Genomic DNA, 72,089 nt, shown 5'->3' with positions numbered 1-72,089 from the left:
AGCAGGAAACCTATTTGAATATGCACAAAACATTTTTTTTTAAATCTTTAAAATTGCTAAAAAATAAATACAATAAATCAGTGTTTCATCCGGGCAGTTTTGGCATCAACCAATTAGTTTTTTTTTTTCCTTCCAGAAATAGATTGTTAATTAAAGTTAATTTTTTTTTGTCAAATTCAAATATTTCCAAAATATTATTCATACTGTACAACCTACATTAATTTTTTATATAGCTTTTTTAACTTCAGCATGACCCTTGGAAGACACTGTTTAAGAATCTGATATTGTCCATCTCTTAATTTTAAGTAATGACCTGTAGATGGCAGTCTGACATTTACACTAAAAGGATGTTACCTCCTCCACCACCTCCTGCATCTTCGGTTGAGATTCCTAATGTAAATGCATTTACTTGTTTTGAAACCATTTTGGATGGTTTCAGGTTTACACAAAATAACAAATGATGACAGACATTTAATACGGAGTACTTTTATTTATATTTTTTTCAAGTAGAGCTACCTGTTCACAGTACTGTGTGGTACATAATAGAACAGTGCAGGCCTGACATAAAGAGCTTATAAATGAAGACTTGTAGTATACCTAAGGCTTTGAGGGGTAAGAATAAAATTGCTAACAAAAAAATAGCTGCTTCTTTTGAAACAGGGCGGTCCCCAGAGATCAAATTAAACTGGTTCAGCTCCGAGGAACGCTGCTTCTCACCCATGTAAAATAAAAAAAAGTAGAGCCCCTTTAATAGAGCAAAGTCATTAGGTTCAGGGACACCCTGCATGCTGCAAATATCAATCTGAGCCTCTCCAAATGTTGTAAGCTACAGTAGATCACTACAGGAAAGAAATTGTAGATCTCTGGTCTCAGGCAGAATTAGGAAAGCAAGAAGAAGCCCAAACCCAGACATTTTGTACGACACACCAGTACATACTGCACCGACACACTTTATTCGAGCAAATACCCAGTATGTACCTGGCAGATACCTGGAATGCGCCGCTCCTCACCTCTGACAAGCCCCGTTGCGTTTGCCTTCCCAGCCTGGGTTCATGCCTGGCTGACGGGCGGCTGATTTGTTAAATGATAATGATTAGGATTTAATAGGCTGCAATGCTTCGCGTGTCTACCAGATGGCATAAATTCATGAATTGTAATGCAGTATATATATACATACTGTGCAGTATTGCAGCCAGCGGGAATAAAATGCTTCAATCCCTGCCTGGAAAATAACCCAATGCACTCGGGCAGAAAACAGTCACAAACCTCAATACACCCGGGTATACCCGAATTCGTGGGACTAGCCGAGCTCGAATAAAGTGTGTCGCCAGTGTATAGTACACTGATTGATTTGATCAGTCGTTAATAAGCTAATTACAATGCATCACCAACAGGTACATTATTGCAATAAACCGTAGCTAACATTAACAACTCACGTAGGTAATGCTATACACTAAAGAGAAAATAAATAATTTCAAATCAATTCCTACTACTTGTTTTTTTTTCACTATTGATTTTTTTTTAGATACTTTTGAACCACAGGGTCCTCCGAAGCTGAACCCCGCAATTTTTTTTTTAAGCTCTGGGGACTCCTGAGATACATACCATTTTAATTGATCTGGGAAATAAAAATGGCTGCCAAATTCTGATGGTCCCATGGGCCAATAGAAATCCTAGGGGATGCCCCAGTTTTGAATATCCTGTAATGAATACTGCAACTAAACTGATAAGTGTTAAGGGAAATCTGGCAATAGACAAATGGGTGAGATTGCTGCTTTCATGCAACTTAAGGGTAAAAAAAAAAAATATATCTATATATATCTATATATATATTTTTGAAAGCAGTGTATGTCCCTGTGTCTAGGGGCAATCACATTGGACCTTTGGCCCATCACTCAGCCTCTGGACAATCAGATTGGATCTCATTGGCTGGCTGGCTTGCTTGCTTAGCTGGGGGGGGGGCGGTGGGACACACACACAACCAACCGGCCACTCTCCTCTTCTCCTCCTCACCCCGGGGCCTGGCTCTCTGGATCCCCCCGCCATCACCCAAAGCTCACCTTCCGGCGGATCCACCCCCCTTCATCACCTCCCCGCTACCTTCCCTCTGCTTGGCCGGGAGGGGGGTTGAGCTGCTGCTGCTCCCATCACCTCACAACCCTCAGGGGTGACGCCGCAGCCGCACCACCCTCTACCGCCTCCTTACCGCCCTCAGGCCCGCATGAAACATTAGCACACTGCACCCTCCTACCGCCTCCCTCATGGTCGAAGCCGAGCACCATTACCTCGGCGCGCATTTCACCCTCGCCTCGCCCTTAACATGCCGACGGGGGGAGCAGAGCAGTGGCGGCCGCAGCGGGGCTGACTGTCCCCTGGGGCGGCCAGTGGCCCCCCCCCACGTGCCTCCTACACACCCTGCCGCCTCCCCGAAGGTTCCTCTCTGCGTGGGGGGGATGCCCGCCCGCTATCTTCATGCCGCCTGAGGTGTGGGGGATGCCGGGACGCTAGTTATTTGCATGCCGCGGCCACGTGAGGTATGGGGGATGCGGGGGGATGTCGGCTTGCCCTCTAGCTTCATGCCGTCGCCTGCGGTATGGGGGGGGGAAATGTCACCCAGTCACTAATTCACCCACCCAGTCACTAACTCACCCACCTAGTCACTAACTAACCCGCCCAGTCACTAACTCACCCACCCAGTCACTAACTCACCCACCCAGTCACTAACTCACCCACCCAGTCCTAACACACTGACCCAGTCACTCACCCACTCACCCACCCAGTCACTAACTCACCCACCCAGTCACTAACTCCCTCACCCACCCAGTCACTAACTCCCTCACCCACCCAGTCACTAACTCCCTCACCCACCCAGTCACTAACTCACCCACCCAGTCCTAACTCACTCACCCAGTCACTCACTCACTCACCCACTCACTCACCCACCCAGTCACTAACTCACTCACCCACCCAGTCACTAACTCACCCACCCAGTCACTAACTCAGCCACCCAGTAACTAACTCACTCACCCACCCAGTCACTAACTTACTCACCCACCCAGTCACTAACTCACTCACTCATCCACCCAGTCACTAACTCACTCACCCACCCAGTCACTAACTCACTCACTCACCCACCTAGTCACTAACTCACTCACCCACCCAGTCACTAACTCACTCACCCACCCAGTCACTAACTCACTCACCCAGTCACTAACTCACTCACCCACCCAGTCACTAACTCACTCACCCACCCAGTCACTAACTCACTCACCCACCCAGTCACTAACTCACTCACTCACTCACTCACCCACCCAGTCACTAACTCACTCACCCACCCAGTCACTAACTCACTCACCCAGTCACTAACTCACTCACCCACCCAGTCACTAACTCACTCACCCACCCAGTCACTAACTCACTCACCCACCCACCCTGTCACTAACTCACTCACCCACCCACTCACTAACTCACTTGCCCACCCACTCACTCACTAACTCACTCGCCCGCCCAGTCACTAACTCACTCGCCCACCCAGTCACTCACTAACTCACTCGCCCGCCCAGTCACTCACTAACTCACCCACCCAGTCACTCACTAACTCACTCGCCCGCCCAGTCGCTCACTAACTCACTCGCCCGCCCAGTCACTCACTAACTCATTCGCCCGCCCAGTCACTCGCCCGCCTAGTCGCTAGCCCGCCCAGTCGCCCGCCCGCTCGCCCCGTCACTTGCTCGCCCAGTCGCTCGCTCGCCCGCCCAGTCACTCGCCCGCCCAGTCACTCACTCGCCCGCCCGCCCAGTCACTCACTCGCCCGCCAGCCCAGTCACTCACCCGCCTGCCCAGTCACTCACCCGCCTGCCCAGTCACTCACTCACCCACCCACCCACAGAGAGAGGGCAGATAGGGGGTGAGTGGAGAGAGAGGGGGAGCGGGACCATTCAATCCCGGGCAACGCCGGGTATATCAGCTAGTATATATATATATATATATATATATATATATATATACACACATGTAGCCAGGTCCCCCTCTTACCTCCGGGCTGCCCGGAGGGGGACGGCTACCGGGACGCTCCGTTGGGAGTAGCGGTGAGCAGGGATATTGCCGTAGCATGCGGAAGCAGGTGGAGAGGTGATCGGATTGCCGTAGGCTCCCGGCGTCTCTCATTACAGGACGCCGCCATGATGGGTAGGCGTGCGCATGCGCGAAAGGGAGTTGCGCATGCGCAGTGACCTGTTAGGTCCGGCGGCCATCTTAGTACACCCTGCGCATGCGCAGGATTTTGAATAAAGCCGGCGGCCATTAGGGAAGTTGCTCCATGGGAACTACAGCCTCCAGAAGGCTATGGGGCAAGAGCAAGAGAGACTGATAAATTTGGTGCACTCAGTGGGACCACGCCAGTCTAAGAAGGGAGCTATACAGACAGGTAGAGCCTCAGTGCCAGTGGCTCTGAGGCTAGGCCTGGGTTACCCCCTTAGGCCCCAGGTAGGCCCTGATTCATGTATAGTTTGTGGCTGCTTCAGGGAAGGCCACTTAGATAGGGACGCCTCCCCATTGTGAGGATTGGACCTCGGCTCCGCCCCTTGACCCGTCCCACGACGGGATGAATGACGCACCTCACTCTGAGGTTCTGCAAAGGAGTCATGCTGTCAGTTGGGGGGGGGGCCTGATGGATCGTTCTTAGGCCCCATCCCCGTGAAGTCGCAGGTGATGCTTCTTGCGCGAGCGCTGCGCACATGCGCCGCATTCCCACTACCAGGACCAGATCTAGGCTCCACCCCCACATCGCGTCCTGTGATGCAACGGTGGGCGCTTCTGTTCACACTCCACGCTGGCGCCGCATCCCCAGGGACATGAGAGGGGTTAACAACATCAATTACTCCGCCCCTGCCTATCACTTAACAACCTATCTGTTATTATTCATGACATTGCCTGCAAGCCTTCCCATTGGCTCCCTGCTCCTTATATGCTCAGGCATCCCAGAGGCAAATTGGCTGAGCATAAACTTCTGTTTATGTTTCAAAGTGCTTGCCTCAAGCATCCTGCTGCCCTGCTGTTGCTCTTGCATTCTGCCTTGATTTCTGTTACCTTTGACCTCAGCTTTTACCCGGACCGCTGTCTTCTCTGACCCCTCACCTCGGCTTGTATTTGGACTTTTGCTTTCTCTACTACTGGACCCCGGCTACGCACAACGACCATCCGACTTCTCCTATCCCAGACCATGGTGAGTATCACGACTATTCTGACCTCTCCTACCCTGACCCGGCTACACAACCTTCACTGTGCACTCCGGACGCGGTTATGCGGTTGTAGGTCGGTGTTTATCACTATCCCCACCTCAGCGTCGTGGTCCCGTCCTGTTTGTGGTGAGCACTCGTTACACCCATTTACTGTATAGTGTCAGGGACACAGAGGAAGATGCAGAGCGGTGATTGCAGCTTGTGGTCTGGGACCAGACCACCTTCACCGTGAGAGACACTGTATACTATCCATGCAGGAGTTCACCCCATGCAGAGGCGGACGCCGGCGCTGACACTGACATCATTGGATCAGACAGATCCTCCTTGCTAAGATGCTGGATTTCTGGCAGGTACCTCAGCAAAGTGCACCAACAGTTCACAGGGTAGTGCTACTCCAAACACTTTGGTTGGGCCTTGACATTGGGAAAGAGGACATCAGGGTATTGATGCCTGGAACCCTATGTACTTTGGGGACACTCATTGGTGGTATTAGGTTGGGGGCCTATTATACTGTGTGGTACGGCATACTGGTTATGGTGTGTACAGTAAAGGTTGTTATTCTATACCTGCGTGTGTGTATTACTGGTGTTGTTCCTGGAAGTGGCTTATCCTGCTGCATCAGGATCCCTTTTAGGTGGAGGCGCTGCACGGAGGTGGACATCCGCTCTCCCCAGGCTCCCAGTGGCAGAGGCTCTGGCCTTCTGTGAGCCAGCAGGTAACGGCAGCACAGTAGCCCCTTTCAGTTACGGGGTAACAAGGGCTACATTTGGAGGCACTTCTGAGATTCTCAGACCTGGGGTGCCTTAATCAGTAGGTAAATTCCAAAACTCAAACACAACCACCATAGTTGTACTTTCCCTGCAAGAGGTCCACGACCAGGCTGTAGAACGCCACGTACCCCCGCACCACGTGGTCGCAGTGGGAGGAGTCCCCACCAGTATGTCTATAGTTACCCTTCTTAATCACACGAGAACCTCTACGGGTCTGGCCAACACCAGGATCCTGGATCGCAAATATGACCCCGCTAGTCGTTGGAGTGCAGTACACCTGTCTATCGAACAAGAGATATGTAGGGAAGATGCCCCTCAGGCTTTACATCAGTCAGAGGCCCTTCCCGAAGGGTGCCCACTCATCTACCCCGAGTTATCAGCTCCCGTAGCCGCGTCCACCCTGGGCCTCTTTGCAGCAGTCTCCTACCAAGGTGACTCTCCAACCCCCTCCTACATCCCCAGGGAATGGAGAACGCTAGCTCCAACCTGGAGCTCATCCAGAAAGACTGACGTGACCCTGCCCAGGGTCACGTTCATTACCAGTGCCACACGAGAGGCCCACAGCTTGGCCGGGATGCCACCCGTGTCACCTACCCCTAGCTGGCATATGAGAAGTCTTACACAGGCCCCTAGTCTCAGGTCTGAAAATGATAGTCGCTTATCAAGTGGCGGCTCCGCATTGGGGGCGACTCTACCTCAACTAGTCGAGGCTCTGACAATGTCTTCACAGGCGCAGAATTATCAAAAGCTCAAGGCTTTCTCCGGGATAGTGCCCACACCTTTGGGATTGACGAGTGGTCCTGCTCCGAGGCCGTCAAGAGGCAGCGGTTGGTCGAGTGCCTCCGACCACCGGCCTCTCAGCTCGTGTCAATGCACCGTAAAATAGAGGGAGAAGTTACCGCTCGTGAGTTGGTGGAGCTCCTAACCCAATCCTACACGGGCGAAGACGATGAAGATGAACTCATGGCTCAGTTCCGGGCTATTCGGCCAAAGGATGGAGAAGAACTGTCCACTTCACCCGAAGAGTACAGCTATCGCTGTGGTCTCTTCTCTCCAAGGGAGTCATTCCAGCTGCAGTGGTGGATCAGTATCGGTTGAAGCAACTTCTGAAGGGATCCCTACCTTCACACCCAGTGGCCCTTTTGATGTGAGGTGCTCCTCAGACCGCCACCCGCCAAGCTTTATGGCATTGATTAGCAACATACGGAAACAAGAAGTACAACTTCACTTTTACCCCCCAAAATGTTCAAGGAGCCCCACAAGGAAGAGTCAAAAGGGGCGTCGGCTCTAAAAGCCAAGGAGGCCGAAAGCGTTGAGGACATTTCCCCCTCCGTGACACCGTTTCCTGTTCCATTGGCGCCTAAGAGATCGGATCCCTATCCAAACCGCGATGCCCACAGTGAAAATCGTTGCTTCAGTTGTGGCCAAGGAGGTCACTATGCTAAAGACTGTTCCAAGTTCAGGACATCCCATCCCAAGGCAATGACCTGCGAAGCAAAGATGACAGAAACCCCCTCCCCATCGTCAGAGAGCACCCCCGCTCCCAGCCCTGATGAAGTCCCTCAGCCGGACGGCTACAGCCGGGTGGGGCCGGCCGCAATCATAAGAGTGCTTGTGGAAGGGTTCTATTATAATAATAATAGCATGTTCTTGTATAGCGCTACTAGTTGTATGCAGCGCTTTACAGAGACATTTTGCAGGCTGAGGTCCCTGCCCCGTGGAGCTTACAATCTATTTTTTGGCACCTGAGGCACAGGGAGATAAAGTGACTTGCCCAAGGTCACAAGGAGCCGACACCGGAAATTCCTCTGCCTTACTGGATACTGGGTCCCAGGTAACTATTATCTATCGGCCCTTCTATGACCAACACTTAAGCCCTCTGCCCTTACAATCAGCGGAGAAGATGAAGCTGTGGGGTCTCAGCAATGATAACTACCCCATCGATGGGGTGGTGAAAGTGCGGCTAGATATACTGCAAGTTCCATGTCATGAAAGTAGAGGCTCTGATATGCCCCGAACCTCAAGAACACCCGAGGTCCCCAATCATCTTGGGGACCAACGCTAACGTGGTGTGGGCAATGATCCGGGCCTACCTTCAGGAAGCTGGAGAACTGCCCCTGTCCTCTTTACTGGTCCATGCGGTGCTCAAAGAGGACTGCAACGGAGTCGCGAAGCTAGAGGAGATTTTCAATCTAGAAGAAGGGTTGATCGAGATTTCACCAGGGGGAGTAAGACACATGGCCGCAATGGCCTGTTATCATGAACCCGACAAAGCCGATCTGTGGTTCTCTCTAGAGACCACACCTGAATGAGACCTCCATAGAGGATACAAGATGGTCCTGGAAATACGAGAATGGAGATCCTCCACCCCAAAAAGATTACAGTGACCATCCAGAATATCTCCCCTCACACAGTGTCATTCGACAAAAGTCAGAGACTGGGTCGGGTATACCCGGTCATGACTGTAGAGACTATGGCGCATGTACACGCCGCTACTGTACAAGAAAAGCCCGACAGATTACAGTTTGGTTTCGGGGAATCGACCCGTTCAGAAGACTGGAAGAGATGGCTGAGTGCTAAGCTAGAGGAACGCAGGGAGGTGTTCTCCATTAGCGAAATGGACGTGGGCTGATGCAGGAACGCCCAGCACACGATCCATCTGAATGATACTACGCCATTTCTGGAGCGGTCCCGATGTATTGCCCCCCGAGATGTGGAGGATGTGAGAGATGTCTTGAAGGAGATGGAGTCAGCGGGCATAGTGACCGAGTCATGTATCCCCTACGCCTCACTGATTGTTGTGGTGCGCAAGAAAAATGGGTCCATCTGCCTGTGTGTAGACTACTGGACACTGAACCGGCATACCGTCCCTGACCAGTACACTCTGCCATGGATCGGAGAGATTCTTAATGTGCTGACAGGAAGCCAGTGGTTCAGTGTCCTGGACCTGAGATCTGGGTACTACCAGATACCCATGGGCTCTGAAGACCAGGAGAAGGTGGCATTTGTCTGCCCCATCGCTTCTATCAGTTTACCCGGATGCCCCAAGGCATTTGCGGTGCCCCAGCAAACTTTCAGAGGCTGATGGAGAAGACCATTGTGAGTGCCTAGTCTATCTCGTTGACATAACCGTGTTCGGCTGAACACTCAAAGAGCATGAGGAACACCTCTTAAAGGTATTAGATAGGCTGGGCAAAGAAGGCCTGAAGTTGTCCTTGGACAACGTCACCTACGTGGATCACATAGTGTCCAGCGACGGAGTGACTACTGACCCCGCTAAGGTCGAAGCTGTGGTGAACTGTCCGAGACCAGAAAATTTGATTTTCTAGGGTTCTGCAGGTATTATCGCCGGTTTGTAGAAGGATACTCTAGCCAGGCCAAGGCACTCAACAACGAACTAAAAATCTGTCCTGAGGAATCTCTGCGAGCACCCTTCGGCGACAAGTGGATGTCTGCATGCGAAAAGGCCTTCATAGGACCCAAGAAAGGCACTGTCAAATTATCAGTCCACCTTGAAATACAAGCCTGGACCTTTAAATATAGGAGCCGATGCTCTATCCAGGAGACCTGGACTGAGTACGTCGCAAGACGACAGCCCTTGGGAAGAAATCCCTGGACCCGGGATGCAGGCAATATGCTCCACGGCTGCCATAGTAGAAGATAAAGTGGCGTTCTCCGAGCTGAGAGTAGCAGATTCTTTGGGATGCAGAACTCAGGCACTCCCCACAGCCTATTGTCACCCAGACGGCCTGGAAATCCTTCCAAAAACACTCCTGAAGTAGAAGGAGATAGTACTGGTCCTACATCAGAATAATCCCTCCTTGTATTATATATTAAATCTCTAAAAAACATGATGATACATCACTTGATGGCGTCACTTTGAAGCTGAAACCGGTCAAGTTGATGACAGAGATTTTTCTTATAATGTATCATCATGTTTTTTAGAGGGTATAATACATAGAGGGTTTTATCTGTTTGGGTCTTAGTAGATTAGTATATTGTTTCAACTCTCCACCATGACAGTTTGATCCACTTGTCAACCTGTCTGTTACACGGCACTAACAATTAATTCCTCTGTATATTTCTTACAGCTGTTAGATGTTTGGTAATGTTAGTCTGACTGTGACCCCTCTCCATAAATGTTGCAACCATCTAATACAATTTAGTATCTAAGATGGTGGGGTTTGACACTATCCTTTGCACCCTTGGTAATTTCCCCAACTGTAAATTTGCAATTATGTTTTTTGGATGGAAACTACACCCAAGAAGGAGATTGTTTCTGTCAGTGGGTTTCATGTAGATGTCAATGGTAAGGAGTTCATCCTGCGTTCTGATAGTGATATCAAGAAAATCAATCGAGGAATAGTCCACAGACATAGTTACATAGTAACATAGTAATTATATTAGGGCATAATTTTTAATACGGTTGTCAAAATTCACCATGGAGTTCAGAAAGAATGCCATCATCGATTTATCTTGTCCACGGGATGCAGTGTAGCATTAAGTCAGGATCTCTATGTATCTATGTATGCATTTGTAATTAGTGACTTTTTCTTGTGTTTCTAGTGGCCTTGGTGCATGATTAGTTAACTTTTGTCTCTTACAGATGTAACCAGGTCCCCTCTGGTCCCCCGTTCCCTCTGGGTTCCCCCTCCTTTGACCTCCGGGGCAGGGAGGTTGCTGCCGGGTGAGCTGGTCACCGGAGATTCGCGGTGAATGCCGCAGCAGGGCGCCACCATGTTAGGGATACTTGTGCATGCGCAGTGATCCCAGTAGTTGCGGGGGCCATCACAGCACTCGGCGCATGCGCATAGACTAGAGTTGCAGTGGCCATTACAAAAAAGGCTCTGCAAGGGACTCCAAGTCCCAGCAGCCCCCGTGGCTGCTTGTCATCTGTTGCAGCACAGCCAATTGGGCTGCAGGGTTAATGGAGCAGGAGAAAGGATACTTTTGGCATGCTGAGGAGCACGCCAGTTGGGAGCAGGTTACAAGGGGATAGGTAAGGTCCAGGGAGGAGTGCTCCGCTGGACTAGATCAGATTATCCCCCTTCAGGTCCCAGCTAGGCCCCGATCACAACCATCATGTGGTGCTATAGGGAAGGCCCCAGATAGGGACTTTACCCTTTAGCTCTGATAGAGCCAAGCGTGATGCAAGTGCCCAGAAAGTGTTGCTTTGGCCTGTGGTCTGGGACCAGCCCAGGCTAACAAGACAAAGAGACTATCTTAAGGTGGGACGCTCCGGCTGGAGGCCACCCCACACAGAAGTGGATCTTCGGTGGACAGACTGACCGTTTGCTTGTTATTACTCAGCGACACCCGGGGCTGGAGCGCCCGAGCAGGTATCTCTACAAGTGCACCAACCATTCACGTGGGCAGCGCAGTTCCACACTTGGGGGTGGGATAGACCATTGTTGCCTGGACACTGGGACACTGGTGTCCCTGCACCCAAGTACTGTGTGGATATTCCCTGGGTTGGTGTTCATACATACTGTATGGTGTTGTTGCAATGTTCCTGGTATAAGTTACTGTCCAGTAAATACTGTTACATATATTCTTGTGTGTCATTACTGGCTGTATGGTCTTGGGAGGGGCTATCCTACTGTGTGAGGATCCTTCTCAGGTGGAGGCACTGTTAGTATACTCATTACACACCCCAGACTCCCAGTGGTGGAGGATCAGGCCTTCTGTTTCCCACTCAGGTAATAGCAGCACACTTGGTCACCCTAGACACGGGGGAAAGGGGGCTACACAGATATGCTTAAATATTTTTTCTGTGAACAGGAAAGTTACTTTTATTATGAGAAAGCTCTCCAGAGATGTGTGGGAGTCCCCTGGGAGCAGGCCTCCCCTCTTGCCTCCCTAACTGGAATGTTGGCTGAATGCCTGGATGTATTATCTGATACATTTGTACAGCGCAGAAATGTGCCAGACTCTCAACTGTCGCAAAGCTGATAGTATACTCCTGGACTGCGCGCTGTACAAATTGATCACAAATTGATCACAGAATAGCAACTATTGACCAGGCAGTTCATCTTAACCGATGATGGGAGTCCCCTGGTTGTTGATGACATCATGAGCGCCATCTTGGTGACATCATCACTGATGGATGATCTCACAAGGTCCACAGGCTGGCACAGGTCCGGGGCCGAGGATGACGTCACGTCCGTCAGCGCCAGAAGTGCATCATATAACGCGTAGCTCCCCACAAACGAGGCATGACCGCTGGGCTGAGGTAGGGATTAGTATAGAAAGCCGACCACAACTGCGAGGGCGCGTCTAGAGTGTAGGATAGTCTTGCAAGCCAGATCAGGATTATAGAAAACAGCATAAATGTGGTACTTGTCTAGGAGTGTAGAGTAGTGGATCGTTGGGGTACGTAGCCGGAATCAGGATAGGATAAGGTAGAGTCGTCGTATTGCCAAAGCCAGGGTCAGTGCAGTAGAGAGCAGGATCGTCGTAATTTCAAAGCCAAGGGCAGTGCAGGAGAGTATCACAAAGTTCCAGGTCCAAAGCAGGGTCAGCATGCAAGGTAGATAGCAGACAGGCAGGAAGTAGTGAGGTTCAGCATCACAAAACAGGAGTTTATGCTCGGCAAGGCAGGAGAGTACTGACAAGGTATATAAAGGACTTCCCTTCTATGGGAGAGCACGAGGAAGTGCAGGAACCCTCACTCATAGGCTGCTGGATCGTGCATGTGAGTCCTATTATGCAGCCAATTAGGAGTGGGGGTGGTACCTTTAGGAGACGCGCCCATAACCCGCACAACATGTTGGCGACCCGGTCGCACGCCACTTGCACGCATCACGATACCCGCGTCAGAGCGGGAGTGGAGACCGGAGGTGGGACCCGAGACGAGGGGGGAGGAACATGTGCGGTTGCTGCGCCGCATACCTCTGTCATCAGAGCGGGAGCGGAGTCGGGGGGGCGGAGACCACAGAACACGGAGGAGAGTGCGTACCGCACATGCGTCGCGTGTCACTGCCGCCGGAAGAAGAGCGCACCTTGGGTATGGGGATTGCAGAGACCGAAGATGCCCTCGCATTGCCCACGCGCCGCGCATGTAAACCACCGCTGGGATGCTCTCCATGGTTGCTTCTGGGACATGACGGACAGGTGAGGGTTAAGGGGACAGAACAGGCAGAAGGGCAAATCCTCACACGTCACCGCTATTCGTGCCAAACAAGGCCCCACCCGGTTCCTCATCTGCGTAGGCCGCAACAGGATTCGGACTAAAGTAAGAAGTTGGAGGCTCACCCATCCGGAGGTAGGGAACGTCCTCTGGCTCCACCGGATCCAAAGCAGGTGTGTCCTTCCTTGCTCTGACGTCTTCCTCGGGCGTGGGGCTCCTCCCGAGCTCTGGATGCACTACGGCCTGTCAGAGGCACACCTTGGGATCCAGACTCCACCTCAAGCTGCTGGTATGTGATGGTCTCTCCACAGGTCTCTGGCAGCACACATCATCTTCTGAGGAGGGTAAGAACACCTCCTCCGGGGAACGACGTTGGGGCGTTCCGCACTCCCTGGCGGTTATTGGCATGGAGCTTGCCCACTCCCGCGCCACCAGGAGGAACAGCACCCAACACCCCCAGGGTAGTCCACTCACCCTCCCGATCATCAGGTGCGGGTGGTATGGGTTCCAGTCCTGGAACCGGCGGGGAAATCACGGCTAGTACCGCAGTTGGCACCGGATTACGTGGCCATCCGGGCGCGATGGCTAGGGCCCACGATTTTGTCAGCGGTAGAGGAAACTGTAGGGGCCACACTGATTGGTGTGGAGGCCCGGTCGATAGGTAGGAAAGCGTCAGCTGGCGCAGGGCTTGCAGGCCTCATGTAGTAGCCCCGCAGTGTTGACACTGCGCAGTGGGGCTAGCATTGTCTCCAGGGAGCCGGCATTGCAGGCAGATACACCACAGGTGGTGCTGTCCATGGATGGTAATTACCAGATAGCCTCCTGGTAGTTGGAAAGTGTCAATCTCTAGTGTAGACATTTTTATAGCAGCAATATGAGGTAGTAGACAGAGAGTTGCACTATTGATCCGTGGAACTGAGGTGGGGCAGGTTGTGGTCGGCTCCTCCCACAGCAGGAACAGCCTCCAGTTTGTTCTTTGGTAGTGCCCCCTCCCCTAGGTGGAACATAGAGCAGGGGTATGACAGATCAAGCTGTGACTCGGCTCCGGCTTAGCCAGTCACAGTGGTTGGCGGGGCTTAACTTTGCCAATAGCTTGCATTTTTTCTGCAAACCCATGCGGTGAGCTCCAAGTACAAGAGCCACCATTTTGAGTAACAGGCAAACAGTCTATGAGGGGAGAAAAGGTACACAGGGTCCCTGGCGACGCCTCAGGGGCCCGTCCCTAGTATACTTTGGGCAGCTAGAAGGTACACGCTTCCTGGATTTCCCGTCAGGGTGCGCCTCAACCACTGTTCTGAATTACAGAAGGGTACACGCTCCCTGGATTTCCCATCAGGGTGCGCCTCAAAAGTCTCTTACTTGCAGATGAAGGGTATCTACGCACCCTGGTGTCGCCTCAGGTTACACCCCAACATAGCTCATGCTTTCGGTTCGGTAAGGGTCTATGTAACCCCCTCTCTTGTGTCGCCTCAGAGAGCGGTTCCCCCCCTTCCTTATCTTAGAAATTGGGTGCCCAGTGTCCCTGGTGAAGCATCAGGGACCCGGCCCCTTTCTTCTTCTGTGCTGCACTGCCCTGAAAGCCTGCCCTGTTCTGCATCTCAGCAGCGCCTCCAATTGTAGCGCTGCTTCTCCCCCCCCCTCTAGGAGATCTGGCCTTTTGCTACCGGTGGTGTGTTGCTTCGTACCTGCTAGGTTCAAGGAGATGCTGAGGGTCCACGTTGGTATGGGGAAACAGGACAGGCTTTTGGATATCTTCAGGCTGGATTCTTATCTGGTGCAACACCTCCATTCACAGCAGGCTCTAGGTGTACTGGAGACAGTCCCCACTGTGAAATATATCTCTCATACCCCTACCCAATAGACTGAGACTTAGGCAGCGGTATATAAAACAGGATCCTCTTTATTGCAGAGAGCATCCACTGCAGATTACAGCGAATGCATTATATTGTAGCACAGGTCCCAGACCTCTTGATGGTACCTGGCCTCTTCTCAGAATTGAGGCCTCCCAAGCATGCTTGTTATTCTCTTCAGACCTCCTGAGGGGGCTGAGGGCATGTCTCACTCCCTTGAGGGAGAGACTTGGACTACTATAATTTAGAGCTGCTTCCTCCCTAGTGCAGAGGCAGAGGGCACAAGGTCTGCACCCAGATTGGCTGCACACAGACCAAGTTCCACCTCCACCCCTGTCACTCGGGAGGCTGCCGGAGGGTGGGGAAAACTCAAGATGATAGCATGTCACAGCCTGCAGCTACCAGGACTTACATGACAGGGGGGCTGAAGTGTAGCCTAAACCAGCCATAGCTTCCCCAGTTATAAAGATTTTTTTTCTATATACAGTATCTTTTGAAGATATAGCAAGTCTTACACGAGAGCATGCATCTTTCTTTTCATTTTCTGAAAGTGAAACTAACTGAATATTATCATCAGCTTACTACCAATTGTTAAGAGAAAGCCTGTCCTGCGCTCTGGCAGTTAGTTCCAGCACCCGTAGGTGTCAAATGGGGTCACAAGGAATGGAGCAGTAGAGTGTGATGACGGACCTCAAGATAGGTCACAGCTGGGAAGGGAATCCTTACCTATGTGAGCTCTCAGACCTGGGTCCCTCTCTCCTCTAAGCTCCAGTGCCTGACGTGCAGCCTTCTGAAGATAGGACGTGGAAGAAAGGAGTTTCCGGTGCCACAGCCAGTGACAAACATCAAAGGTACTTACGGGTTCGTAGAAAAAACTTTATTGAAGCCTCACAAACACACTGCTACACCACGATCTCCCCCTCAACGCGTTTCACGCTATAGAAGCGCTGTTCTATAGCGTGAAACGCGTTGAGGGGGAGATCGTGGTGTAGCCGTGTGTTTGTGAGGCTTCAATAAAGTTTTTTCTATGAACCCGGAAGTACCTTTGATGTTTGTCACTGGCTGTGGCGCCGGAAACTCCTTTCTTCCACGTACTACCAATTGTTGTAATTAAAGATTCTAATAAGGGCACTGTATCCACTTTAGTTGAAAATTGCCGCACAAAACGTTCCCAAGAGGTTTTTCGCATTCGTTTGAAACCTACACAGTAGGTCGTGAAAAGGATTTCTGTCCAAAAAGAGAAGTAATTCTGGTTCATTTTTAAAAGGGTTTCATTTTTTCAATGTAAGGATACAAAAATTAACATGAATGTGCAGATGCAGAAAATGACCACAAAGTGGTGCTATTTGTTTTAACAATATATTAGGCAAAAAACAGTTATCGGATTAACAGTCATTTTTAATAATAACAGTTACCACAACATTTTGTGTGGGGGATAAAAAGGCAATGCCGTTAGTATTTCTAGATAACAGGCGATCTTGCATTTACTTAACCATACTCAGTCATTTCTAGATAACAGGCCTGCATTTATTCAACCCTATTCACATTACATTAGCCATTGTAGGCAGTTCCCACTGTTACTTTGTAACTCGCCATTGATTACAAGGACACTATTGCACATGGTAAGGGTCAATTATAAGAGTCTCCTGATTGTGAAACCAGGGCAAAACTAGCACAAAACACTGCATCACTACACTACACTAAAAACACTATTGGTTTTAATGGGAATGTTTTTCTAAAACAAATCTGGAAAGGGAGAGGTTAAATACCACTCTTGGGCAGCCTGCTTTGGCGACAGGATAGATGGTAGTGATGGAAAAACTGGATATTAGGATTTGGGGGAAATACAGTATGAGGAGCTCAGTTTCCTTGTCCCAGTTTTGCATCCGGGAGAGTTTGATAAATGACCCACACGGTTTTAATGGTTTGATCAATATGAAAGATTGATTATTCTAGGAGTACCAGCTGCTAAAGTTGATATTGATCCTACAACCTTTTGCATACAAACTATAAAACATGATATTCACTTTGCACTGATGGAAAACTATTACTGCCAACCTGCTAATCTCACTGTTATTAGAAGACAGAAGTACTATACATTACCTACTGTATGTATAGATTCTTGTTTCAACCGTTTTTAATTGCATTAGTTAATTTGACATACATTGGTTTTAAAACTTCATAAACTGATACATATATCCATACATACATACATATATATATATATATATATATATATATATATATATATAATATATATATATATAAAAAAAATAATATATATATATATATATATATATATATATATATAAAACATATATACATTTCCTATGAAAAATACTGTACTTTTAGATTAATTTGAAAACCTCATATTGCTAAAATACCTATACTTTCCAGTAGTTCTACTCAGCACAAAAATGCTATGAAAATATCATAATGCTGCTCACAGAAAATAGCTACATCTGAAATGCAGCCAATGACTTGCTCACACTTATTTACTGTATGTATACTACAGTACTTCGTAAGGACAACATTGTATATTCCATATAAACTACGGATTAACTTGAATATTTACAGTACCAAAGTATGTTACTTCATTATTTGCTTTTTAAATACTACAGTATGTAGTCTTGTTTGCTTTACCTTTTTGTTGTTGTTGTTGATATAAACACATTTCATACCTGTATTTTTATTGTATTGCTATCCATGGTCAACTAGGAATTCTACCATTTATCTTTCCATACAGTATATCTAATATATTGTGGTGATATTTGTTATTACGATTTTAGAACCTTGTCTGTTGCGTCTATATTTGCAAAGCTGTTAAATACATCTTCAATAATAAGAGAACTACTACATATTATAGAGAAGCATTGCTGTATCTCCCTCAGTGCTCTCACCTTTAGTCATTTCACTGCCAGAAAGGCTTGCAAAACATTGGGCAGCAATGCATTAAATGCCTTATGTTTACACGTTCTAATGCTGGAATTACTGTAGTTTACTATGTGCAGAAAAAGTATAGTTAATCTTTGCACCACATTGTTAACTTGAGTCTCTGAATAATGTTTTCTGCATTATGTTGTGCGATTAAGAAGATGAAATAAATATCCCACTGTCTGTGTTCCTATTCCAGTCCTTGGGTTTTCATTTCCTTAGTTGGTGACCTCTTACTGGGTTAGGAATGCAACATAGATTTTGTGTGTATTCAGCATCTTATTTCTCAGTCTTTTTTAAAGTCTCTGTCTGTAAAACTAATATCCTTAGTCTGAGGTAGCATTCTTATTTTATTCCCCCTGGGCCCTACTTCCTGTTTTCTTGCTAGCGTTACAGAAAAAGAACATTTCTGAGCCAGGTTTTCTTTGTTCTTCTCACATTTTGATCAAAAATAACTTTAAATGTAGAGTGGCTTTTTCTGTATAATATGTTACTGGTGGCATGTCTTTATAACACATGTAAATAACTTTAGATAAGTGCCAGAAGCTGGGCACGACAATTTTATTCTAGACCAGGATTAGCCACCACTGGTCCCCTCGCTGCTTTCATCCATCTCCACCTCGCCGTCTTTTGCCATCTTTGGGTGTTCTCACTGCTGGGATCTCCTCAGCTGTGGAGCGCCTTGTGCAGCCGCCGCTCTGGTGCCGTTTGTGGCCGCGAGCATGGGACGCTCTTAGGGCAGAATACATTAAGACGCTCTGCGGGATATCACACCCATTGACTTGAATGGCAGGTAACGTCGGGTTGTGGTGGTATACCCTGCATCACTCTTTAGTCAATCCCACCCTTAGAAGTAGACTCTGCGTTATGATGTTAACAGAGAATTCTACAAGGCTTATCCCTGCTATGGCCTTGAGATTTAACTTTCAATGGCATTCAAGAAGCTAATGTCGATTGTAGTTAAGGAAAGGGTTAAACAGCATTTTTTTGTATATGTGGAGAAGCTATATCAGTTTCCAAAAACGTAAATATTATTAACATCAAATCCCTAATGCAAATAATTAAGTAACAGGCAGTTTAAATACTTTAAAAAAAATTGGTTTATTCTAAGAATAAAGAAATTATCTAAATATTTTTAAGTCTAGGGGTCACTAATGATATCTACAGATTTGTTGGTGTTTTGTGAGGCATTGATCAAAAATGACAAAAGCCATGTGACAAAACATTGCTAGATTACCTTTTTCAGACATCATTTTTAAATGTCACTGGCACCCCTATCTCTGGTATGTGAAACTAGAAGTGGATATTTGAGTTAGGGAAGCACATCATTATTGGTGCTAGTTTAGCTAGTAAAATACAGTGAGCAAAGTGACGCAAAGTGGTCACTTCAAATGTTGGCAAGAAGACATGAGAAGAACAGGATGCCCCCTGCTCTTCCCTACAGTAATGAAACTGATTGCTGAGTGAGAGAGCGCACTCGTTGTGTCATGTGACGCTGCATCATCATGGCGATGCGATGTCACATGGCACCTCGGGACGAGGGCTGGAAGGTAAGTGAAATGCCTGGACACAGTCGCCTGTATACTCGGCCGGATGAACATTATGGACGGATTGTTATGTAGACATTTACCCCAAAAACACCCCCCAATATGAATTTCTGCTTGCACCCCTGTATCTTGACGTTGTCAGCTATGGTATAAACAGTTGCCACTTTCCTAATTATGTTTTTAAATGCTGTATGATGTATACCAGCTTTATTTAAACCCGTAGTTGTCTTTCTAGCAAGGTTCAGATCTTGTCTACTATGTTTTTGTTAAATCAAGGTGCGCAACAGCACATAACGCCTATTGACTTGAATAGGAATTTGTGTGCTGTAGTTCCCAATTGGGACTATTGCACTTTGACCATTAACTTTGTTCATGCTTTCACATTACCACTCTGTTTCTTACCCTTTTGTGGTTACCCTGGTGCTCTTATCTCAAACTATATTTTTGAAGCAGCATTGTTGATAGGTGTACCAACCTGCAGGAGAACTTCCTATATGAGCCTGCAGATGCAAACAAACTAAACAAGAGCTGACAACCTGGCGCAAGAACAGAAAATACATTTTCTATTAGATTTACTCAAAACGGATGTGAAGGCTGTTGTGTGTCCCAGCACAAAAGGACAGCATCTTCAACCCTCACGGAGAGGACAATGGACTACAATCAGACAAAGAATTACATGTCTGACAACAAAGCAGTGCTATGCTATAAGACGCCTTCCTGCGGCAGGAGACACCTTGCAGCCCATGCAAGTGAAGGGGCCATATTTGATAAGCGGTGTTACTCCATAAGACAGGGGTGCACAAACTTCTTGAGCTGCGACCCCATTCCTGTGAGCCACAGCATTCATGCCTCCGCTCTCCCAATGGCTTGGCATCAAATTATGTCACGGGTCATGTGACGCGCGTTGCCATGGTGACGTGTGATGTCACATGACCTTGCAGCGTCATTTGATGCCGTGTTGCCATGGCGATGTGCCTACAATTACCGTGGGACACCTAATGTGCTCACCAAAATAGTGCAGAGAATCGTGTAGGGATAATCGTCCCACGGAAATTGCTTCCCTGCCAGCCATTCTGCCCATCAGCCTGTTTGCGCTAACAGTTAATTCACATGGGTCATTGACTATGCACATGCTCATTAACACATTAATACTACTTACCAGTGTAATATATTCACGATGGCCACCGTTCTCCCAGTGATAGGTTGCTTGTAGGGCACACAGGCAGGTGATGCTAATTTTCTGTGATTGGTGTTTTTCAGCAGCACTGGGGTTTTGGGCTATATATATGTACTCTGCACTGTATTCATTGCACCACCTTGAGAAAGGTCCCACTGGGGGACCGAAACATCGGTTTATGTGTCTTTTTTTTCAATACAAAGAACTTGTGATCAAACTTACCAGAGTGCTGTCTCCTGATCTCGTGCTTCAAACGGTATCGTATGGTTTATTATTGCTTTATGGGACAAGCACCCAATTTTTTCTACTTGCAAGTGGAATGCCGGCTGCTTCTTTGGATTCTATGACATAGTATATATATATATATTATTGGTTCATATAACATATATCGTACTAAACGCTTCCAGTGCGTTATGAGCTTGCAGATATTTTCTGTTCACATATTCTCTCTAAGGCCCTTTTTCTGTAAGGTGTGGTAAGCGCAGGTGACGTGCTATGAAAGGTGACGTGCTATGGGGTGAAAACCCCTAGTAAAGTCAGTGGGACTTTTCATGCGACAGCACATCATCTGCACTATCATGCCTTACAGAATAAGCTCATATGTATGATTATTTATAAATCTTGGGAGTGTGGAAGATGGTTTTCTCTTTACGCAAAAAAAAAAACAGGTTCTGGCAGCAGTCCCAGCAGGTGGGGTAGTTGAAGCAGCAGTAGGTAATTCAAATGGGAATATAAAATAAACATAGTCCAGCTCTGGGTTTATGGGAACAAATCAGAGTCTATGAATTCATATACTTGTCAAGCTATTCTCAGCAGACAGATGCAACAGTACACTGTTGAACCTCACAAGAGATAAACATAACAAACTGTGTGCACAAAATGATTTCATATTCCTGTGGTATTGCAGATTCATTGAATGTTCATGTTTATATGCTTTAAGGATCTTTCCTCTCCCATTATGCTAGCAAGCTAGTGGATAAACTAAAGGGTTGGTTCAAGTACATGTGCCTTATCTTTGCCTACACAAAACACACAAAATGCCTGCTCAGCCTGCCGATATGATACCAAAACGTACTCTAGTGGTGCTGTCAGGGTATATGCATATGAGTTACACGGAAGAGAGAAGACTTACTAGGACGCACACAAACTCTACTAATAGCAAAATAAATACATTTTATTAATTAATTATAGGATATAAACATCAACACAGATAAAATGCGCTTGAATTGCATATGACTCGACTATTGATGTAACTATTTAAATCCCACCTTTATCCCTGATTGGTTGCAGAACAGGGAGGTGGAATATAAACAGCTGTCAACTGATAGAGGGATGAGCGGCGTGTGTATATAGTGCCGCTGCTGTATAAGCTTACTGGTAGTATTAGCCCAATATAGCTACATACCAGTGTCTAAATCCGCAAAATCCACACAAAATCACATGAGGTTGACAAGCTGCGTGAATGGAGTAGTGTAATAAACAAGGAGGGTGTATCATATACGGAGAGTTCAATGGTCATGTGATGACCTGAAGATCATGCTCATCTTTAGATATTCACGTAAGTAACACACTCACTCTAATGGTATATAGTCAGAGCAACTTAACCCTTTCTGAACCAGGTGTTAGGGAGTCAGCAATGAACACACACCCCAGATATGTTGAATCTAGAGATCCTGTCAGATGGTGATTTCTTCATCCAAATCACCCGAGTTAGCCTGCTGTTCACTGAGTGTGATGTGGTGCTAATATTACCAAAATCCCCCTTCCCTATCATAAACGTTATGCAATACAGATCACTGCTGCAATAGAAGACAGGGAGGGGACTTAACCATAGAGTCAGTTGGAGAGGTGACTATATTTGCTCAGTGAGATGTAAGCGACCTAAATGTTCCCAGCATAAGTTCAACTGAGCAGCGCCATTAGTACCCTCTGGCATCCTTCCTGATATTTTCAGTGACCATGCTATAGTGTACTGTGTAAGGAAAATTAAACTGCCCCATTCAAGCCCTAAAGTTCTCCTCACTAGAACATTTAAAAACTTACCCACAACAGTTTCTGGGTGACCTTACCAACTGCCCATGGCACAGAATCGATTTAATTCCCGACCCTGATTCTGCGCTCGACTATTTCCAATCCGAGTTCTTAAAACTCTGCGATACCCATGCTCCACTACGCAAAATAAGGGTACGGGGGGCCCACCTTCCGTGGGTTACAACTGACCTTATAGCACTCTACAAGCTCAGGGATGCCTTGTGGAAAAGCTACAAAGTAACTGGCACTACCAAGGATCTCAATCACTACAGATGCATGTGGAACATGTGCACAAGGCAAACAAGGCACACAAAAGCACAATATTACTCTGACAATCTCCACCAGAATACATCAAACCCAGCTAACTTCTGGAAGGTTATCAACAATATATTCCAGCCTCCTAACCATCAACAACCAAGTAATATCACAAAGGGGGATATTACTCTGACAAACCCCACTGACATTTCAAATGCATTCAATGATTACTTTGTGGGGTGTGCCACTAACTTATTAGCGAAACGCAGCCCAAACCACAAACCTGAATCTCATCCTGGGAGTACCCACATACCCCACCCCCTCCCAACACTGCCCACAATTTTCAATTTGGCCCAGTGTCTGAAGAGGAAATTACACAAGCGCTCCTCAACCTAAAACTAAGCAGCCAATGCGGACCTGACTTACTACAATCTAGGTTCCTACGACTTGGTGCCCCAGCCATTGCCAAACCAATTGCTTCCATAGTCAACTCTATCATGTCTGCAGGCCATAGCCCTAAGGCCTGGAAAACTGCCAGAGTTGTCCCAATCTTCAAAAGTGGGGACAAAAACACTGTCTCAAACTACAGGCCAATCTCACTTCTCCCAATTCTATCCAAAGTCATGGAAAAATGTGTCCACTCCCAATTAAGCGATTACTATACCAAGACAAATTTCCCTAGCCAATTCCAACCTGGCTTTCGCCCCAAACACTCTACCGTAACTACCCTGCTAAAAGTTTGCAATGAAATCCAGTGTGGAATGGAACGGGAGAAGGGTGGATAGAGCGATGCTCAAATACTGTGTGTGCACACAAACATCTTCCAATATAAGCACATAAGTCCAGAGAAGGAACATTGTATAAATCCTTAGGCTGATATATATAGCTTCATCATATACAGGGAGGCAAGAATAAAGACCTAGCGGTCAGTCTGCATGACTACCGCACATATGGTCAGTATTGCACATCCCATCAGATTAGCATAGGGACCCCATGGATATAACAGGTAATAAAATAAGGGCTTTGATGCCCATTACCTGTCCTGGGGACGAGCTGGAATCCAAGATGCCAAAGCCAAATGAAGGTTCCTGGTGTAGTAGAACCATAGAGATGGAGAGCAAAGGATGCACTGCAACTGGATCACTATATGAAAAAATATGGGGCAAACTCCAGAATAAAATCGAGGGTTATTTATTAATAAACTCACACATGGGTGTATACAGCAGCCGCACCAACGCGTTTCGTCCAATACAGGACTTTATCAAGGTATATTTGTCCTGTATTGGACGAAACGCGTTGGTGCGGCTGCTGTATACACCCATGTGTGAGTTTATTAATAAATTTTATTCTGGAGTTTGCCCCATATTTTTTCATATAGTGATCCATTTGCAGTGCATCCTTTGCTCTCCTTCATCTCTATGGAATGGAACGGGGTCAACTCGCTGGTGCAGTATTCCTAGATTTTGCAAAAGCTTTTGATACAGTTGATCATGCTATCCTGCTTAACAAACTCCATAATTCTGGAATAGGGAAGCATGCTTTAAACTGGTTTCAGTCCTACCTATCAGGAAGATCCCAAAATGTGTCCATCTCAGGCTCTAACTCCAACCCCTGGATATCACCTGTGGTGTCCCGCAAGGCCCTGTTCTGGGTCCCTACTCTTCTCAGTGTTCATTAATGATCTTCCCACAGCTTGTCAGGAAGCCTCAATACACATGTATGCAGATGACACAATCCTATATGCACACAGCCATAGCCTCTCTGACCTTCAACACATACTTCAATCTGACTTTTTCAGACTCGAAAACTGGATTTCCCAATAAAAACAGTTTTTAAACACTGACAAGACTGTAACAATGGTGTTTGAGACCAAGACTAAATTTTTAAAGCTTCCAGTGACTGAGCTCCAGATTAGAACCAACCCTAACACCACCCTAACTCCTGTTACTAGTTTTAAATACCTGGGCATATGGTTTGACTCCCACTTAACATTCGGGATGCACATTGATACCCTGACAACCAAGACCTATGCCAAACTAGGGGTACTTTACAGGAACAAATCCTCCCTAAGGGCCTCATGCAGTAAGCGTTGATAAGGGAAATATGGCCATGTTATAGCCAAAATTGGGTTTGAGATTCAGTAAGCGCCGATAAGTGCTTCATATCGCCAGGTTTCGGAGCCGATAATTTGGTTATGGCCAGTCGCCTGCCGATAAGCCTGTTTTCGACACTGATCGCCACTTTTTTAAATCGGCTGGATTCAACAAAAAAAAACAGCTTATCGGGGCTGATCGGCACTACGAAATTGAGATGTTATGGCCGATTTCTCCCGCCAACTAAAGTTGGCATTTTGGACGGGAGAACGATCGCTAAGGCTGCCGGAACGGCACTTAGAAAAAAAAAATCTTCTGTACATCAATGGAAGTCAATGGAGCGGGGACGTATAACAGTATAGTACTGTTTACGTTTCATTGCTCACAATACAAGGGGGATTTGCATTACAGTGTGGGGGCATTCCCTGCATTGTGTCACAGCTGACGTGTCTTATTTGCATAACATTCGACTTTTACATGTTTTCAGCATTTGCGGGTCACATTACTCATCATGTGATGATGTGGCAAGGGAAAATACTATACTACACTCTTAAAGGAGAATCTCACATCATATCACACATTTTACTGAACTCAGCGACAATTATTTACATGATGTCACACATGTCACACATACACCGTATATTCATGTTCCTTTACATTACACAATGCTTGTAATGTGTCACGCATCTTTAAACCTTCATGTACATCTAAATTCTCATGTTTACATCTACGTTTGGGTCCTCCCTATTTTCATGACGTCACTTATTGGACGCTCAATCACATTGCATGTTTACATTGTAACCGTTGCATTACAAGCACTTCAACCTAACTTATACACACATGTACAGTAATTCATCATTGGGACACCTTGTAAACTCATTCTATACCAACTATCCTCCTTACACAAATGCATGCATATGCACACGACTATTCATTGTTGCCAACATGTCACAATAACATGGATAATTACACATGTTACACAAAACTTTTCCCACGTCAATCTCAGCCTTTTTGTCTCATTACATGACTGACTCTTGCGTTCACAAGTGTTACATGCATTGCACATGCAACTATTTATTTGCAAGCAATCTTTGTACAAAGCTTCACGTCACATCATTGCCAAATATCATCATTCCCTGCAGAATACACACAACAAATACTTAGAACAACAAGTGCACACAGCTTGCCACAGAAGTACTTTATTATGGTAATGTAACACCTTGCATTTTACTATGTCACCTGACATCATCACATACCTATTTAAAGGACGCACATTACCTGCTCATTCACAGCTACTCATTTCAAAATGTTGCGAATGTTTAGGAGACGCAGGAACATTCTTTTCTATGACATGCTTGATGATCAAGAGAATCATATAGGGCAAGGTAGGGACACACCGAGGGACAGTGACAGTGACGCGGATACGACAGGGACAGGGAGAGGGACAGGCCGAGGGACAGGTAGAGGGACAGGAGATCAGAGGAGAAGACAGAGGAGACAACTTGTGCCTCGTCCGCGTCTGTACAGGGAGAGAACCCTGTTAGATGGGATGAGTGAGGAGGAGATTGTAAGTCGCTATCGTTTGAGTTCAGCAGCAATCTTAGCTCTTTATGAGGAGATAAGGGGGGATTTAGATTTTTTCACAGCCAGAGGTCGTGCAGTCCCTGGGCTTGTTAAAATGCTGTGCTCATTACATTATCTTGCTTCCGCGTCATACCAGACAACTGTGGGCATAGTGGGCGGGGTCTCGCAATCTACATTCTCGCGGGCCTTGACCCAGTTTCTCTATGCACTCAATAGACGCGCTAGGAATTATATTCATTTTCCTACAGAGGCGACAGAGTGGCTGGAAGTCAGGACTGGCTTTTATAATATAGCAGGGATACCATCTGTGCTGGGTGCAATCGATTGCACACATGTTGCTTTGATTGCACCTAGTCAGAGTGAGCATGTGTACCGCAATCGGAAGCACTACCATTCACTCAATGTACAGGTGGTATGTGATGCGACGATGAGGATAATGCATGTGGTACCCAAGTTCCCTGGTTCCAGTCACGATTCCTCTATCCTGAGGAACTCTTCAGTCTTCCATGCGTTCGAAGAGGGACATTTTGAACCTGGTTGGCTGCTGGGTGAGTACATATTTACATGTTCTAACACAAAACACATGTTGATTTAGGAATGTTGGCATTGTACAATTTGATCACTAATGTCAGCTTATGTGTGCTCCATTCATTATAGGTGACTCAGGATACGGAATTAGGCCGTGGCTCTTGACTCCGGTGCTAAACCCTCAAACTGAAGCAGAGGACAGGTACAATGCAGCCCATATATCTACAAGATCTGTTATAGAGAGGACATTTGGCCTACTCAAGACCAGGTTTAGGTGTCTGGACAGAACTGGTGGGGCTCTTCTATACAAGCCTCAAAAAGTGTCTGATATTATCCTTGCCTGTTGCATTTTGCACAATGTTGCACTCAGGCACAATGTACAGTCAGACCTAGCTGAGGCTTTGGTAGACGAGCATCCCACCCATGTAGCTGCTGAAAATGAACAAACAGCCAGTGGTGGCCAGACACGACAGAATCTCATCAATTCATTTTTTTCTTGTAAGTACAAACTCATATGTTCCTAGTACTACTTTTATAGTTTAATTATGTTATATTAACAATAATGTTTCTTTATATAACCTTCTGTTAGGACACAGATGAATATGGGTTGCACACCTTTCTTTTCTCTGCTGTGTGCACAAAGGGATGTGGCACCGGTATGTTATTGTTGCACAGGTTATATAATCCCTCTTCAATTGTACTTTAGTTGTGTGTATGTGAATACAACTTGGGTAACAAAGCAATAATATTGTAGCATTGTGTTATTCCTTATGCTAAGACAAAACACATATTATGCCCATAATCATTCATGCTTCTAGTATGCTTACATACAATGTTATTGGTGCAGTGTAACATGTACATCCATATGATGTGTACACCAGGCTGATTTACATTTTGAATGTCATGAAATATACATGGTGTTGTACATTTAACACCAAATACACACTTTGCTGTGTTGTTTACGGTACTGAAGATGGCATGTCAATGTTTGCAATTTATATATTGTTCCTTTGCATTATAGGTATATCTCCAGTATGACTGATCATGGTATGTATATTTGCTGACATCTCTCATAAGATGTGCCTACCTCAATCTTCCTATAATTATTGGAACTAAAAACCCAACATATTGGTTTAAACACAAATGTTACATATATGTACTTTCTGTATCATGTATATGCATTTAGCTACTCTTGAGGTTTCATGTGCATTGTATTACAAAATGATTACTCACATTTCATCACATTTTATGTATGTTTCCTTATAATTTCCATTAATGTAATATAGAGGTGGTTGGAGAAAAGGGGATAACTGTACTTATTTGTTTACTTACGGGAGCACATTCATCACTAGCATAGACACACTTTTTAAGACAACTGTTTGTGTCTCTATCAATTGGTGTAGGATCCATGTATAACACCGACAAATGATAACACCAGCTTTATTATGGTAGCTTATATCATCATATTGACTATACTATGTATTTCTAAACGATTAATAAACACAGTAAACTATAGTTAGTTAGGTTAATGAAATATACACAGAAACGTACTTCATAACATGATGGTGATGTCATATTCAGAACATCATGCATTGGAGGGGACCATAACATCTGGCCACTAACATTATTTGCTACAGTCCCAAACCATTTTATCTACATACCCATGTAACAAGAGATTTTAAAAATAAATGGCTACTTGGTTGTAAGTGTCCTTTACATTGGGAGAAGGAGTGGCTCAGTGAGTAAAGACACACACTGGCACTGATAGTTTGAAGCAGGGGAGTCTGGTTCAATTCCCGGTGTGGGCTCCTTGTGACCTTGGCCAAGTCACTTTATCTCCCTGTGCCTCATGCGGCAAAAAAACATTTGTACGTTCCACGGGCCAGGGACCTCAGGCTGAAACATGTGTCTGTAAATCGCTGCGTACAACTAGCAGCCCTATACATGAACATGCTCATATTATTATTATTATTGTTACATAGTTTCGACAGTCATACGTTCCATTACATATTAGAATACACAAATGTGTTAGCAGAGTGGGAATGGTTGTTATATATAAAACACAGCATGTCATAAAATGTTAGTAGTCATTAAAGAACACTCAATAAAAATTCATGAGGCACTCTTTTGCAACATCATTATGTTAATTAAGTGCTTATGCAATATAGGCATAAGGGTATCACATTTTTAATTGTTTGTTAATAAGCGCTGCAAGCAATATAAAATTAGTTCCATATGTAGTATAGTAGTCGGTGGCTCCTCCTCACAATCATCTCATATAAAGGTAGACTCTTCTGAAATCATACATTGATCCGATTGTATCTTCCCCGACATCTCTGAAATACAGCAAACACATGATGGTCAAAGATGGCACCTTACTAGATATGCATCCGTGACAACGCGTTACGCAGCTCTATATGATTGTGTAGATACACACGTCACTCACTTATATGTTAGAAGTAAAACTGTTCATCAGTATGTAATGTTTCTTTAAATTTGTAGCAGGCATAACTATGTATAAGAAGTGAACGTTGCCTGTATACTGAAAGATGTGCGCGCACATCTTTGTGTGCGCACGCACTTCACGCTTGGCTCCACTAACTGTTAGCGCATGCGCAAAACAAAGCGTACGTTGTGCGTTCAATACATGTTGAAAATACCAGTAAACATAACATCTTTATTTCAAATACAATGAAGACGAAACTACATTCGTTCTAAACGAGTACATCTGTATTCTTTTTAAACAGACGTGTTTGAACAGAAAGCACGGCCGATAACACAATGCGCAAATGCAATACGTGTGACGTCATGTTAAGCCAGCGTGAAACGCACGCTAACACTCCTCCCACTCAATTAACATTCGGCTAACGCCCAGGGTACGCCTACAAACACTGAGCCGCACGCATCACACACTGCAGTTACCGTTACTATAACAAAACATGACAGCCAATAGGCTTTGAGGCACGTCGCTTGGGGGCGGGGCTTACATCAGTAATCCTTTTTAAGGACGCCTTGGCCCATGACAAGGGTCCCACGTCATACGTGGTGGACCCGGTTTTCAATGTTGTAGATGTTGCATGATAACAAAACAGGTATGTGTTAGAGTAATGGTAAAATGTTGCTAATATGTTTAAAGGGATAGGAAAGTACGTATATTTATTCCGTCAGCAATGTGTACTACTCTTTCAGGTCCTACTATATTGTATTAGGAAACAATTTGTTTGTGATCGCTACATGTTATGCAGTCTGCAATGTTACGCTGTATCCACGCATTGAAAGTGAAAATGGTGGTTACAAAAAAAAAAAAAATTTAAACGCAGAGTCAACGCATAACGATTGTTATATTTACCATTCTTCTAGAATTAACTCTTCGCCTGGCTGCAACTGGTCGCTCCAGAAATGCAAGCCATTTTCATCCACGCTTAACCCAACCGCTGAATCCAGTATGGCACATATCTCCTCCAGGATGCGCTCATAGGAATCGCCACTGCTTTCTTCAAATAATTGGTCGGGAGGTAGGTTCATTTCTTCCGGTTCCCATTCCAATGCAATTTCAGCTGAAAGGCTTGGTACATAATCATAGTACTTTTGTTCTTGTACAATGTGGGTTTCAGGAATGGAGGCTGCAGATATTGCAGCACGTATCGATTCAAACGGATCAGTAGTAGCGGATACATTGCTATTGCCATTAGGAATAAATATGCCTTTCACGACAATATAAGTGCCGTCTTTCAGGATAAATTGTTTTTCCGGGGCAATCTTCCAGAAACCATAGGTGTGTTGTAGCTTATCCTGGTCACGTTCAAAAAAGTCATTACTTGATAAAGTGAATCTTATTGAGGAATTAAAATTCCGTGCATGCTTACGGTCTTGGTAATAAGGATATTTTGCTCGAATGAAATCATCGATTTGGCGTGTGCTTGCTTTCTGTCCGCGACTGTTCAAGATGGCTTCACAGATCATGTACTTATACCCTAAAAGGGGATTAATATTGTTAACGAATTCATCAGCCATGTCTGAGTAGCACAAAAGCTGTGTGCAGGTCTGTGTTATTTGCTCATCAAAATGAATGTGCTGAATGGCTAACAAACTCCTGTTTTTCCTTGTCAAGGTCAACAAAAGTAACTACTTTGACTCCTTATTTCAAACGCCAATTGGATTTGGTTGTCTAATTGGTTTAACAGTTGTGGTTCGTGATATGGGACTGTGGGAGAAACATTTCTCCTTCTTTTATCTCGTTTGTGAAAAACATCCCTAGACTGTGAATGCGTTCACATAGTGTTTTTTTGAAAACTAACAAAGGCCAGTGTGTGAAAATATTTCTTAGCCAGGCATATCAGTAAAAACACACCTGCAAAAAGAAATGTTTTTTCCCCGCTTACATTTCTGTGTGTATGTGAAAGTCTGGTTAACTCCCTGTCTGCATGAGTTTAAATACGTGTGTATATATATATATATATATATATATATATATATATATAAATATATCTCTTATAAAAATATATATATATTTATATATAATATTTTTTTTTTTTTTATATTGCAGGAGTACACACAACATTGATGGCATTAAGTATACCTTGTATGAAACCTATTTAAATGGTGAGAAACATGATTGAATGAAGTAATAAACATTTGTTTAAGCACAATACTGTTAGAGTCTCATACTTAGGATATTTCTCAAACATTAGGCCTGTATTATTAAAATAGTGTGCTTTCACAAGGAAGCATGAAGTGTATTAGTTTGTGTATACCAGTTTATATAGTACTATATATATATATATATATATATATATATATATATATATATATATATATATATATATATATATATATATATACACACACATATATACATATATATATATATATATACACATATATATATACACATATATACATATATATATATATACACATATATACATATATATATATATACACATATATACATATATATATATATATATACTCACACTCACACTCACACTCACACTCAGTGTGTGTGTGTGTATATATATTATTATACATTCTGAGATGTTATAGAAACGAACACACAACTGATTAAAGGACAAAATTACAATGGCCAAGCAAGGCAAAGGTAAGTAATAATTTACACATAATCCTGCTGTACACGTACAAGAAAGATGTTTGCACTTACTTAGGTGTTTTAATAATTGCATGTGACTAATATGCATATGCAATTCTTACATCAATTAACACACCCAAATGCAATGTTTTGCTGCAAAGTCAATGGCAGCTTCTCTAAACTTAGCAACTGGCTCCTGGTGGACCATTACTGAACAGACGATTACAACATAAATATTTATAACACAATTAATTATGAGTGTTAACATTTCCAAACCTTCACGTGTACAAGAACATAGTTGAAAGTTTGGAAACAACACAGTCTTCAGCATACATACAATAGTAATTAGATAATCTGAAGTCAACAAAACAAGGCCAAACACATATTTTCTGAATTATAACATTTATTTTTTTTGTTCCTTTTGTGAGCGAGTAACAGGCCTGCTTGTTGTCTCTTGAATTTTCCTTTTTCTTTTGCCACCAACTTTAGGCACAACAGAGCCACTTTGAGTGGCCTCTGGCACTTCACGGGCAGGGCTTGTGGCCAGTGACTGTTCACCTACAGGGCTTGTGGGCAGTGATTCACCTACAGGGCTTGTGGCCAGTGACTCACCTACAGGGCTTGTGGGCAGTGATTCACCTACAGGGCTTTTGGGCAGCGACTCACCTACAGGGCTTTTGGGTAGTGACTGTTCACGGACAGGGCTTGTGCCCAGTGACACATGTGAGCAAGTTGGTAGACACTGCACAAGTGATGGTTGGTCTGTTTCATGTGTGTCTTTTGTTGTTTTTGACCAAAAACTGGTCAGTAGTAACTGCTTGTATTTTGTTTTTGTGGGCTCCTTTGTAGGTGTCAGCTGCTGATTTTGTACAGATGGCAGTGGTAGTATGTCGTCAGGAACCTGCACAGCAATGTCTGCTACTTGACCGGTAACATTTGGGCCTGGTGAATGAATCTCAGATGAATGTGGTGAAAACTGACCTGCATGAACAGATCCTGGCTGGGAGGTGTTGAATTGTGGTACATTAGTCATTCTCCAGTAATTAGCTTGTGTTTGCTGAACAACTAATGCTTCGAATGAGGTGTTGATTTTTTGCAACTGTTTAGGCACTTCAATGAAGACTCTGTGGAGATGTGCCAATTGTGATACTGTTTCTTCCTGCAGTCCAATCATCCTTTCCAGCACTGTCATCATGTCTGAATGGCGACGATTTTCTGCGTCCACTATTTTTCCCTCTGAAGCTACAATTGCATCGTATGTGGAAGTTGATGGACGATTTGGCGGTACAACAGTTTCTATTGGCACCTCTTCATGGTCACATGATTGTATTTCAGTCTCTTCTGTGGCGTCATCCTCATCATACTCATCATCCTCATCACCATGATGTTCTAAAAAGAAATGTACACATTATTAAATGGCATGTTAATGTATGCTGTGTTACTATGTAATTGTACTGTGTCCTAAGTAACACCTAACATGTTAGCATACGTTTTATAACCTCATTAAAAACTACCTTGACTTACGAATAATGTTTGGACTCAGTATGAAATATGAATGAATGAAAAGTTGCTCTAAACTCAGAAGTCCTACATGATAATTAACATCACTAACACAATACATGTTGCCTTACACTTAATTTTCACTGACACTAAGTAATCCTATTTAAAGAAGATGTGCAAAACAAATAATGCACATGACAACATAACATATAGAAGAGCACATATTATATGGCCAGCAAATGATACACTCACCTTCTAGTAGTGTTGAGCTGGCTGACCCAGGTGAAGACACTTGTTCCATCTCAGGTGACACATGTCCTCCAGGGGCAACTATATATAACAATAACATAAGTTTTACATTTACATGTGTAAATATTGAACAAACACTTTTTGTATGTTCTGTATTTATGATTAACTAACAACATCAGTTCCTTAACCGAAAATGTGTGTGAAAGTGAACATAAATAGTTGTAATAACACTGTACATGCCTGTGTACTTAGAATTTTTGAGTTCCCTAACATACAACATACTATGTTTCTGCAGTAATGCGTGAGGATAAATAGATTAAATGAGTACATAAAAATCATATGTTGTGTAGTGATATCAGTATCATAATGTACATAACTATCATGAGATGACCATTCACAATGGTTATCATGAAGGTGGTCATATTGCAAAAAGTGTTGTTTTTGGTAGAGGATATGTGTGGTACATTAATCGAAGATGTGGCACACCTGAATGTGGCTGTGACTCAACAAGACAACACATGCAGTGTGTGATAATGTGTCTTTCATAGTAGTTCAACTATAGATATGAGTGAACTAATGTGTGACGTACGCTTTGATAAGTAATGAGTTGTTGGGGCATTTAGTAGCTAGAGTTAAGCTTTCCAATGAGTGTGATTAACTTCAGTTGTGCTATTCAGGTTGTAAGAAAGGTATTCCCTTCCCCAAAAAGCCTAATCAGCCACACCTTTCAATGACTTGAAACAGGTGCAAATGGTGTGAACTAAGTTGACCGTGAAATGAGGCTGTAATTAGTGTGTGTGCTGAACCCCACCCCCTCTGTTGAAGTGTATGCTGTGATGAGATATTAATTGCAGCTGCTTTAACACAATGGTAGATGAGCTAAGTAGTCATCTGCAGTGTTTAAGTTATGAAAACAATGACATAACATATGATACGTGTGCCTCATTATGCTGTCTGTATATGACATAAAGCAAAAATGGACCTTTTCATAAGCAACTATAGATGTGTTAGTGCCAGTGATGTTTGTAGGCCGTTACATGCAATTTCTTTGATGCATGCTTAAAATAGGCAGTAATGTCATGTTTGTCGGAGTAAAATCAATAAAATACACAATAATATGATACATATTTCTGTTCTGTACCTGTAGCTACTAATAATTTCTCATGAACATGTGTTACACGTGTACTACCCTGTTGTTCCCCATCTTCGCCCACCATCAATTGCTTCCACTGCAGCTATGCATTTTGGGAATTCACATGTAAATGAGCACGCAATGGCACGTGCTATATTAGTTACTGCTTTTAGTAGGACTACTACATATATGTCTATTTTGATATATATATATATACAGAATCAGACATATACATATATAGATGCAGGTATGCTTATATTGTGAAGACAGTATAAAAAGCAGTGTAAATATGCAAAATAACTGTAAGCAACGACACGCCTAGTACAGTAATATTTATCACCTGCTGGAAATTGTGACGGATAAATTCCAATGTCACGGTCACCAGCCAAGCCTTCCACGACGACGGTAAGTAATTTTGGCCGAAGCAGCTCCTCCAATGGAGTCAATATGAGACGTTGTGGTGTGGGCCCACCTCCAGTGCCAGTAGCATGCACGCGTTGGTCTTGTATTTTCTTTTTCAATTTGGACCTAATATCATCAAATCTTTTCCGACAATGATACTTGTCCCTGACACTATTCCCACAGGCATTGACACCAATGACTATTGTGTCCCACATTTCTTTTTTGCTTGCTGCACTTGTCCGCCCTTGAAAAACATATAAAAGATATGAGGTAAATTAATAATAATATAAGCACCAGTTTCCTACACTGCTAGCTGTTCCAAGAGATAGCAAAGATGCTGTTTTATGTGTAATATGTGAAGCACATGAGCATTCACTACTAAACCTATACATGTAAGCAAGCTTGCATTCATATTGTATGCAGTTCTGGCAAATTGACCGCCTGTGTTTATTTGTCCTTGTAAGGCATGATAAAAAGCTGTGTTTCCACACTAATGAACATAGAAAGATATTGTGTACCCATATTTGCATATGAACAAAACTCAGATGACCTAGGATCACATGTATTTGAATAATAAATGTAAAGGTACACTTACCTACTAAATGTCCATAGAGACTGTCATAGTGCTCCAGAATGCCAGTGACAAGAGCCCTATTTTCCTGGTCATTGAAGCGAGGATTACGTGGCTTCTCCACACGTTTCTTCCGAGCAGGTTTAGGGTCAGAGCTTGGCTGGTGCTGACTGGACTCTCCTTCTTCCAATGGAAGAGCCTCCAAAAGCTGGCCACCAGCAAGCACGCCACCACCAGACACCCCATCAGCAACTGCGCCACCAGCAGCACTCCCAGCACCAGCACTCCCACTCCTAGCACCAGCACTCCCACTCCTAGCACCAGCACTCACACTCCTAGCACCAGCACTCCCACTCCTAGCACCAGCACTCCCACTCCTAGCACCAGCACTCCCACTCCTAGCACCAGCACTCCCACTCCCAGCAACAGCACTCCCACTCCCAGCAACAGCACTCCCACTCCCAGCAACAGCACTCCCACTCCCAGCAACAGCACTCCCACTCCCAGCAACAGCACTCCCACTCCCAGCAACAGCACTCCCACTCCCAGCAACAGCACTCCCACTCCCAGCAACAGCACTCCCACTCCCAGCAACACCACTCGGTGCACCAGCAACATCACTCCCCTGAACAGTACGTTCACTCCGACGCGTACTCCCACGAGTAGCACTCCCACTCCCACCAGCATCACTCTTCCCACGCTTTGCGGGCATACTTCCAGCACTCACAAAAAACAGACAATAAATGTACAGGCAATCACACGACCCACTTCCACATATAAAACAAGACAAAGATGTAAACAAAACAACAAAGGACAAAGCTCACCCAATACACAACAAGTCTCTCAGTCAATATGCAAATGTTCAATCGTCCAGCTCTGTGCGTCTCTCTCTCTCTCTCACTCCCAACAACACAGAGAATGATTAGCAGTACACGTTGCCTTTAAATATGGCGCGCAATCAAAAACATGCTTGTTTCGCCTGATTCAGCAAGATTTGTGATTGTGCAACCTAACAGCACCCCGCCACGCACGCCGATACACCTGTGTGTGATCGGCTCATCATCGTGAGAGTGGGCGGATTTGTTTTCGGGTTGATTTTGAATGTATTCGGCACTTACTGCATACGGAGAGGGAAAAACGCCAATAACATGACTAATCGATAAGCTTGCCGATTTCACATAATCGTCGCTTACTGCATGAGGCCCTAAGTCTCCTGGTCAGAAAACGTATCGCACAGCAGATGCTAAAGCCAATTATTGACTATGGAGACATAGTATATGGCTCAGCACCTCAAACCCACCTTAGCAAACTTGACACCCTCTACAATTCAATTTGTCATTTTGTTCTCCAATGCAACTATAACACACATCACTGCGAAATGCTCAAAGAACTAGATTGGTCATCACTCGAGTCTAGGCGCAAAGTTCACCTTTCCTGTCTTGCCTTCAAATTCTTTATGGGCAGGCTACCCAGACTACAAGCTCCTCACCCCTACCACATGCAGCACCTATCACCTGAGATCAGACTCCAAAAGTCTGTTCATGGTCCCAAGGCTCAACAAAGTATCCGGCCGCTCCTCCTTCTCTTACCGTGCACCCCAAAACTGGAACAACCTACCAGAGACTCTTATATCCACCACCAGTCTAAGTTCTTTCAAATCTAAGGCTGTCACACATTTTAATCTGGTCTGTAACTGTTTCATACGCCCATAATATATATTATCTTTAACTCTGCATGCAATGTCTTGTATATAATGTATACCCTGCTCATTATGTAACTCTATTTGTAACCATGTATTATTTGTCTTAACTCTGTGCCCAGGACATACTTGAAAACGAGAGGTAACTCTCAATGTATTACTTCCTGGTAAAATATTTTATAAATAAATACCCACTTAGGGAGTGCTTCCATTATAAAAGTGAGTACATCTGCTGTTAGGACATAAATTATGCTCCTAACATAGGGTAGATATGGCGGTGCAGAAAACCTAACTCTACTGCCTGAGGAGTCTCAGGTCAAGAATATAATGAAATCAAAGCTGTCTTGTACATTACTCCTGTATATGCCATAGAGGTTGATTACTAAGTATGGTCACTATAGTGATGAATGTGGCTGATTGAATAGCCCTGTACGGTCATATGTAGTATGTCCTGTTGCCGTATCTACACACCAGCTGAGACGAACCTATACCACAAGGCTCAAGTAGGTGCCCATGTATACACTCTATAGCACCGCTATCTCAACTAGTGGCTACCACGTATGGTCCAAATCTTATTTAAATAGCTAGATAGATCGAATCACTGCTGTACATGAATCTGAAGCTACCACTTCAGTCGTGTTGATGACGTGACAGCTACGTCATTACCCAATCAGGGATAAAGGTGGGATTTAAATAGTTACATCAATAGTCAAGCCTTATCTTTGCCTACCTGGTCTACAGTAGCTACACAAGTTGGTAAGAGTGTTCATGCTTTCCTTCTTGAAAGCTGAACTTGCGCTAGCTCTGTGCACAGTATAATATACAGAATATATATATATATATATATATATATATATATATATATACAGTGTTCGACAAATCACCCAAAAATCTACTTGCCCAACAAAAAAATCTACTCGCCACCTAGTCCCGCCCCCAACCCCACCCCTAGTCCCACCCCCAACCCTAGTCCCGCTCCCAACCCCGCTTTAAAATAAAATATATAAATAAAATACATTTAATAATTTCCTAGTCAGAACAACATTCGTTTTTGACATAAATGTATTTATTGTCGTACATTATACTACAATTAGTCCTTGTTACGTGTGTGTGTGTGTGTGTGTGTGTGTAAATGTCGGATCTAGAAATAAAAGCCAGGTGTGAATGACTAGTTTCCTGAACCCTTTAACCAGTGTCTGGACGTCCCCACTTCACAATATCTAAAGAAGCAATCCCGCCTGGGATCTTACCTGATCCGCAATCCTTCAATGTCCAGGTACCCTCATTTCTGCAATGTTATACATTGGAGGGGAGGTGTTCCCTACCTGTCTTCTGGGTTAGGGGGGGTTCCGATGTCTTCCGTGTGAAGCTTGAGTCAGATCTGGAAGAAAGCAGTATAGGTTATTTCGGTGTAGTATAGGGAAGTTAAGATATATAGGGTAAACAAGAGATCCAGATCCAGAGTGTGAGAGAGTGTGGGAGAGAGAGAGAGAGAGAGTGTGTGAGAGTGAGTGTGGGGGAGAGAGAGTGCATGTGGGGGAGAGAGAGAGTGGGGGGAGAGAGAGAGAGTGTGGGTGAGAGAGAGAGTGTGGGGGAGAGAGAGAGAGAGTGTGGGGGAGAGAGAGTGTGGGGGAGAGAGAGAGAGAGTGTGGGGGAGAGAGAGTGTGGGGGAGAGAGAGAGAGAGAGAGAGTGTGGGGGAGAGAGAGAGAGTGTGGGGGAGAGAGAGAGAGTGTGGGGGAGAGAGAGAGCGAGAGAGTGTGGGAAGAGAGAGAAAGTGGGTGGGGAGAGAGAGAGTGGGGGGGGGGGAGAGAGAGAGAGTGGGGGAGAGAGAGAGTGGGGGAGAGAGAGAGAGTGTGGGGGAGAGAGAGAGAGTGGGGGGGGGAGAGAGAGAGAGTATGGGGGGGAGAGAGAGAGTGTGGGGGGGGGAGAGAGAGAGAGAGAGAGTGAGAGAGAGAGAGTGAGGGAGAGAGAGAGAGAGTGTGGGGGAGAGAGAGAGCATGTGGGAGAGAGAGAGAGTGTGGGGAGAGAGAGAGTGTGGGGGAGAGAGAGAGAGAGTGTGGGGGAGAGAGAGAGTGTGTGAGAGAGAGTGAGTGTGGGGGAGAGAGAGAGTGTGGGGGGGAGAGAGAGAGTGGGGGGGGAGAGAGCAGGGGGGGGAGAGAGCAGGGGGGGGAGAGAGAGTGGGGGGGAGAGAGAGAGTGGGGGGGAGAGAGAATGGGGGGGAGAGAGAGAGAGTGGGGGGGAGAGAGAGAGTGGGGGGGAGAGAGAGAGTGGGAGAGAGAGAGTGGGAGGGAACACAGAGGGGGAGACACAGAGGGGAAAAACGGTGGGTGACACACACAGAGGGTGGGTGATACAAAGAGAGAGAGCGTGGGTGACTGACTGACTGGCTGGGTGACTGTCTGGGTTACTGGCTGACTGGCTGGGTGACTGGGGCAGAGGTGACTGACTGACTGGGGCTTGACTGACTGACTGGGGCAGGGGTGACTGACTGACTGGGCAGGGGTGACTGACTGACTGACTGGGGCTGGGGTGACTGACTGACTGGGGCAGGGGTGACTGACTGGGGCAGGGGTGACTGACTGGGGCAGGGGTGACTGACTGGGGCAGGGGTGACTGGGGGGGTGACTGACTGGGGGAGGGGTGACTGACTGGGGGGGTGACTGACTGACTGGAGGGGGGGTGACTGACACACACACACACACACACAGGGGGGGGGAGGAAAGGCCGTGACCAGCACCACCACCACGCTCCTCCCCCATCCACCCGTGCCCATCTCCCGCTCGTGGGGGGGCCGACATCCCCCCCCATACCTCATGCGGGCATAGTGGAAGCTTTGGGGAGGTGGGGAGGTGGCAGGGTGGGTGGGAGTCACGTGGCGAGGTGTCCCACAGCGGGCGCCCCAGGGGACAGTCAGCCCCGCGTGGCCGCCACTGCCCTGCTCCCCTCACCGGCATGTCCCGAAGTGCGCGGCCAAGCAGGTTTGCAGGCATCCCCCCCCCACCTCATGCGGTGGCTGCGCCATCATGAAGTTAGCTGGCGGGGAGGCGGCAGGGTGGGTGGGAGGCACGTGGTGAGGGCCCCCCCTGCGTACGCCAACTGGGCTGCAGCAGTGGGGACCTCCCGCCCCGGCAGCGATCGGTGGATCGAGGGACAAGAGGAGGGAGGGGGAGGGACAGGAGGAGGGGAGGGGGAGGGACAGGAGGAGGGGAGGGGGAGGGCATGAGGAGGGAAAGGGGGACAGGAGGAGGGGAAGGGGACAGGAGGAGGGGAGAGCGAACGCAAAGGCGCATACTTGCGGGAGAGGGCAGGAGCAGAGGGCCGCGGGGGTGAGTAGGGAGCCATGTGGGGACCAGGGGGATCACACGGGTTGTCTTGCAGGAGGCAGGGAAGGAGCAGAGGGGCCGCAGCATGGAGAGATTGGAGAGTACTTACCCTCCAACAGATCTCCAGGCAGAAAGAATGGCCACTTGTTGGGGGCGGGCTCATATAAAGCCTGGCCGTGCGCCCACAAAGCCTGGGAGCGCGCGCCAATCAGCTGTCAGGTAGGGGAGGTTTTTTTTTTTCAGCGCAAGCAGGGATAACTTCAGCGCGAGCAGGGAAATTTAAAAAGACCATGCGAAACGATCGTCGGGACGTACGACATCAACCGTGACGTCATCAGAAGTGGCAGCGTCTTTTCTTACATGCAGCAGAAGGACACCCCTAGCAGTCAGGCTTGTATTATCGACAGAGATTCTCATGTGTTTTCTCTTCCTTACCCTATATTATCGGTGCTACTGCATTTGTTTGGTGGTTAAGATCTTATACACCACCATATATATAAGAAACTAAATCACAGCAGTTACAAGCATTTTTGTCCTCATTTGTGAGACAATATCGTTATTTGGATGATACTCAGATGTATACCTATGCATTTAGGGTTTAAACGCATGAGTGCTCCAAGCCAGCAACATAGACTGTTAACAGTGGAAGCCTTTCCACATTGATGGTTTCACTATTTATGCCTACGTATATCCTTTAATAAATCTGTAGGAATTCTGACATCTATCTGTATTGACTGTAATACTTTGTTAAATAGGGTTATACAGTATTATTATTTATCTGCTTACCTGTAAGATAATTGAATCATAGCAAATAGACGCTTTATTAGACAGCAACTTATAGATACTTACCTTGAATGGTTTACATGTTTAGCCACTACAGAACGGGTTTTTTTTAATGTATGAATGTGATGTGTGTTTTTTTTAACCTAAACTAATTTGAATAAAACGTTATTATTTTGCTCTTGGTTTTTCCGGTCTCTATAGGCAAATTTTGACCTACACACAGCACTTGTCTGTTGGATCATTGTTAGTCCATCTATTGCATATAAACATTGAGTGCTATATATAGGGGGAATCCTTTTCTGATCCTTCTCTGGATCAACTCTGTTAATACGCACTCTTTTTAAATAATTGTAGTGGGTGTCCCCAGGTGCAGGCAGTTGCAGGTGCAGGCAGTTGCAGGTGCAGGCAGTTGCAGGTGCAGGCAGTTGAAGGTGCAGGCAGTTGAAGGTGCAGGCAGTTGAAGAGTGGCTGTGATCCCACTTCTGCCACAACTAGATATCTTCTTGCTGCACTGTTCTAATAAAGTCTTACACCAGACATACTGTAGTATAATAAAGTATTTTTTTTGCAGGTTTCAAACGCATAACGTTTCGAAACGTTGTGTGTTTGCAACCTGCAAATAAGCCATTTTATTATACTATAATGTCTGGTGTAAGACTTTATTAGAACAGTGCGGCAAGAAGATATCCAGACACAATAATATTCAAGAATACCTAATGGCAAACAACATTATTAGTAATAGTCTGCATGGATTTATGAAGGATAGATCATGTCAAACTAACCTTATTTGTTTCTTTGAGGAGTTAAGTAGGAATTTATACCAGGGAAATGCAGTTGATGTGGTCTACTTAGATTTTGCAAAGGCTTTTGTTACGGTTCCACACAAGACGTTAGTGTACAAAATAAAGAAAATTGGACTCGGTAAAAATATATGCAACTGGATTGAAAACTGGTTGAAAGAGAAAACAAAGAGTTGTTGTAAATGGAACTTTTTCAGGTTGGGCTAAAGTCATGAGTGGAGTAGCTCAGGGATCGGTATTGGGACACCTGCTTTTTAACTCATTTATTAATGACCTTGCAGTTGGCAGAAAGAGCAAAGTCTCATCTTTGCTGATGACACTAAATTGTGTAAGGTAGTAGAATCAGAGCAGGATGTAATTTCTATCCAGAAGGACTTGGAGAGACTGGAAACTTGGGCAGATGGGGTTTAATACAGATAAATGTAAGTTATGCATTTGGGAAACAAGAATAAACAGTCAATTTACAAATTAAATGGGATAAATTAGGAGACTCCTTGAAGGAGAAGGATATACTGTAGGAGTTCTTGTAGACAGCAGGCCTATGCTCCTAATTATGCCCCTCTTTAAAACATTTGTAATACAACAGCTTGAATATGGAGTACAGTTTTGGGCACCACTCCATAGAATAGACATTATTGAGCTGAGAGTTGCCTAAGTGAGAGCAGCACATTGTGGAGATAGGCCCAGCGGATCAATGCCAGAAGGCTGCACGGAGCATTGAGCGCTGTCGGATTGGACTCTTCGAGAGCTGTTGTTAAAGTGGTACCGAACACCTTTGTGAAGTACAGGCCTGCAACACTTTAATACACCAAGAGCTCCCACTGTGTGCCGGCACCATTACAAAGCCAATATACCCAGGATTTGGTGACCAATTCGCATCTTACACTGATACACACCTGCGCAGCGTTATCATTAAGTGTTATATTTATTTACATATATATATATATATATATATATATATATATATATATATATATATATATATATATATATATATATATATATATATACGTATATATGATGTATGCTGAGTGTAGTGATCCTTTTCTGAGGATCACTAGGTTAAGGAGATTGTATAGCGAATATACTGTATATAAAAGCAGGTGTACCCCACACACACTGCATACTTATTTCCCATTGTCTGACTGTAGGCCACATGTGGCATTTTGAGTAGTGATAAAGGACTCAGGTCCCCACCTCAACACCATGTATCAATCTAGAGCCTAGAAGTAAGAGGGGTTACATACATTACAGGGAAAATAAATTACAATCAGTGGGGATGAATGGCAAGTAGATGACAGTACTGTATATGGCAAAGGGATTGGAATACAACATTTGGTCATTGTCGTCTCTCCGCGGCCAAGTTTCTGCCAGTATTTGGTCACAGAGGGACCCTGCGCCATAGCCGCTCTGCCACTGGACACGTTGCGGCTTGCTACATTGCCAAGGTAAGTTAATTTAAGGGTTAATTTAGCAGTTAGGGTAGGGTGTTAAGGATAGGGGTTTTAGGGTAAGGTGTACAAAAGGAAAGTATTAAAAAATGCAAAAATAACAGCAAAATAAAGAAAGTTACCAAAAGGAAAGGTCACAACAGATTGGGGACACCTTGGCACATAGAAACACAAATTTTCTGTCCCGCAATAGTTCTTTCTCAAGAGTCTTTGGACGTGGGGCCGTTACAGCCAATAGGGCTTGCGCAGAGAGGGGAAGCAGGGTATCCTCCGTGGCAGAGGACACGCACGCCAGTCAGACGGAGGGCGGCAAGAGGGTACAAAGTGTCCAGGAAGCAGTGCTTCCCTGGACTAGGTCTAGTCTTGCCCCTTAGGCCCCAGCTAGGCCCTGAGTCACCTCAGCTGAGTATTGCAGGGAAGGCCACAGATAGGGACGCTTCCCCATTAGTACATAGAGGTACTGTTGCATCGGTGACCATACGGCCATGCGGTGTACTGTGTTCTGGGACCAGGCCACAGGCCCACATAGAAATAAGGTGAGACACTCCAGCTGGAGCTCACCTCGTGAGGAGGATCAGGAACCTAAGGAGTGAGGGGATTCATGTTGGAGTCCCCGCGGCGTGGGACCTGACTGTTCTGTACCTGCTAGCAGTAGGAGTGCCCAGGGAGGTATATAAGTGCACCAACGATCCACACGGGGTAGCGCTACCTCACACTTTGGGTGGAACTGTTCTAAGGACACCGGGTGTTTTGGTGCCTTGGGCACCCTTAGTACTTTGGGGACCCACACCAGGGTGTTCGGTAATGTGTTTGGATATTGTATTGTGATATTGTATTGTATAGTGTGTTATAGTAAAGAAGTTATATTATACCAGGTTGTATAGTAATTATTGTGTCCTATGAGGAGTCATCCAGCTTATGCTGGGATCCTCATAGGTGGAGGCGCTGCACTGCAAGATATCGTACCCCAGGCTCCCCAGAAGTGGAGACTTTGGCCTTCTGTGAGTATCACAGGTAACAGCAGCATGAGTAATCGCCCGCAGTTTCCCATAGGCATAGGGAAAGGGGGCTACATATGCTTTTCCATGTTGGCATTACAGGCACAGATGTATTCATATCTATATATGTTTTTTTTTTCCAATGGCCAAATGAAAAGAAAGTTCCTCTTAGTTTCCAAGGAAAGAACACAACCAAATGTTTCCCCTTCCTGACTCTCAAGGGGTTCAAGCTCATATTTTTTTAAAGAGTATGTTGCCATAGGACACCTTTGCGTGCTGTAATACACCTTATAGCCTATTTATGTAAATGCGTCGGAAGGTGTCTTATATCCAATACAGAATAGATATCACAACAACCATACTGTAGAAAATCAATTTTATACTTTAGGCATCAGCTACAGCTAAGATAAACTGCACTAACAGACAAATTATACCACATGCTTATGCTACCTAGGGGAAAGTGTCATCCAGAGTTCACCATATTATAAGCTACAGCTGTATTTAAATAGAAGCTCCTTAAAAAAAATCGAAAATAAAATAAACAGGAATTAAAAACACTCAGCACAGAGAATCAGATTCCACCAGCTGAGTTACTTAAAAAAAAAAAAGAAAATGTATGTTGTGCTTAGCTATTTCATTACAGCTTTTCCAATGTGTTACTCGACTGCTAAAACTCTCACTCAGGCCCTCATTCTCTCCCGTCTCGATTACTGCAACTTTCTGCTATCCGGCCTCCCTGCCTCTCACCTGTCTCCCCTACAATCTATCCTAAATGCTGCTGCCAGAATCACTCTACTCTTTCCTAAATCTGTCTCCGCGTCTCCCCTCCTGAATTCCCTCTCCTTGTTTCTGATCAAATCCCGCATCTCACACTCAATTCTCCTCCTCATTTAAAGCTTTACACTCTGCTGCCCCTTGTTACATCTCAGCACTAATTTCTCGCTATGCACCATCCCGACTCTTGCGTTTTTCTCAAAGATGTCTTCTCTCTACCCCCTTTGTATCTAAAGCCCTCTCCCGCCTTAAACCTTTCTCACTGACTGCCCGCACCTCTGGAATGCCCTTCCCCTCAATACCCGACTAGCACCCTCTCTATCCACCTGTCAGGATTGCCTAGACCTCCTGCCTAGCCATAGCTTCCTTGTCCACTGGGTGTGCTGCTGCCTTCTGTTGGCTCTGGGTTCCTCTGTCTGTCTGTCTGTCTTCTTGTTGCTCCTGTCTCTGTCCTTATAGCTTGCTTCCTGTCTGTTGGTTTTGCCTTTGCTTCAAGTCAGACTCCCATGCCTGTCTTTGATCCTGATCTGTTTATGTACCTGTACCTGTATTGTAGTCTGCTCACAGTAAAGGTCCTTGCTAGTAATCTGGCTTGTCCCTGGTTATTCCTGCTCCCTGTTCTCAGTCCCTGTCACGCCCCGCCTGTCCTGTTCCAGTCTCCTCGTTGCCGACCTCTGCTTGTTACCTGACTTCGCTACCTGCCGCCTGCCTCGGACCCCTGCTTGTTTCCTGACTTCGCTACCTGCCGCCTGACTCGGACCCCTGCTTGTGACCCCTACTTCGCTTCCTGCTGTTCCAGCCACCGAGATCCTACCCGCCACAGGAGTCTCCCGTGACAGAAAGCAAAGGCCACTTCTGGATCTCGCTGGAACAGATTCTTCTTCTGCCTGCACCCTTTCCTGCCTGCTGCAACAGACCACATCCGCATGGTTGAAGATAAGTACTTTCGTTTCTTTTTTGGAAATCCAAGTTGGGATTTTGAAAGGTTTTTGTTTTGTTGCTGCTATGTGTTCTGCAAGAATTATTGCGTTCATAACAAAAAAAACATTTTTTCTGAGAGTAGAACTGTTGCTGCAAGAGACTATTGCAGTTTTCTTTGAGATTATTATTTTTGTGCAGTGCCTGGGTTAACCCTTGCAGTACCTGTTGCCACCTTTTAGACTCTGACTTTTCATTTCCTGGATAGGCTTGTCTCTGCATCACTGGTTGGACCACTGCTGTTCACAGAGTTCTCATTTCAAAAGACAAGAGTGCTTCTATTATTTTGTTACTGCATACTGTGATTTTTCCTGCAATCTGTAGTTTTTCATATGATTGGTTCTAAGGTTTCAGGTTTACCTGCAAGTTCCCCTAAAGTTTGTTTCTCTGCAACATATGATATCCCTACGCCTGATATCAAAGGTTTCAGATTTGACTGCAGGGTTCTCTGTCTGATATTCCTATGTCAAAAGTTTCAGATCTAACTACAAGTTTTCTCTGTATTAGTTTCCTGCTGTCTATGATATTTCTATGCCTGATATCAAAAGTTTCAGATTCAACTGCAGGTTTTCTTTGTCTATATGGTATCCCTACGCCTGATGCATAAAGATTTAGATGTAACTGCAGGTTTTCTCTGTCTGTATGATATCCCTACGCCTGATGCTTAAAGATTTAGATTCAACTGCAGCTTTTCTTTGTCTATATGATATCCCTACGCCTGATGCATAAAGATTTAGATGTAACTGCAGGTTTTCTCTGTCTGTATGATATCCCTACGCCTAATGCCTAAAGATTCAGATATAACTGCAGGTTTCTCTGTATATGTTTTTTCCTTGCATTTATATCTCTGTGACTGATGTTAAAGTCTCAAAGGGTCAGCTCTCCTATCTTGTGTCTCTGTGGATAATATTCCTGTTGTTCATTCTAATGCTTCTGTTTTAAAAACACATTTCCTCTTTACTGGTTTCTTGGGAAGTGTGGTTTAATTATGGCTCCCACTCAAACAGTCTTGAGCAGTAAATGTGAACACAGTACCACTGATTCTTCAGAACTTCTCAAAGCAAGGAAGAAGAAGAAAAAGAAGGGAGGCATTACTGTGGAAGTTGCAGAAGGAATTAAGAATGAAAATTTAACCTCAGAGTCTGCATTTGATGAAAGAGATATGCTGCAGCTTAAGGCAACTCACAGACGTATCCCAAGAATAGTGGAAGAGAAGAAAGATGCTCCTACTCAGACGCTTCAAGCTGCACGAAAAGAGATTGATTGTCTTCATGGACGTTTAGATAAAGCGCAAGAAGCTAAGGCTGCACTACAGAGCGGTCGATCCTCAGCAATTGCTAAGTGTGTTCTCCAGGAAAAAGAAAAACACCAGTTGGAAAGTGACCTGGATGTCATGTCAGGTGAGCTGGAGAAGGCATATGCTGATGCTGCTGAGAATCGGCGCCACGCTTCTAAAAGTAATGAATTCCTGGAAATCTCTATGAAGGAAATTGACAGGCTTAATACAGAGCTTAAAGTCTCCCATGAGGATATTTGCTACTTCAAGAAAGAGATGGAAGTCGATCGGGAGGAGAGATGCTACTTGACAACAGAGATACGTTCTATGAGAGAAATCTTCGAAGGGTTAAATATCAGTTTTGAAACTGTAACCCAAGAGTGCAAGAATCTCTATGTCCAAGTCAGTGAAGGAGATAAGAAGCTCCATGAATTAGGAGAGGAGAAGAAACAGTTGGTCCAGGAAAAGTTAGACGTGCAGATAGCACTGCAGAATGCAGAGAGAGTGCTGCAAGAAGAACGTGTCTCCCTGGAGCGGTGCACACAAGCAGAAAATATGCTGCAGAGTCAGCTGCAAGAACTGCGTACACATCTGCAGGACACCAAAGAGAAATGGGTAACTGCTGAAGAAAAGCAGCGAGTTCTGCAGGAAGAAAGTTTCCAGACTGCCTACAAAATAAGTATGATGCAAGATTATTTGAGTACCCAGTGTGTCCCCAAAGAACAGCATGAGGAGCTGAAGGCCACACTGAGCATAACCAGAGCCTCGCTGGAGGAAGAGCTAAAGCTAGCAGCTGAACACACATCTCGGCAGCTCACAGCGCTGCAGGCACAGATCGCTGAGCTCAAGACACAGCTTGCCAAAAAGGAGGAGAGAGAGAAGGTTTCCGTCTGTCAAGTGGCTGGCCTGACACAGCGCTATGAGGTCAAAATGGCCGATGCCTGCAAATTATTGGACCACACAGCCCGTGATGAGGTCCGGCTGCAGCTGGAGCTGGACAATGCCCGGGAGGAGTACCGGCAGCTGCAGATCAGAAATGAAGATGAAACATATTTAAGCTTTACTCTGAGTCAGCTGGGAGATATGGAGTCGCGACTCAACTCCAAAGAAGCCGAACTGACAACTGCATTGAGTGGGAAAAGAAGTGCAGAAGGACAGCTTCAAGAGCTGAAAAATCAAATGGCTGGTCTTAATGAGACTTTAGGTGATACCACGAAACGGCAGTCACAAAAGGAGACCATGGAGCGTGAATTCTATGTCCCCACTTACACATGTGAAAAAGTCTGCACCCATCATTGCCCACATTTCTGATGTCCATGCCTCTGCAATGGAGTTGAACGTATCCATTGGGAAGTTCCAGATTCCAAAACTAAAAGAGATATATTGGTCACAAAAAGAAACCACGGAAAGTGAATATGTCCCCTCTGCCGCATGAGAAGAGTCTGATGTATATGTTCCCGATGCCATTGCTATGACGTTAGACGGATCCCTGGTGAAGGTCCTTGCTATGCCTAATATTCTTGATGCTGATGCCAACGCTCTTGCGATAAGGATAAATGCACCTCTCACAGATTTCCCATCAGCACTTGACGTACACATTAAGTTGGCCTTCCATCAAGATTTCCCTGAAGAGCCTGGAGGGTTGTCCGGAGTTGTTGCTGATCCCTATGTTCCTGAAAAACATGGAGTGTTGTCTGAAGGCCATCGTGAGTCGGCCTTCCATCAGGGACACCTTGCTAAACCTGGAGGGTTGTCAGGAGGATCTACTGGCTCCTCTGCTCCTGCTGTGAAGACGCGCACGTTCTTCCGTTTATCTACGAATATCTGATGCGTCCTCTGCTGAGCCTGTGACCTACTCTGCAAAGTCAAGCTTACTGCTCACAGATTCTCTGGCATTTGGGTTGATGCATCCTGACATTCAACTGTTCCGAGAGAGAATTGAATTCCTCTGTCGGCTTTCTGATGGACTTTTTCAGTCTGTACCTGTGGAGTACTCTCTGCCCGCTGACAAACCACCAGAGGTGGGTCACCTTGAGTCCACTTTTCATCAAGGCCTCCGGGAAGAGCCTGGAGGATCGTCCGGAGAACGCTCTTGAGAGAGGGGAGTAATGTCAGGATTGCCTAGACCTCCTGCCTAGCCATAGCTTCCTTGTCCACTGGGTGTGCTGCTGCCTTCTGTTGGCTCTGGGTTCCTCTGTCTGTCTGTCTTCTTGTTGCTCCTGTCTCTGTCCTTATAGCTTGCTTCCTGTCTGTTGGTTTTGCCTTTGCTTCAAGTCAGACTCCCATGCCTGTCTTTGATCCTGATCTGTTTATGTACCTGTACCTGTATTGTAGTCTGCTCACAGTAAAGGTCCTTGCTAGTAATCTGGCTTGTCCCTGGTTATTCCTGCTCCCTGTTCTCAGTCCCTGTCATGCCCCGCCTGTCCTGTTCCAGTCTCCTCGTTGCCGACCTCTGCTTGTTACCTGACTTCGCTACCTGCCGCCTGCCTCGGACCCCTGCTTGTTTCCTGACTTCGCTACCTGCCGCCTGCCTCGGACCCCTGCTTGTGACCCCTACTTCGCTTCCTGCTGTTCCAGCCACCGAGGTCCTACCCACCACAGGAGTCTCCCGTGACACCACCTTTAAGACCCACCTTAAGACACATTTGCTTAACAAAGCATATGAATAGCACTGGATAATCATGGACACATGATACATAAAGCTTGGCCCCCTGCAGACTCACTTACTAGAATTCGCTCTACTGTCTCTGTACGTTCCCCTACCTACCAATTAGATTGTAAGCTCCTCAGAGCAGGGACTCCTCTTCCTTAGTGTTACTTTTATGTCTGAAGCACTTATTCCCATGACCTGTTATTTATATTATTTGTTATTAATATGATTACAACATGTATTACTACTGTGAAGCGCTATGTACATTTATGGCGCTATATAAATAAAGACATACAATACAATGTATTTTTATCTTTATTGTTTGGTAAAGCCACGTATTTAAAACAAGGTTAACAATGGATGACATACTTATGTTCCTAGGTAAAACAAATGAACAAATATTTCATAAAACCACAATGAACAGTTGTTTATCTTGGTATCTATTACCTTGCTTCCAAATCACTAGACTGGACATGTTACTACTGCCTTCTAAACATTGTTATTCCATAATTTCTTCACTTCTTCCTGACTTCAGTCTACATTAAATATTCAAACATTTCTTATGTTTTATTTTATCATTTGCTAATGAAAAAATATGTATTCTTGCATGAAGTTATGACTATTTTAGACAATTATACACAGGCAACATGAATAGATGTCTACTGATTTGTAGTGACGTGGATAACAGTATTAGGAAATTCTGTACAAAAAGTAGAGTAACTGAGCAGGCATACAATCTAATGTACCCAAAACCAGGTTATCGGCAGGGCCTAATAGGGTGTCTACAGTTCTTGCAGGGTCCGAGATGGTGTCTACGGGTCTTGCAGGGTTCGTGATGGTGTTTGCAGGTCTTGCACAGTCTGAGAGGTTGTCTATGGGCCTTGCAGGGTTCAAGAGGGTGTCTACGGGTTCTGCACTTCCAAGTCCAAGAAGGTGTCTGCAGGTTTTGAAAGGTCTGAGAGAGTGTCTATGGGTCTTGCACAGTCTGAGAGGGTGTCCAGAAATCTTGTACGGTCTGAGAGGGTGTCTACGGGTCTTGTAGGATCCAAGAGATTGCCCACAGATCTTGCAGGATCTGAGAAGGTGTCTGCGGGTCTTGCAGGGTCCAAGATGGTGTTTATGGATCTTGCAGGCTACATTCATGTGCTCTGCAAAGGTTTTGCGTCAATCTCATGCAGAACTTATTGCTTTCATTAACTCAAAGACAACATACCACCATATATATGATCAGAGGTCAAAGAGGCTGGAGAAATGTAATAGTGTTGATAAAAAAAAAAACATCTGCATTCCATAAGCTTCGGAGCAAAGCTTTCGGCATAATTAAAAAAAAAAAAGATCTCAGCGGGATTTATGTTGTAAAAATGGGAGGGTGATGCTTTCTAATATATATTCATTTTGCTTGGAAAACAAAGGGAGTTTTTAAGATTGTAAGGTAGTGCTACTCTGAGTGTTATTTAGAGTTTGAAAAGTTCAAAAATGTTTTAAAATATTTTTTCAATCATTTTTTTTACATATTCAGAACCAAAACCATCTGAGCTCTGGCAAAACCAAAACACATTTAGTTTTTTTACAACCAATACCAAAGCACCAGACAGTGCCCAACATCAATGCACAATGCAATCATGTATAAATACTACTATGTTATTAGCAGACAATGTCAAACCATAGAAGTACAGTAGGACAAACCATTCCTTCCCTAATAACTTTTAAAGGCCCATATTTACTAAGTGGTGCTATGCCACTGGACACTTTATTATCCACTTAAGTGAATGGGCCAAATGGTATCGTCCAGTCCCGAAAGGTGTCCTATCGCTTAGAAGCGCTTAGTAATTATGAGACGTAGTGCAATCATGCCTATATTTTCCATATGTATAAAATGTAAATGTATTTTAGTTTTACATTTGCAAATTTTCAAAACGACATTGTTGTATGTCAGTATAAAAAGATATTAACAATAATTGATATGAATGCAGCCACGAAAAGATACATTGCTCTAGTTTCCATTGGCATTTTTATTGCTGCCAAGCCTGATCCTTGTTGAGACAAAGAGCTTCCCATTTACCAAAAAAATAAAGGAAGAGTGTCAAAAAGTAATAATTTCTCCTATTTCCTAAATGTGTGTGCAAATAATGTAAGTAGCAACACCATGCAAAAATCACATCACAGCACAGATTTACTTTGGTGCACAGCTGCAGTGCGCATGTAAGATGTTTTTAACACTACACATACGGACAGGATTATTTTATTTTATTTGTAATAATCAACAAAACCTCAATATAAAACATTTGAAGTCCAAAGAAGAGTGCTCAGCTCCATGGTGGACAAACAGGACAAACAACATACTGTACAACACAAAAGACAAAAAATAAAAAAGGGAGAGAGAAAACAAAAAAGCGAAACCAATAGTGTAATACAGTACTTTTTTGTTAGCACTCACAAACAAGCTTATAAAATAAGAATAGTGCAGAAAAACCTTTAAAGATCCTTCGGTTGTGTCATGATAATATCATGAGATATTATGTATTTTAATCCACCTGGTTCTTCAGGAGTTAAAAAGGTACAGATTGGGCTTGAAAATACAGTGTATTTGGTTTATGACCAGTCCAGGCTTGTCATGGGTGGGAGTAATAACGTGAGGATAATTCGGAGCACTCTGGACTGTCTGGATTTTGTATGAGCGCTCCGAAATATATATGTATGTATGTTGTCCTGTTTATGTTTTCATGCAGTGCAAGCCTCATCTACAGTACTTTGTTTGACTAACCACTAATAGGTTGTTTCTTGTATAAAAGTAAACTGTGCAGGCTGTGATGAATTCTTGGAAATCACCTTATTTGAACAACTACAAGCATGATGTTGATGTGATAGCACATCAGTCTTCTAAACAGCTGCCTTTCAATTATTTCAATAGATGAGAAAAAAATTCAGCCATGTTTGAAAATCATAAAACCAACATCCCAGAGAATATTTGGTGTTACGCCCACTGCAATTTATTTTGTATATGCCCTGTATAGAAAATATGGTTACAGAAAAAAATCAAATGCTGTCCGTACAGAGTATATGTGCATGTTTCTGTTCCACAGCTTTTTTTATACAGGCAGTTTAAGATTAACTTGCAGTTTTATATCTATTTCTACTCATATAGACCAATAGGGTGTCTCCGGATCTGGACTTTCATGGTCCCTTTCTTAACATCATTACTAAACATACACTGTACACATGAAAACCCAATTGGTGTGCTATCATTTTCTATCTTTAAAGTGATTACATTTATTCTTGGTTCTCAGGTTAAACATGTCCAAATATCTTAAGCTTTTGAAACCTACCTGATAATAACCTGACAATTCAACTATCATTTACAGTATGTTGCTTTTTGTATTACTTTAGTTCTACTTCTTTAGTACACAAGACATATAACCAGTGCTCTAAAGGAGATTTCTACAGTGCTCTGTATGATGGATTTATTAGAATCTTCAGCCTACTCAACAGTCTGGATACAGAATAATTCTGCAGTGTATCACCGTTACAACCACTACTACCTTAACATTGTAATTTTATATTAGTTTCATTTGCTCTCAGAAAAAGTGTTAACATCACCGTTAAAGGTTTGTCTTCAATTATACATTAGCTGAAAAAAGATGGAAATAAAGGTCAGCTTACCACTCTTTGATTAATGTGTTTTGGGTTTAAAAAATAAAATAAAATCTGAAATACAGTAAAGACGCTGAAAATGTAAACACATCAGTTTTACCAGCATTTTTGACACCAGTTTATCACTACAGCTGGAAATTAAGCCTCCGCATAAACAAAGATTTTTACACTGGTAATATTAAACCTTTCCTGCCTGCGTCTTAATGTATCTCAAAGCAGAGAGGACTTGTTTGTGAGCTGGTATAGCTAGAAAGCTGGCAGCAGCAGATGGATATTGCAGCGCTACTGGGATTATTCATCTTTAATAAAAGCAAACAGTTGTCAAGAAAACTATTTGCTAACATTTTATAGGTGCAGTTATTACCGTGATGGTGGTCTGTAAATCTTCCCAAATCAAATGACCTGCAGCTGAGTGCAAATTAACTTCTCGTTGACAAAGGGCGCCGGCCCGAAACGCGTTCGAGATTTTTAACTTATCCCATGCCATGATGTCTACCATGGAATAAAGGACTTTTACTACCGGTATCTAGCCCCCTCATTGCTGCAATTGCTGTGCTCCGTTTTTTCCCCGTGAGGATACCTTGTTGAGTGCAAGTTAACAACTACATAAACTAGCACGGGCAATTATTAGAGGGTAAACCATATTCTTGGTGAGTACAACGTGTTAACTTCTACATTGTCATACTAGTTACAACAATTACTTATTTAAAGGACTCAGAGATGGGCTAAAAAGTTAACCGCAGTCAACAATAAAACAAGACTAATAATAGTACAACTTCATAGTAAAACTTGCCTTCACCCACCACAGGTTCCCCTTGCCTGCCCTACAGTTAACCCTAAAAGATCTTGGTATTAGCAACATTTTGTTGATTGTAGGAAAGGTAACAGGTCACAAGATAGCACATTGCAAAACATACTTGTAATACTTTAGGCCAGCGGTGTGCAATCTTTCCTGCTTCCCTCCCTGCTCGCACCCCCCCACCCTCCTCTCCGGCGTCTTTTGACGGCGCGGGGTCACGTGTCGTCACGTTGCCATGCCAACGTGATGTGACATGACCCCGCTGTGTCAATTTACGCCGCGCTGCCATGGCGACGCGTCGCCGAAGAGAAGGTAAGTGAAGTTGAAGAGGCCTCATGCGATCCCCCGGCATTAATTTAAATGCCTTGGGGGAAGAGCGCGGGGCCTCTGCAACCGCCGCACCCCCCCTGAACAATCTTGTGCCCCCCCCTGGAGGGCGTGTCCCCAGTTTGCTTATCGCTGCTTTAGGCTATGGGTGACAGTGGAAATGGTCAACAGAGATAATCACCCCTTTACTGCCAAATGCACAGCTATTTAACCAGGATTATATGTAAAAGTGAGTATGGTGGATAAGAAGAGTGAATAAGAGTTGCAAACAACTTTTGGCAGTGTTTTTTTGTAATAGAAAAGGTGCCGGTACCCGGTCTCATACCTTCTCCTGTTCCTCACTGACCTCCTTCGCGTTGTCATCAGATTGCGGCATCAGTCGACGTTGCATTGCCATGGCAATGTGTCACTGTGTGACGTAGTGGCATCATTTTGCCATGACACCGTGGAGCCGCGTCATCATGTTGTCATGGCATCGTGGCGCCATGTGCTGCCTGCCTTGTCATGGCCATGCGTTGTTACAGTAAGATGCCACCAGAGATGAGGAGCAGTAGGAGAAGGTAAGAAAAACGGTGATGGCAAGGTCACAAAAAAAGCCCAGACTTTTGGAGTCTAGCAGTTTATCATGGGGCTGCCACTAAACAGGCAATAAATACAGAGGAGTTATGCAAGTTCTCATGAGCAGGGCCCTCGTTACCTTTTCTATCTGTTTGTGCATGTTTGTCTTTATTTGTATTTCTATTTAACTCTGTGTATGTAATGATCAGATCTCTGTAATAATAATAATAATACAGATGGTCCTCGGATTATCCAATGCAATCCACTTTGGAAAGTAGCGTTGGATAGTGAAAGCGTCGTAAAGTGAGTCCCATGTTAATTAGTGGCAGTCAGCATCGGATAAGATGTTCCGGGTCGGAAAACGTCCCCATAGGATTGTAACACTTTGGATATGCCATCTGTTGTAAAGTGAAACCACAGATTGCGAGGACGGCCTGTAATTAGGCCCTAAATGGATGCATGGAACAACAAAAATAACAAATTGGGGTAGGCGTCCCTCAGATAACTGGCACTGGCTCAATTTAGGTCAACAACCACAGTGTTGATAGTATAAGATCTGCACTCTTAAGGGTCGATGAATCAATGCAATATTGTTGGAAAACCAGGGCATTTTCCCCCTGCACCTATGCATCAAAGCATTTGACTCCAATGCTGTCTCCTCTTCCTATGGGAAGTGTCAGTAAGAGGAGTTACATGGTGACTTATTATAACAAGATGCATCATATTCTGTCTCTCTGCACCATTCTTTTTGCCCTCAAAAATCCTCAGATATCAGAGACTGTTTTTACATACACCACAGCTCTGCTTCCAGAAACAGAGCGGTACGTTTAAACACATTAGGGGCTATGTTTCAAGGCAAAACTGGAGCAATTCGGAGGCCAAAAAACTGCACAAAATATATCTAATAAAAAATCCTATTGATTTCAATTATATATTTTTATTTAATACATAAATATTTAAAACATTGTATTTAATTCATATGGTGCAGATATTTTGCCCTGAAATTGCTCCACTTTTGTCTTGATACATACAGTATGTCACACTTTTCTCTGTTAATACTCTCTTAGCTCCTCTCAGCTTCCTTTAGCTTCTTTGATTTATATCTGCTGCTTTATTACAGTATTATTATTATTGTAACCCCCTTTCCTCTATGCGTAAGGGAAACCGCAGGCGATTACGCATGCTGCTGTTACCTGTACGCTCACAGGAAGGCCTGAGCCTCCGCTTCTGGGTGCCTGCGGTGAGCTCTTTCTCTCTCAGTGCAGCACCTCTACCTATGAGGGTTCCCAGTGTGGGCGGGATGAGTCCTCATAGGAATCAATACAATCTGTAATAACACTATCACACCAGATATTTATATAACTCGTCTTTACTGTAACAGTATACAGTATAACATATATCACACTCACGGCAAATACACCAATAATATAACGCAATAATACAATCCCCTGAGTGGTTCCCCCAAAATACTGAGGGTGCCTGGGGCACCTATAACCCTGGTGTCTGCACAAGCAAACCTACTCAAGTGTAAGGTGGCGCTACCCCCCCCCCCCTGTGATATGCAGGTGCACGTTGGTACCTTCCTGGTCACAGGCCAGACCAGGGAATAAGGAGAGGAGGATGCTGGATCAGGTCCCACGCAGCGGGGCCTCCAACACAACTCCCCTCACAACTTATCCAGGGTGCGGTCTGCAGTGAAATTTCCAGCCGGAGTGTTCCACTTCTGCTGCCACGTGCAGCTCTGTCCAGGCTGCAGGTTCACCGTGCGGACGTCCGTCTACCGGCGAAGTAGTGCGGGTTGCAGCTCTATGAGGGAGGGTACCTATATAGGGCCTGCCCTGAACTACTATACTCAAACAGGGATCAGGGCCTAACTGGGGCCTTAGGACAAAGTTCTGGCCTAGTCCAGGGGCTTACTGGCTCCCTGGACATGTCCATCATCTTCACTGGCTCGCTCAGGACTAACTATGTGCTTCCTGACCCGCGGAGGATACCCAGAGTCTCCAAAATGGCCCCTCACACCTCATTGGCTGGGACGGCCTATGTGCCCTATCCCCACCCCGAGGCTTCTGGGAGTTGTAGTTCCTGCTTGTGGTATGCAGAGCCAATCCAAGATGGCTGCCGCAACTTTCATTCATGCTGCGAAGGACCTTGCTACATCATTATCAATTATTTGTTAAGCGCTAACATATTCTGCAGCGTGTTACAATGGGGGCACAGAGATTTGATCATTACATAAAGAGAGCTGCATACACATACAAATAAGGACAAACATGTACAAACAGATACAGAGAGATAACGAGAACCCTGCTCGTCAGAGTTTACAATCTAGAGGTAACACGTCTGGAAAGTTAGGTAGATTGAAGAAAGGTCCTGAGACCTGCAAGAGTTACACTCTAAACCCACTGAGGGGCAGAGCAGCAATGTATGGGGGGAAAAAAACAACCTTCCCACATTTACAGCATGAAGTTTCTACCCAGGTTCCCAACATTTTCCTCACCAGTCTTGCTAGACGGGATGTTTCCATCAAATAGGAGTCATTTGTTTTATGCTCGAGTCCACAGATTTTTTTTTACAAAGCAATTTCAGTGATAAAATTGGAAAGAAAGGTATTTGTTGATCTGCACAGTACATTTTAAATGTCATTTCACAAATCAGTACACATTAAGGCAAGATAAGAACTGATTCTGGTATTTTAGGTATGTGTTTTTGAATTTAGGTTGCCAAAACAATCGTGTGTTTAGAATATGAAAAGGCCATGTCAATTAATTAAACTAAGCTTTGTTTATTGCCTTCAGCACATTACTGGAATAGCCCACATAAATACAAGACACGGTAATCTTAATTTACAAAACCACTGAAGGCGTTTGCCCCAAAAGAAAATATGGGCAGCTTCCTTAAAGATGTGCAGGTGAGCTTTTAAAACATGAAATTCCCAGAATATACTGCACACATGTGGGTAAGTGGATAGATATCCTCTAGATGTTGAGTATTAATAAGCAAATATAGTTACTAATCCACAATATACTAATATGAGAGATTGCAGTGTGAAAGGATGTAAATAATGTTTATCAGTCATGCTTCATTTTTGGATTTATTTATTGTGGTTCAGGCAGTTTAAAAGAGCATGGAAATCTGAACTTTGTTTTTCTGCTCTACAGTACTTCACTCCCATCTCATGGAAAAGTTTCACTCTGTCAGCAACCTGTGTCAATGCATGTGTGTTCTATTCCTTAATGTAGTTGTAACATGGTATGTCTCATGAACCTGTCTTTCCCCACATAGAATGGTCTGTTACGTAAGCCCTGTTAAGTTCCAGGCAGTAACAGGTTAATTTATGGGCCAATGACCCCCCCTTGTTCTTTCCTTGAAGATGAAGGAAAGGAGGTGGTGACTCATGGCCAGTGTACAGCCCTTTGGAGGTGGGTACAGTCCATGAGCCCGCCCCTTCTAGATTCTTCTGGGGGAGGATCTAAATTGAGTTGAGAGAGACTCTCTTTCAGGAGAGGGCGAAGGAAGTTCTACTCTAACCTCCTGCGGGAGAAGTCATGTGTAGGAGAGTGGAGTTCTGTCCTGCTCTAGGAGTAGGTGTGGAAAGAGATGAGGTCTGGCTCTGATCCTGAAAGGGAGTAAGAGGGCTATTAGTCTTCCCCATTGCAGGACAAGCATGCCGTTCTAGGCCGGCTGGCCTAGAGACCATCCAGACCAGAATGCCCCAAGTGAATGGGCAAGCACCATCCAGAAGTCCTGCACTGCAGGAGACTATGCTGCTCTAAGGAAGGAGAAGGAGAGAAAGAAATTAAAGATGCTTGTGCACCTTGACTCTGCCTGGGTGTCAGTTACTGGGCAGGAGGTAGATGGACTGCAATGACAGGAGCTGATGTCCTATTCTTGGGATCCTGTCAGGGCTGGAGGTTCAGTACGATGAGTGTGAGTAACTAAGAAATGTCCCTAAAGCTTGTCCCATTGCCCATACCATCGCACTGCTCAGCTTCTCCTGGCACCACAAGTAGGCTTCAGCACCACTCCAGAAGCAGTAACCAGGGTAGTTTCCAAGAGGAGAGGGGAAACAGGGTTACATAGAGGTAATTGCAAATTCTGGAATTCCCTCATACAATAACTGAGCAAGACAATTATTAAGTACACTCACAGTCGCAGAGAAAACATAAGGCGCTAACGTCTGTTACCTATATAGCCTGGATCCCCTCAAGTCCACCTTCTGTCCCCTTACCTTAGATGTGGTTGCGGCTGGCAGTGGAGGCTAGGGCAGGGGCCAGTGTATGCGATGGAGGCAGCAGAGCGCTGCGGGAGTTGGAGGGGCGATCTGGTTGCTGGAGATCTTCGGCACAGGTGGCAGCCATCTTGGGACTCCTCACGCATGCGCATAGGGCCTCAGAGGTGCGACGGCCATCTTGCTACACCCCGTGCATGCGCATTAACGCAGTAGTTGTGGCGGCCATTACAGTAAGCTCTACAGGGGAACTACAAGTCCAAGCAGCACCAGGGGTTGCAGCACCACATGTTGCTAGGCAGCCAATAGGGATAGGAGAATATCTCCAGTAGGAGATTGATACTTTTGGCCACGCCAGTCCGAGCTGGAACACAGAGACATGAGGGTTAGTGTGCAAGATGTCAGTGGCCCCTGCACTAGGCCAGAGACACCCTATAAGCCCCAGCTAGGCCCTGACTCCCACTTAGATTGTGGTTGCTACAGGGACAGACCCTCTTGATAGGGACTTTGCCCCTGTAGTGTATGCAGTGTCAGGGACACAGCAGCAAGACACCGCGCAGTATCTACAGCCTGTGCTCTGGGACCAGACCACCACCAAAGTAAAGACTCTCTTCAAGGTGGGACCCTCCAGCTGGATACCAAGCCACGTAGAGGCGGACTCCTTTGCTGACGGTGACAGCGTGGGACTGACAGCCTCTTTCTTCTGTCAGCAGGTACCAGGTGCTGGAGCACCTGGCAGGTACCTCAACAAGTGCACCAACTCAACTCACACTTCCTGTGGGTAGCGCTACCGCACACTAGTGTGGGATTGCTCCTGTGGGCACCAGGGTGGTTGGGTGCCCAGGGCACCTCAGTACTTTGGGGAAAACCCCACCAGGGTGTGGACAAGGTGGTTGGGGGACATTGTGGGGTTACGGCTGTGCGAGGCCTACCTTGTATATGTTATTCCAATATATACAGTATATGTTCTTAGCTGCGTTCAGTAAACCTGTTATACATATACAAGTGTGTGTGTGTATTGTATTGGGTCCTGTGCAAGGGGTATCCAGAAGTGCTAGGATCCTTCACAGGTGGAGGTGCTGTCACCAGATGGACCAGGTACATCCCAGGCTCCCTGCAGCGGAGGATCAGGCCTCCTGTGAGCCTACCAGTAACAGCGCACCACACGTAGTCACCCTAGACACGGGGGAAAGGGGGCTACATTTGGAGGCGCAGCTGAGATTCAACCTGGGGTGCCCAAACCAGCAGCTACATTTAACCAAAACTTAACCATGTTTGTGTCCTCAAAACAAGAGGTCCGCGACTGGGCCTTGGGGCTTCATGAGCGTTCCTTCCACATGGTCGCGGTGGGAGACATTCCCGCTAATATGCCCCAGCACGAGATTTGCAATCATCTCAAACAACTTTCTGGCCTAGCTAGTGCACGGCTCATAGGCTACATGAATGACACTGGTGGAGTCTGGTACTAGAATCCGCGGGTCATGAGATATGCGACGAGTGTCCCACGCGCCCTGTATTTACCGGAATCCTGCCCACGGGTTGTCCAGTGATATACCCAGACTTACCAACCTTACCAGTGACGTCTACCCCGGGGCCATCAGCTAGTGTACCCTATCGAGCAGAACTCTCCCGCCTCTCGTACACCCCATGGAAAAATACAGCTCCAGTTACAATTCCCTATATCCACCCACGTCTCAAGTAGCCCTTAGTCTGGGGGCCGCACAGAGCAGAGACTCCACAACTGTTATACACCCCTGGGAGGTATGAGAGTAGTCTCGCGCAAGTATGTAGCGGACTGTCCACCGGGAGCGCGGATTTCGAGGACGTAATACAGCGATTAGCCGACAAATTTGTGCAGTTTTCACAAAACAACCACTATCGTAAGCTAAAGGCCTCCTGTCGCCAATATGGTACGGTTTTACCGTGAGTGTCACCCAGGTGGCGACGCTCCAGCACTACTCCTGGCTCTTGCCAAAGCTTACGGTGTCCCAGAGGACACCATCTCTCTAATGGCTCAGTTCCATGTTCTTACCCAAACAGATGGGGAGGAAGTGTCAGAATTCCTTCGATGGATTCAGTTGGCCCTATGGACGCTGGTGAATAAGAAGGTTGTCCAAACGTTCGAGGCCGACGAGTTCAGGATTAAACAATTCCTGCGGGAAGCACTGCCCATGCACGCAGTCGCCATCCGACTCAGCTGTGTTCTTTCCCCAGAACATCCTCTCCCATTTGAAGACCTAATGGAAAGGGTGCAAGCTCAAGAGACCATTTTGAGGGTCCATTTTCCCAGGACGTCTCGTGACTCTGCCAAAGGAGAGCAATGTGCAACTCCCTCAAAAGAGGTAAGGAAGAATCCAAGGGGGCACCTGCCCTGAAGGCAAGGAGGCAAAAAGTGCAGAGAATGACCCTTACCCCAAGTTGCCTGCCTCTGCACCCAGGATGCCACGGAGAGGATCTCCTACCTCAAGGGCCGAGGCAAACCTAAGTGACATCATCTGCTACAACTGTGGCCAGAAGGGTCACCTCTCGGAAATGTCCGAAGCCCAGTAAAGCCTGGACATTCAACCCCAAGGCCATGACCTGCGAGGTACAGTCAACAGAAACCCCCTCCACTTCCTCAGAGAGCGCCCCAGTACCAAGCCCCGATGAAACACCCCAACCGGACGCTTACAGTCACGTGGGACCGGCTGCACTCATACGCGTCCTCATGGATGGTATATATTCTTTGGCATTGTTGGATAATGGATCCCAAGTAACGATTATACAGTATACCGATCCTTCTACAACCAACATCTAAAGCACCTGCCCCTGCAGTCGGCGGAAAAGATGAAGTTGTGGGGACTCAGCAATCAGAATTATCCCATCGATGGCGTGATAAAAGTGCAGCTACATATACCACAGCTGAACACCGGCAAGTCTCACACCATGGATGTGGAGGCTCTGATATGCCCCGAGCCCCGCGAAGATCCAAGCTGTCCAATCATCTTGGGGACCAATGCCGATGTACACAGCACACAACTGACAGCGAGACCAGCTCAAGCACACACAGTGATACAACTCTCTAGACAACAATACGAAAGATGTGGATGACTTAAACAGAGGTAACACACCTATATAACTCTTCTTGTGAGCAATCATCATCTGCATAGAAGCTCACCAAAAAAGGTAAATCAATCTTTTTTACACAGATCACCTAAAAGGTGTCACATACTGTACCAATATTGCAACTGGTGTTACTTCTAACCAAGGAGGATCATACGATTATAGTGACCCCAGTGCATCAGTGCTAACAAGGGAGACACAAATTGTCTTCCCAATTTTATACTGTTTCATCAGGCTCAAGTGCCAACTATCCAAAACTTAAACCCCAAGAATCCATCAAAATATACTGGAATCCATAACCTATATATTTTTTAGAGCAATTTCTCTGTGCAGACATACTGCTAATTTTCAGTACCTATTGGATTTTTTCTGGACTTTTGTTGTCTACAACGAAATTATATATTTTTAACTGCTTTCAGATATTTGATTAAGCTTAATCAAGGTTTAAGTATACACAATTGTGTGAGATGATTTGATACAATTCATAACAATTAATTTTTGTATTTTATTTTGTGTTCTATTCTTGTAGTTTAATAATAATTAAATGTAATCATTTTACTGTATGTTTAATTTAGAACTGCATATACTTTGTCCTCAGGAACCTTGGTCTACCTAAATTGCTTAAAATATACTATGTTAGAGTTATAGGTTCATGCGCCAGGGTATTCCTTTCTATCTATTGCATTCCGTTAGGGCAGGGGTGCGCAAACTTCTTGAGCTGCGCCCCCCTGCCCAGCAGCCATAGCGTTCGGGCCCCCCCCCCCTCTCCCTCCACTGTAGAGGTAAATGAGAATGGTCACAGGTAGTGTTAGGACCTGCATGGTCATGGTCATGCTGTGACGTGACCGCAGGCTTATAATGCATTGGCCAAATGGTTTAACAAAATGACCCTTACATCTGAGAAAACAATCATTTAAATATGTTACTATGTATTTTCTGTCACATTAGATGTAGCATTAGGTATTTTTGTCTTTTGTTGTATACATTTGGCCATGCCCAGTAGCACTCTTTTTGGCACAAATATATACATGATGTGGTAGGGGCTATATGAAAAGGCAATAGAACCAACTTTTCAACCCGCCATTGGGCCGTCATCCAAGCTGGCCGCAAAGTTGGTTGTATTACCTTTCTATATACCTGAAGTTTTTGTATGTCATATAAATAATAGAATTTTGTAAACAGTGTGCAATAGTTCTCTCTTTTTTTGGCATATGACCGATTATTGGAGGAATAATCCTCTACTAGCGCCTGGTCATTTATTCATTTAAAGCCCCTAAAATGTATCTCTCAACACTTATTAGTCATGTACCTGCCCATAGCAATGATGTGGGAAGAATTAACAGCAGTGATAGAAAACACTTATACTGTGCCATGACAATGAGTGGTGTGCTAGCATTTTTTAACATCTGCCTCCTCTACACTTCCGTGTTGCAGACACGTACTGTAGTCACAGGAAGAGGAGTGTCCAAGAAATTGGCAACTAAGTGTAGTCATGCCATCTGTGGCTACTAGTCTGCTTCCATCCTTGCAGTAAGCCCTGGTAGAATCAGGCTGCCAGTAGTTGATATGGGGTTTTCCCCTCCATGGTGCTGCACTTGAGTGACAGCGGGAGGCGGTGACATCAGGCCTGGTCATGACCAATCATGAGCCAGACCTGGTGCCCTCCTCCTGGCTGTACTTAAGGGTAGTGCCACCCCAAATTCAGTAGTGCCTCTACCCACTTGAGAAGGGCAGGTCACACAGCCAAGAGCCTGACTATTAAACCTTCTCTGGTTCCCTTCCCTCCGGGGGAGAGTGAGTGTGTACTATACCTCTGCCTCTGTTAGAGGGGCATGGAAGAGCTGGGACTGCCCTTGGCCTGTAGTGAAGGTCCAGGGACTATTCTTCAGTGGTGGCTGAGAGAGACTGCATCGGGCAGAAACCTGCCTTGTTACTGTGCTATACAGTGAAGACAATAAACCGTTACTGTTGTTATACCTGCAGCCTGATATATGATCTTACTAGGGGGAGAGGTAATCGGTTCTACCGTGGGAGATCATCTTCAGTTTCCTGGAGCCTACGGCAGATAGAGGTGCTGCACTGCTAAAGAATATGTTGTGTATGAACCCCAGAAGCCTAGTCCTGTGTCCCCACCATCGTCGGACGACTCAGCCCTCCTGTTACCAGCAGGTATCATGCACCACATACGTAGTAATGGCCAAATCTCCCACTGGGTGGGGAAAACACCGTTACATAAGTTAAAGACCATACACTTTTCACCTATCTCAAGCTGAGACTCTCCCTTCCTATGTTTTCTCCTTTAAACATTGCAACATTTACTAGCAGCATTACTGTATATAAGAATACTATCTTAAAGTTATTGACCAGCACATGTTCATGTATAGATAGAATAATCATAACTAGTAAAAACATCCCCTCAACTTGTTTACACTAACAATATTTTTTATTTGATTTCAGGCACCCTATCTCTAACAGGAATGATACGTTTAAAAAGAAAAACATAAAAAAATGTGGAGCATGTAAGCATGGGAAGGAGCTGGACAGCTCAGGGAGTTATGTTGTGGTTATTATTGTTATTGCAAAGCATTTAGGGGTAAATCCAGTATTGCCAACCTCTCCCCTTGTCATTACGAGAGTTTAGTCCAGTTCTTATGTTGTAACTCTAATCCTAATGCATTCCAGTGAGTACTAGTCCTGTATTTCAATGGACGTTGGAGACTGCGAAAACCACAACTAGACTTCAGTCTCATAGATACATAAAGCCAAGTTGGCAATAATGTGAATCTACTTGCATGACTTGCCATATATTTTTTTTTTTAGTCAGGTTAATGGTTGTTCGTTTAAATTGGATATCTACGCATTTATATTATGCTGGCTTTTGGTCTCTAAACTGATTTGAAGAGGAAAAATTATAAAGTGTGAGCAAAATATAATCGAATAAATATAAAGACTACAACTATATTATGGAATCTGTCAGCCTTTATTGCAGTACCCTGATGCAAGCTGCTAAATGTTTTCCTTGTATTATAAGAGGTAATTGTGGTTCTTATGATGTGGTATTAAATAAGAGATGGTGGATCAAACCCTTTTCCTATCCGCCAACCACAAACGTCTGCCCACGGCACATTGCTCTGCCTTCATAAATTTGCTGGGACCAATTTTAAGACACATTACCAGTGTAAACATGATTGCAAGAGCATAAAGAGAATTGTATCCGTCTGCCACGTTTGCTGTAATTTGTTGATACCAGATCTCAATCCACTGCCTTGTGAATTGGTGTTGATGCTTGGACAGGTGCCTCAAGAAAATGTCATCAAACCTTTTTGTGGTCCTATTAGTCCGAAAATCCTAGAGCTTCATACAATGGCTAAATCTCATGACATATGGTCAGAGACTAAGGGACATATGTATTAAGGCAAAGTGGTGTAGTTTCATAACTTTTGCCTTGAAATATAGACCCCCCTATAGAGCACTTATATACTCCGGAAGAATGAAGAGTGGGATTTGACAGTGACTTTCAAATATCTCAAGGTTAACAACAAGGTACAGGATGTAATTATTTTTCAGAGAAGGAGGAACGGGCTACATATCTACAATATATTATCTGTGTGGAATGTATTACTGTACATGAGGGCTACTTCTGTAGCACAATAGTGAATACTTGGATATACTTGTATTTGTTTAAATAGAGTACATTTTTATATTTATGTTTTTATAACCTATTCAGATATATATTTTTCTATATACTGTATGTTTTTTGTATATTGTCTATTTTTTGGTAAAAATTAGGATTTTAACTGAAATAAAGGACTGTTATTTTTTTGGATCATAACAAACGTAGTGTTATTAGTGGAGGAGAATTCATGAGAATTCATGAGTACACTTTTGTGCCACCTTTTTTTCTCTCTAATGGAATCTTCCAGTAAGAACCTGCACAATATTAATCAAATATATGCTTATAAATAGAGGATTGAGAAAAGAGTTTGGTAACGTTATGACCATGAGACAGAGAACCATCATCCAAGGCAGGTATTGATGGGTATAGGCTTATGATCTGTGTGGTAAAAATATGTAGTCCCTTGAAGAAGACAAGGTTGTCATTCAGATAGACTGGGGGAAAATAAGTTTATGAATGAAAATTAAAATCCCCAGGCTGAGCAAGTGCAGCTAGCAACAGTGGATCTTAAATCCCATGTCTCTCCTAGATATTTGATGAAGAGACAGTTTCTGAAAGGAATAACAGAAGACATGCAAGACCTTGGGGGGGTGGAGGATCTGCAGCATGCTTATGCACTTTGGAGTTAGGAGGCACACATCTGGGGATTGCTTACACACAAGATATCTAATGATTATATAGATACCAGTGTAGTGTTATAGAAGGGTGTGGTAACAGATTTGTATGTAAATAATTCCTGCCTTATTGACATCCCCATTTCTGATTGCTCCCATAAAAGTTTTATGCACCTGCAGTGACACACAACCATGTTCTCACAGAAGACATTGTGACCAACACTGCAGTGCTATTCTATAATAAGACACCTTCAGGCAAATGGATAGAGAAGTCATATGTACATAGATATGTTCTGGAGATAGTTAAAAATCTATTCCAGTATACTCAGTTACAAAATAAATACACGACAAACCACTATTGGATGGGAAGGAGAGTACCAGGTTTGTAACTCCTCACATCTTCACTGGGAAGACAGATTGAAAAAAAGAACACAGATTGGAAGCAGCCGTAAGATACAGCGGGGAACCCCGGCAGAGGCAAATATGTCGTCATAGTACATAACCTAAACTCAGGTCTTTATTTATGCCATGTAGCACTATAATGTTCAATTGTCTAATCCAGAAGGTCTCTTTCTGGAGTAATGATCGTAGCCTGTCACAACTTCTGCATGGTCTGTGTATTTCCTCAATGACTTGGAAGCTCAATAGGCTCACATTCTGTCCCGCTTGTGTGAAGTGTTGTGCCACCAGTGTATCCCTGCCATGTCTGTGATTGGCTACTTTATGATGTCTTATCCTATCCTTCACCCAATTGTGTTGTCTCCCCTACAGTATGTCCACCATACAGGACACCTGCAAGCTCCTATTAAACCCCCACAGGGGTATTTTATTAGGTATATATACATACTTGGAGTGACATGCATAATAACCTTTGATAGTAAATCTCCTGCTGGTCTGAGGATGTGTGAAGGATGATGCCAGATTTTGCAGAAATAAAACAAGCAGGGCCGCTGTTGCGAGGGAGAGTCGGGACAAGCAGTGTCCTGTGCCTGGCAGCAGCAGAGTCCAGGCCCGGTAGCTCAGGGGAGCCCTGATGAACTAAGCTGGCCAGAGCGGAAGTTGGTACTAAGTTCTGTAAATGTCCCCGCCTCCCTCCCACAGTGGCTTCACAGCTGCCTCCCCCCCTCTGAGTCTCATTACCCTTGACCCCCCAAGGCCCATACGTCCTGCCCCCTTCCCCCCTCTCACTTGGCAGCAACCCTACCCTATATGGTCCACTCCACCAACCACCACCAGTCTAGCAGTAGTGCATTCCACAGCTGCTAGCAGGGCCCTCCATGAGGCACAGGTAGGCCCCCATGCTCCTGCCAACCTTCTCCACACTCAGTTCTGGGCTCCCTCCTCTGCTCTGGCCCTTGCTGTCTCCCAGACCCAAACCTAACCCCACCAGGTCCATACCAATCCCATCCAGGTGGCCCATATCTATCCCCCCCAGGCCCACTTATATATACTTACTATACTACACATAATACCTCCCATACTTACAGTAGCGAGAAAAAGTTTGTGAACCCCAATGATAATTATGGAAATTTAATAGTTTTTCCATGCTAACCTTCTTGAATCAAAACCAGTCTTTTCTTAAATATCCAATAGGGTTTATATTAACCAATTCCATGTCTTTTGAAACAAAATGATGTATCAATTAGACAAACAATGCATAATAAACAGTCAGGGTATATGCAAAAGTTAGTAAAACCCTGGTTTTATCGGCTAAATTAAAGGGGATTATTAGAATTGGGTCTTTAAATAATTAGGTAGATCTTCAGGCATGGGTTTGGGAGGCCCCATTCTATATAAAGATCAGACATTTGTGAGTTTGGTCTTCACCATACAGGTGTGTGGTAACATGTCATGCCACAATCAAAAGAAATCTCTGAACACCTCAGAAACTCTATTATTGATGCTCATCTTGAAAGGGCTACAAGACCATTTCTAAGGATTTGGGGCACCACCAATCCACTGTCAGAAGGATTGTCTACAAATAGAGAAAGTTCAAGACCACTGTCACTCTACCCAAGAGTGGTTGTCTTACCAAGATCTATCCAAGAACAAACCAGCATATCATCCAGGAAGTCACAATGAACCCTAGAGTAACATCTAATGATCTGCAGGCCATTCTCACCTTGGTTAATGTGAGTGTTCATGACTCAACTATCGGAAAAAGAATGAAAAGGGGTTCATGGAAGGATAGCCAGGAGGAAACCAGTACTCTCTAAAAAGAAATTTGCTGCCCATCTGAAGTTCGCCATATAGTACATAGATGATCCACAAGACTTCTGGAACAATGTTCTCAGGACAGACGAGTCAAAGGTACACATTTTTGGCCTCAATGAGAAACATTATATTTGGCGAAAACCAAACACTGTGTTTGAACAGAAGAACCTCATCCCAACCATCAAGCATGGTGTTGGGAGAGTGATGTTTTGGGGCTGCTTTGCTGCCTCAGGACCTGGATGGCTTGCCATCATTAACACAACCTTGAATTCTGCATTGTTTCAGAAGATTTTAGAGGAAAATGTCAGGCCATCCATCCGTGAGCTGATGCCGAAGCGAAAGTGGGTAAGGCTAAGGCCCCGCTCCCGGAGTCAGCGCTCCCGCACTGCAGATAGGCGGGGCGCTGACATACACAGACCGCGATATGCGGTCTGTAGGGAGCGGGAGCCGGAGCGGGAGGTGGGCGGGAGTGGGAGGCTTGAGCGGGAGGGGGGGCGTGGCTTGAGTGGAGGGACCCGCTACTCTCCCCTCCCCTCCCTCCATGGCTCGGGCTGCTGATTGAAGGTAAGTAAAGCAACACACACACACACTCATACACACAGACAGGCACAGGCACATACACACAGACAGGCACACACACACGCAGGCACTCATACACACACACACACAGACAGAGGCAGGCACTCACGCACTCAGGCACACACATACACACACACAGACAGGCATGCACGCACTCAGGCACACACATACACAAACACAGACAGGCACTCACGCACTCAGGCACACACATACACAAACACAGACAGGCACTCATGCTGCTTTCACTCCACACTCCTCCCCGCTCCCCGAAGCCTCTCCTCCTCCCGAAGCCTCCCCTCCTCATTGGCTCACAGCCACACCACGTGACGCATCAACGCTAGGGATCACCATTTTCTTGTGTCCCATAGTGGCTGACGCGCCACAGCGTGTAGTAAGCTGTGCAGCCAGGGGGGACCGGGACCGGCTCCGCAGGATTCCCCTGCTGGTGGGGAACTCGCGTGTGGCCGCCCATGCCGCCGAGCGCACCGGGTCCCAGGCCTAATGCAGCAAGACAATGATCCTAAACATACAAGCAGATCTACGAAAGAATGGCTGCAGAATAAGAAATAATGCGTTTTAAAATGGCCTAGTCAAAGTCCGTTACTAAACCCCATCGAAATGTTGTGGCAGGACCTGAAGCGAGCTGTCCATGCAGGGAAGCCCTCAAATGTCACTGAGTGGAAACAGGAGGAACGGGATAAAATTCCTCAAAACCGATGTGCGAGACTGACCAACAGTTAAAGGAAATGCTTAGTTGAAGTAATTTCTGCTCAAGGAGGTGCCACCAGGTACTGAATCTAAACGTTCACTACTTTTCACACATGGATATTGAATGTTGAATAATTTGTGGATAAATAAATATTGAAAAAGTATCATGCGTTGTGCAATTTGCTTGATTGGGTTATCTTTTTCTATTATTAGGACTAAGATTAAGATCTTATCACATTTTAGGTTTGAAATGTGTGAAAATCCTAATGGCTTCACAAACTTTTTCTCACAACTCTATAACCCACCCATACACATAATAACCCACCCAATCACATAATAACCAACCCCCCACCACACATAATAGTTCCTCCCACCACACATAACACCCGCCCCACAACACATACATAATAACACCCCCGCCCCCCAGGGTGTGGGGGAGGGAGAGAAATGCATGGGTGGAGTGTGAGGGGGAGAAATACGAGGGTAGTGAGGATGTGAGAGCAAGGGGGTGTGTGGGAGGGGGGTGGTGCTCGCAAGGCCACTGACATAGGGACCCCAGTGGAAACAATTTGTTTTTAATTTAGGGGGCCATTGAAACTTTTTTGCAGAGGGGCCTAAAAAATGTAGTTACGACACTGCCTGAATGTCTGATATTTGTCGAAGAATCTGAACCTCAAAGTCTGATTTATTTATCTGCAGGTTTAATGATACGGTTATTGCGGTTTTGTACAGTAGTTCAGATAGTACTTCTAGTTCCCTTTTGGTCATATTGTGTTTCCGACTAATAAAGTCAGATCTCGTCCATGTTTTGATTGT

At 44.9% G+C, this 72,089-nt stretch overlaps 1 protein-coding gene and 1 long non-coding RNA gene across 2 annotated transcripts; one reads left to right on the top strand and one right to left on the bottom strand.

Annotated features, from left to right (window-relative positions):
• Nucleotides 1-30,505: 30,505 nt before the first annotated feature.
• Nucleotides 30,506-33,871, top strand: LOC142469977 (uncharacterized). The gene is made up of 4 exons (XR_012789141.1): nucleotides 30,506-30,653; nucleotides 31,685-31,740; nucleotides 33,077-33,247; nucleotides 33,335-33,871. It is a non-coding gene; the product is annotated as an uncharacterized LOC142469977 (long non-coding RNA).
• LOC142469972 (uncharacterized) lies at nucleotides 32,546-34,053 on the bottom strand. The gene is made up of 2 exons (XM_075576778.1): nucleotides 33,980-34,053; nucleotides 32,546-33,616 (listed from the first exon to the last, which is right to left on the bottom strand). Exons 1-2 carry the CDS (start codon nucleotides 34,026-34,028, stop codon nucleotides 32,631-32,633), a joined length of 1,035 nt encoding a protein of 344 aa, XP_075432893.1. The 5' UTR covers nucleotides 34,029-34,053; the 3' UTR covers nucleotides 32,546-32,630.
• Nucleotides 34,054-72,089: the final 38,036 nt, after the last annotated feature.

Source organism: Ascaphus truei, chromosome 1 (genome assembly GCF_040206685.1).
Source record: "Ascaphus truei isolate aAscTru1 chromosome 1, aAscTru1.hap1, whole genome shotgun sequence".
NCBI classification, from domain to species: Eukaryota; Metazoa; Chordata; class Amphibia; order Anura; family Ascaphidae; genus Ascaphus; species Ascaphus truei.
Note: the sequence above shows the minus strand (reverse complement) of the source record. Positions and strands in the feature narration are given on the sequence as shown.

Coding starts and splice junctions, on each gene's coding strand:
- LOC142469972 (XM_075576778.1), bottom strand. CDS start 34,028: ATGGAACAAGTGTCTTCACCTGGGTCAGCCAGCTCAACACTACTAGAA. Junction 33,617..33,979: donor CAGCTCAACACTACTAGAAG/GTGAGTGTATCA, acceptor ATTTCTTTTTAG/AACATCATGGTGATGAGGAT.